The sequence below is a fragment of the Chenopodium quinoa genome, unplaced genomic scaffold (genome assembly GCF_001683475.1).
Source record: "Chenopodium quinoa cultivar QQ74 unplaced genomic scaffold, ASM168347v1, whole genome shotgun sequence".
Classification (NCBI taxonomy): domain Eukaryota; kingdom Viridiplantae; phylum Streptophyta; class Magnoliopsida; order Caryophyllales; family Amaranthaceae; genus Chenopodium; species Chenopodium quinoa.
Genome location: NW_018744616.1, coordinates 1,399,656 through 1,471,744, shown reverse-complemented (window position 1 = coordinate 1,471,744; position 72,089 = coordinate 1,399,656). Strand labels below are relative to the sequence as shown.

At 40.7% G+C, this 72,089-nt stretch overlaps 1 protein-coding gene and 3 long non-coding RNA genes across 7 annotated transcripts; 3 read left to right on the top strand and 1 right to left on the bottom strand.

Moving 5' to 3' along the window:
- Window positions 1-44,707: 44,707 nt before the first annotated feature.
- On the top strand, window positions 44,708-47,185 carry LOC110700034. 2 transcript variants are annotated; one of them, XR_002507082.1, is made up of 6 exons: window positions 44,708-45,053; window positions 45,275-45,363; window positions 45,820-45,909; window positions 46,308-46,546; window positions 46,637-46,770; window positions 46,965-47,185. It is a non-coding gene; the product is annotated as an uncharacterized LOC110700034 (long non-coding RNA). The 2 variants fall into 2 exon arrangements; XR_002507081.1 differs by lacking the exon at window positions 45,820-45,909 and having other exon boundaries at window positions 44,710-45,053.
- A 14,416-nt stretch (window positions 47,186-61,601) lies between these two features.
- LOC110700033 (protein GrpE-like) lies at window positions 61,602-65,454 on the top strand. 2 transcript variants are annotated; one of them, XM_021877525.1, is made up of 3 exons: window positions 61,602-62,175; window positions 63,735-64,262; window positions 64,600-64,883. In XM_021877525.1, the coding sequence occupies exons 1-3, from the start codon at window positions 61,921-61,923 to the stop codon at window positions 64,702-64,704; spliced, it is 888 nt and encodes a 295-aa protein (XP_021733217.1). In that variant the 5' UTR covers window positions 61,602-61,920; the 3' UTR covers window positions 64,705-64,883. The 2 variants fall into 2 exon arrangements, with proteins under 2 accessions (XP_021733217.1, XP_021733216.1); XM_021877524.1 differs by lacking the exon at window positions 64,600-64,883 and adding an exon at window positions 64,891-65,454 and having other exon boundaries at window positions 61,671-62,175.
- Window positions 65,455-65,885: 431 nt separating this feature from the next.
- Window positions 65,886-66,696, top strand: LOC110700032. Of its 2 annotated transcripts, none has more exons than XR_002507080.1 (2): window positions 65,886-66,189; window positions 66,298-66,696. It is a non-coding gene; the product is annotated as an uncharacterized LOC110700032 (long non-coding RNA). The 2 variants fall into 2 exon arrangements; XR_002507078.1 differs by having other exon boundaries at window positions 66,267-66,696.
- Window positions 66,697-66,749: 53 nt separating this feature from the next.
- Window positions 66,750-67,531, bottom strand: LOC110700031. Its single transcript, XR_002507077.1, has 2 exons — window positions 67,333-67,531; window positions 66,750-67,020 (listed from the first exon to the last, which is right to left on the bottom strand). It is a non-coding gene; the product is annotated as an uncharacterized LOC110700031 (long non-coding RNA).
- Window positions 67,532-72,089: the final 4,558 nt, after the last annotated feature.

Below are 72,089 nucleotides of genomic sequence, written 5' to 3'. Positions count from 1 at the left end.
ATTCGACAAAAGATCGACGAAACATCGGCGTCATGGAAAAGATTATGGCGCTAGCCGATGAACGTTAGCGCCAGACGATGGCAACCGTCGCCTGACGCTAGACTGCCGCAGCTGGCGCCAGTCGTAGAATTGTGGCGCCAATTTACAGTTCAATGTATGGGAATATTTTGGTGTTTTTCGGAAAGATTTCGACTTCCGTACTCGAAAAAATTTCTGAAAAAAATTAAATCTTCGGTTTTCATTGCTTTAATAAAATAAATTTAAAGTAAATAATTTAATTAAAAAGCTGGAATTTCATTAATAAAATAAATTATTGAAATAAAGCTTAAATAAATTAACTTTAAATAAAAAAAAAGACTAAGTCTAATAGTTGGAAATTAAGCAATGCTCTTAATCTTCTTTCTCTTTCTTAGCCCTTTTCCAATTCTTGTCTGCATCTTCTTCCTCATCCATAACCTTAGCTAGTAGGCATCCTTTAGAGGACCTACATTCAATCTTAGAGTAAATAGTTTCCCCCTCAGCTAGGACCCCATGCTTCTTTTCTTCCCAAGCTTTCTTTTTTGTGGTGTCAGCTTTCCTTTTTCCTTTATCTTTTGCAGTACTCTTCTTCTTAGGCATTATAGGTGTTTTGAACTCAATTCTTTCACCTAAGCGTTCCTTAACAGGAATCACCTTGTCACCAAGACGACTCTTCACATCAGTTTTACTCTGATTTTTCTTCACGTCCTTTGAAGGCTTCTTCAGAAGCCACTTTTTCACATCATTGGGTAAAGAAGGAGAAACCTTTTGGGTAATTACCTCCCATAAAGGTCTAGCGCTCCAATAAGCATCAAATTTGTCTACTTCCTAGGAGAAGGGGAACTCGTAGGGACGACGAAGATCACCGGAAGGAATAGTCTGAAGTAGGCCGTACTGTCTTTTTACCCTGCAAGGATAGTAAAAAGTCATGCGGGACAAGCTTGGAAGACGGCAGAAAGGTTGTTTGTTGACACCAACCATCTTTTCTATTTTCCACCAAGGGATGACCCACTTGATGGCAAAATTACAAGACTCGAAGACCTTCTTCCATTCATGGCGCCCCATCTTAGAGAAGCGTTTCTTCCTTCTCACGAAACAATTTGGAGTATACTTCTCAATGTTGTCCGGAGGGCTAATTAATTCCAGTCTTTCCATTAGCCGCATCTGTAAAAATTGCAATGCAAATAAATTATTATTACTATACAAAAATATATTTTTGATCTATGTAATTAACAATATTATTTTTCTACCTATAATAAAATTGGAGAGCCCGAAAAGGTGCTTTTGGATTTTTCTTTAATTCATCAAGGCTAAGCATAGTCTCTCCAACTATTAAAGGCATTGGATTTCTCCCAGACTCAATTTGTTCTAAAACAGTTGATATAATTGATTGACCCTCATTATTTTTACCACTAGTAACAAAAAATTGATTAAGCATGCAAAACAGGAAAGCCCTTCTTCTATACACTTGGACAGATTCAGAATAAGGTCTATCAAAATAATGGCGAGCAAATTCTTTAAAATTAACTATACTACCATCTACTCTTTTTGATAGATCTCTGTCTTTTAAATTGAAGAAGCTTTCAAAATCCTTATAATAATATTCATTTATCCTAGGGATTACTACAAGATCTAGCGCAGGGAAGCCTAAAATAGCACTAAATTCTTCCCACAAAGGGCTAATTTCATCATACCCTATTCTAAAGTAATGAGTATCTACATCCCAATATTCTAGAGCGGTATGAATAAAATCTGAATCAAGATCTACCCCTTTGACACCATAAATACCCCCCAAGTGAAACACATCTAATTCTTTTCTCTCCTTGGCATTAAGAGACCGACACTATTCATGAGTGTAGTTGGTAAAACTTTTGGAGACTAGAGACATGATGTTATTTTTCTAAAAGCTAAGAAAAATTTTATTTGCTGGAATTATGAAGGAAATCGGCTGGGGAGGGGGCTATTTATGCACAAAATCGGAGCAGTTTCAATCCATGAAGGATTCGGATTCAGCGCTCATTAGCGCCAGACGCCAACTATTGGCGCCAAACGCCACAAGTAGCGTATGGCGCCACACCAAAACGCGTGGTGCCAGCTGGCGCTAATATGTCTCATCGTACGCGCTTTCTAAAAAACCGCGTTTTTAACCTGATTCAAGTCTGATAATGATTTTACGGTTTCCTTATCTTTTTTCTAAAAATTCATCTATTCCTCCCTCTTAATTAATATAGCTATTATATTAATTATATTATATTTCTGATTTTATTTAGACTACCTTCCAAGTTTTTATAAATCCAATATTTTATTTGACTTTTATTTTTCATTTTTTCTTTTTTGGGGGAGAAAGTTGGATACCCTCCATCAATAATAAAAATGACGGAATTTTTGCACAAAATTATTTTTCACATTTTCTTGCACACACAAACATGCACATAAATAAAAAATGAAAAAATGATAAATAAAGAATAAACTCATAATAGTATGTATATACAAATATGTCTAAGTAATGAGTCTAATAAAAGGCAAAGTTCTATACAAAGTCAAAATAAAATAATAAAAAAGCACAGGAATAAGCTACGGCGCCTGGGGACGTACATCCATCATCTCATAAAACTGCGTCGTACGAGGAGTAACCTCTCCACCTGCTCCAATGCCAGATCCAGTTTCCTCGGGAGGAGGAAAACTCAACACAGGACCTGTCCACCCAAGATAAGCTTGAGGCTGAGGTTGCGGAGGCTGCTGCGATGACAAGCCGACCTCGTACATACCACCACCTCTAAGAGCCGAGGTAACCTCTCCCTGGCCTACCGGCGCAACATGTGCGCCCTTAGATGTAAAGCCCGAGCCCTCTACCGCCTCGGTACAAGCAGCCTCGGAATGACCGCCCCGACCTCCCGAAGCAGTGAGGCGACGTCTCGTGCTAGACCTCGCCGGATCCCTCCGCACCTCAGGTCTCGTGCGGGTACGAGAAGGAATGGGCTGACCCTGCAAAAGAAACTAAGATCAGAAACATGCAAAATAGAAGCGGTACTACAAAAACATAAGAAGGGAAGATACCTCCTAAACAGCATCGTCTCGACGACAGGTAGCCACGTTCCTCATCCGGACGAGCTGGCTACGAAAGGCATCTATGCATCGTGCCATCGCCGAAACCACCTCGCGTGAGAACTGTCAAAGAAATAAGTCAGTAAACATGCATAATGTATATGGACAAAAAGTTGTAAATAAACAAGCTTACCCGAGTCTGGTGACGAGGAATCAACTGCTCCACAAAACGCTCGCCCTCAGGAGCCGGAGGTATCATCTCCTCAATCGGCCCATATGTCCCCTGATAGTGGATAGACATACAGGGTGGCACGAACTCAGCAGGATCATCCTGACAAAGCAAAACAAAATCAGTAAAGCATCACTTGGGGGCTACTTAACGAAAGGTAAAAGCTGAAAATTGTACCGCCACATCCTCAGCAGGTACAAGAACTGTAGCTAACAACGGCAGTAGCTCCTCCCCATATCATCGCCTAGGGATCGTGTAAGATCGCCAAGGGGTACCAGATCCCTCTGACATGCTCACCAACCTTGTGGCATTAAACATATGACGCGGTGGAGGAGAAGGAACGACAAAGGTATCTGAGGAATGCTGAATAGCAACCCTCTCTCCGAGATACGCAACCGCTCCGTAGGTCCCCAAGAAATAGCGAGGCTCAGCAGAATACTGCGCGGCTAACCTAGGGATTGCCAAGTCGACCCACGGTCGGAACAACACCTCAGCCTCCTGCAAAGAGTGTCTATCAAGAGAGAATCTAGCTAAGGCATCACAAAATGTCAAATAAGAAAAGAATCATACCGAGATGATCCAATCTCGGACATAGGCAGTGGACATCCTCACACGGTGGCTGCCCCAGGAAGCACAAACTGGAAACCTGCACGGCGACGGTCTCGCCGGCGCAGCTGAGGGGAAGTACTTGTAGAACTAGATCTACAAGAAGCTAAAGTTATCAACAAGTGCTAACTAACAATGTAGAGCTAAACTTTACAGGGAATAAAGTATACCTCTACGACCCTCCAAAAGCCGGATAGAGCAACATTCCCCATGAAGGACCGGTGTCGACACGAGTCCCGCGGCGCTCGGATGAAATCAGCATAGGCAAGGCTGGCCCAGTCGTAAGTCCTGATCCAGTGTAGATTACGGATGGCAGGAAGGTAGTAAAGCAACACCCTACTACCCTTATCGATGGAGAACGTCCCTGACAGCAAGATAAGTGAAAAGATGTGCACCCGCTGCTCTCGGGTAGTCGCACCAACATCGAAAGCCGCTGCTAGAGTCGAGCGGGGATTCCCCCTAACTCTGAACTGAGTCAACTCTACCTCAGCTCGAGCCCGAATAGCAATCAGACCCAACAACTCCTCGACCTCATGAGAAAAGACGTCGATCCCGCTGTCGAACGGCAGCGCCACAGAGCTAAACTCCAGTCCTGTAATGAGACTAAAGTCGGTAGGAGTGACCATCATCTCACCCCAGGGGAAGTGGAAAGTGTTGGTGGTGTCCCAAAAGAACTCCACCAGAGCACGGACTACATGGTGACCCCCGCTAGAGGCAATCATGGCCTCGGAGGTCTCGAACAGTGTAGTAAGCCCACAAGACTCCCATAGAAGTCTCGTCTGATCATCTTTGGCGATGTACATCTTGTACAGGTCGCCCAAACCGTCACAACCGGAACCATGACAACGTGTCCTCCCAACTGTGACACCCCGTCTCACCCTCTCAGAGATATAGTGGACGGGAGAGAAGTACAAGGTCCGCTCATCCCACTCAGGGAATCGGCCGAGCGAAGTGGACGGTTCAACATCGTCCTCTACAGGCTCGTGCTCCGTCGAACGTCTTGGGATCGTGAACCAGAGCCTCGCTGTCTAGCCATGCTACATTATGCAGAATCTTCATAAATTAAGGTTCTATAGTATCTAAGGTTCGCCTAGCCACATGATACTATGTTCGCAAAAAACAGAGTACGTAGTACTAAAACAGAGCACAAATTCAAATTGAGCATGCACGGCATTTTTCAAGCAATCAAACAATTTCTTGCAATATTATGGTAATTATTGTGACAAATTGGACAAGAATTGCTAGCAAAAACATCAAGAACAAGCCACATTGTCTTCCCGACCTTAAGAGGTTCAACAATGGTGATTTGTTCATTTCTTCACCAAATTGAGTCAAACAAGTCTGAAATTACTCCCAAGGCAATATATAAGCATAATCAAGCAATTTCATGGCATAAAATTTGATAAATAAAGAGAATTAAGCAATTCTAAATTTCAAATTTTCAAGAAATTCGTGAATAAATGCATGCAAAATTCATTAAAACCAGTGTGAGTTTGGAGGAAACTTACAAAGATCGGGAAAATGAATGGAATAAGCTTTGATTTGCAACAAATTTGAGCAAATTTGGTTGAGAAACGAGTAAGAACGAGTGAATTGAAGTTCTGAGAATTCTCGACCAAGAAACGCGAACAACAACAGCGGAAATGAAGAAGAGAAGGGTATTTAAGGCAAACCCGACTCTAGCGCCAAGCGTTTGACCTTGGCGTCAGTCGATAAGCTTAGCGCTTGGCGCTAGTTCCAGCGTATAACGCTACAGCCAGATAAGTGGCGATGATGTTATTTCAGCGGCGCCAGAATGTTCAGCCACTCAGTACGGTTGTTCCGACCTTATGCAATATATTTTGGGTTCCTTGGTATGCCAGTTAGCCTCTCTAAGCAATTTGACATGATTTTTAGTAATTGGCTTGATTACATAAAGTGATCGACCTGATGAAAGATCGTCTCACTTAGCTTAAAGCGCCTAAGCATTGGCTCATTGCAAAAGGCACTGACATACCGGTTCATAATTCAGAAAAAGGAACCGACCTACAGGTTCACAAGCAGCAAAAGCGCCGACGTACAGGCATAGCTGAAGCAAAGTTCAAGCGAGCTTTTAAAGATCGACAAGTAGAGGTCTTCGATAATTTTATTTGGAATATTATCACAACAAATGAGGATAGCTTCAAGCGAGGATATCTTCGGCAGCATTCCCTAGCTTGCGGAGAGTTGTCACAAACAACTGAAGATGATTTCAAGCAAAGTTGTCTTTGATCATGTTCCCTAAGATGTGGAAGATGGTCATAAAGCAGAAGAGGATCGTTTCAAGCGAAGCAATCTTTGATAGTGTTCCCTGGCTTGCGGAAGATTATCATGGTGAAATTGGAAGCAGTTACAAGCGTAGCAGTCTTTAAGCGGGATGGCATTCTCTAGCTTGCAGGAGGTCATCAAAACAGCAATACAGCAATAAATCGGTTACCTTCAGAGACGTGTGCTCGACGGTGCAAGATATGTGTTTCTTAACTCTTTTATCTGTTTAACTAATACTAGTTTGCAGGTATTGGCGTTATAAGAATGATTAAGGATCGCAGAACGTTCTGAATCATTCTCCGTCCCTATCGATACTTTGCCTTTTGTTTTCGAAACTTGTGTTTCTCCAAACTCAGTCAAAGTGGGGGCTTCTGTAGACACCCATTTGTGTCTCCCCAAAACCAAAGCCAGTGATGAGTACCTTTCACGTCGAATCGTAATCGAATGAAGTGAAAGTGTGGAAAGTTTAGTGTTGCGGATAGTTTTAATTTATTTTCTCTTCTCTCTGTTTTTGAAAACCTATTTTAAGAAAACAGCCAATCCAGTTTGGTTGGTCCATGATTTGGGTCCAATAGTAGTGTAGTTGGATAGGGCTTGAAAAGACCTTTCCAACGATATATTAAAGGCCCAATTCCGATGAATATTGAGGAAATTATGGCCAAATTACTGAACTAGGCTCGGTTTGAGCCTCATATGCGGCCCAATGATCTAGAGGAGGGCCTAATATAGATTTATCATTCCTAATGTAATTAGGAATGGTTTTAGTCTTCTAGATTCTTCTAGAAGGTTCTTTTCATTCCTAATTCAATTAGCATTGATAAATTGACTTTTGTTGACTTTTTAGAGTTTTAATCAGAATAAAAGAATGTTTTGAGGAAAATACGATTTTATCCACCTGTACGGTAATTTCTATCTGATTTTAGAAAACGCGTCAATATTTTAGTCAGCGCCAAACGCCAGCATTAGCGCCTGGCGCTAGCGTTAGCACCTGGCGCTAATGTCAGCGCTTGGCGCTAACCTCGTTTTGAGCGTCAGAACTCTGTTTTGATTTTTATCTTTTTGGCTGATTTTCTCTATAAATAGCCTTCTAAAAACTCCGTTTTCATTCACCAACTCTCATCAAGATTCTCTTGATTACTTTCTCTCTCTCTCTTTTCTAAACTAGCCTTTTCTCAAATACAAAATTCTGCATTCGCAAGACTTAGAAACACCTAGCCATATTAGAAGTTGTCTTCGCCCTAGACATGAAAGGTTTTAATTTCTGAGGGTTTGGTTCCAAATCTCTCTTTCAATTATTTAATTTAATTGTTTTAATTATTATTTTCCTTGAAGTTACTAACGTGTGTATTTTGTTATTAGAAAGAGGTAAGAAGCATCCAAGTAAGTACTTTAATGGTTTTTATTGATGTTATTATGTAGAAATCATGCTTAGGTTGTTATTATGATTCCTCTAGGGTAACTTTAATACCAAGTATGATTAAAAGTATGATGCCTTTTATGTTCTTCCTAATATTTATGTTAGTATCGTGTTAGGGCTAAAGCTTTGATTTTTTATGTTTAGTGACATGCTAGAATTTGTTATTAATCTTGTTAGTATCATGCCTAGGATCTTACTATTATTATGCTTTAACATGATTATGATGATTATTATTATAATTGTTAATTATTATTATGATTATTTATTATGTTGCTTGATTTTTATTGTCATAGCTTGATCACGCCTTTTATGCATGTTTAAAGGGAATTGGTATTTGTAATCACGCTTAATAAGATAATTAATAATATTGTTTAGGGTTAATATGATTATAATTCAAGTGATCGCCAATAATAGATTTGTTTGTGCATTAATATTAAAAAACATGGATAAACAGGTTTAGGGTTAATCCTATTGATTGCATGTTAGTCAGAAAGCGCACATGAATACGATCAGAATAAAGTAGAGGCCTATTATTAGGGCAGATTCAATCTCTTTTAAGTTGGATTTGTACCTTCATCCCCGAACTACCAGTCATGGTTCAAGACCTATTAGAGTTGACGATCTCCTGGATCGTTAAGGGTTGTAACCTTCACCTCGTGAACGGTTTACAAGTTCCTAAAACTTGTTGGCGACTCTTTTGCTCTATCTTTTTTCCCTTTAAACGCCACCGTACTTTAGTGTATGATCACAGTGGGGTTCAAGCTAGGGATTAACGCTTGAAATATTCCCTACAGGTACTATACCTCATTCTTGCTCCACCAAGCTTCTCACTAAAATAGGCAACCGGCCTCCCTCCTTGCACAAGAAACGCTCCAACTCTAACCCCACTAGCATCACATTCAACTTCAAAGGGTTAATCAAAATTCGGAAGAGCTAAGATTGGAGCTTCACACAATTTCTTCTTGAGGGTCTCAAAAGCCCTTTGAGTCGATGGTGTCCACTCAAAAGTACCCTTCTTCATGAATTTGGTCACCGGGGCCAAAATAGTGCTAAAATTCTTCACAAACCTTCGATAGAAGGAAGCTTGTCCATATAAACTCCTAACTTGAGTGAGAGTAGTAGGAGTAGGCCAATATTGAATGGCCTCCACTTTACTAGGGTCCATTAAGATCCCTACATTCGAAATCACATAACCAAGAAAAACAATACTATCCACCATAAAAGTACACTTTTCTAACTTGGCAAAAAGCCTCCTACTTCTCAATGTTTCAAATACTTGCCTTAAATGTTTAACATGATCGAGTTCACATTTGCTATAAACAAGTATGTCATCAAAATAAACAACAACAAATTTACCAATGAAAGGGCGAAGTACCTCATTCATGAGCCTCATGAAAGTGCTAGTAGCATTAGAGAGCCCAAATGGCATAACTACCTACTCATGCAAGCCTTGCTTGGTCTTGAAAGCGGTCTTCCACTCATCTCCTTCACGCATGCGAATTTGATGGTACCCCATCCTCAAGTCAATCTTCGAAAACACCTTGGAACCATACAACTCATCAAGCATATCATCAAGTCGGGGAATAGGGAAGCGATACTTGATGGTGATGTTATTGATGGCCCTACTATCCACACACATCCTCCATGTACCATCCTTTTTAGGAACCAAAAGAACCGGAACCTAACAAGGGCTAAGGGATTCCCTCACAAATCCTCTTTCAATCAACTTACCAACTTGTCTTTGAAGCTCTCTTGCTTCATCGGGGGTGAACCTATAAGCCGGTCTATTAGGGAGTTGTGATCCGGGAATAAGATCAATTTGATGTTCAATTCCCCTAATAGGTGGCAAACCAGGTGGGAGATCATCGGGAAAAACGTCATGGTACTCAACCAATACTTCCTTGACAAGGGGGTGGATTAGGTTCTCTCGCTCACTCTCTTGTGTTTCCCTAAGAAGACAAATAAAGACAAGGTGTCCTTGATTTATCTCCTTTCCCATCTCATTTTCCCCAATGAAAAGGTTCTCTTTGATTGTGTTTCCCGTACCCAAGGGTTCTTTGTGTTTGATGGTGGGGAACAAGGGGATGAGTACAATCTTCTTCTTATCCATCATGAATGAATAAGTGTTCTTTCTTCCATTATGCATTACATCTATATCAAATTTCCAAGGTCTACCAAGCAATATATGACAAGCATCCATAGGCAATACATCACAAAGCACCTCATCCTTATATAGCTTGCCAATTGAGAAAGAAAGAAGAGTTTGTTTCGTTACCTTCACCTCATTGTGATTGTTAAGCCATTGAAGCTTGTAGGGATTAGGATGATCGGTAGTTTCAAGATTGAGCTTACTCACCAATGTTGTTGAAGCCACATTAGTGCAAGAGCCACTATCAATGAAAAGGTTGCAAACTCAATCCTTGATGGTGCAACGAGTTTGGAAGATGTTTTCCCTTTGCTCTTCCGCCAAAGGGGTAGAAATGGAGTGAAGTGCCCTCCTCACAACAAGGATATGACCCTCATCGGCTTCAACTAGAGTCTCATCCTCTTCATCATAAATAGGGTCTCCAAAATTCCTCTTCTTATTTTCGTACTCATCATCATCCATTTCACAAGTCATCATAGCTCTACTATTTGGACACTCATTAGCAAAATGTCCATAACCCGTACACTTGTAGAAAGTCTTCCGATTACTCATCTTGTTGTGATCATCTTTGCTAGAAGAGTACATGGGAGCCTTGCCTTTGTCATCCTTGGCAATAGGCTTTCTTGTCTCACCCTTTGGAGAAAAAGAACTCTTGAAGGTAGGCTTAGTATACCCACTAGCACTACTCACCTTGTCATACTTCTCAAACTTCAAAGTTTTTTGCACCACTTGATCAAAACTTCCATGGGCATGCACATCAACCTTTTGCCCAAGCTTTCTTTCAAGACCACAATATACCTAGCAATATTATGCTCCGATGCTTCTTCAATTCCACTCATGATAGAAAGTTTCTCAAACTCCCTAGTATACTTCTCTACTAACATAGTTCCTTGCTTAAGAGAGTTCAATTTAAGATAAGCATCTTGCAAATAATCTTTAGGCACAAAGGCCTTGTTCATATGTTTCTACAATTTCTCCCAAGAAGTGATTTTTTATTTTCCATCTTTCTTCCTACGATTCTTTAAGTTCTCATACCACAAAGAAGCATGTTTTTTGAGTTTAAGGATGGCCAATTTGAAACGTTTTTCATCATTATAACCCTTATATTCAAACACATTCTCCATACTCCTAACCCAATCAAGAAATTCATTAGGATCAAGATTACCTTCAAAGTCCAAAAATTCCAACTTGATGTCTCGGTCACGGTTGTCCTCATGGTGTCGTTGGCGGTATTCCCTTCTCCGGCGAGGAGAGTGAGAGTCATCTTCTTCACTAGGGCTCCTCCTCCTTCTAGGACTCCTTCAATTCTCTAAGACCTCAAGAAGTCTATAAACTTCCTTTCTAGAGCATCCAATATAGATTTTTCATTGTAACCTTCATCATATTAATAATAGTATCTATCACCCATGTTTCAAGATAGTAAGCTTTTATTTTTTAGAGAGAATTCAAATTTTTGTGGGAAAAGATAAGATCTTTTGAGAGGGGGAAAGAGAAATTAAAAAAGTTAGAATCTTTCTAGGCTAATAACCTAGGCTCTTGATACCAAATGATATGAAATAACCAAGAAAACTCAAGAAAAAGGGAGGAGAAATCAAGTAAAAACAAGTTCAATCAACAAATAAGGATAAACCTATCTCAAAATCACAAAAATAAATGAAATAGGGGTCTTAATCAAAGCCAACACCAAGTAAAGCTAGGATTAAGGTGTAACCATGACGCGGGTTGAGATTAGGTCATTGAAACTAACCCCTACCCGAGGCAAAACAAAATTTGTAAACACTCAACACACCCCTACACAAGTATAATGGTAAGTTGAGGGTCGAACCCAAAGGAATGGTGGGCGATTATCTTCTATTGTCTATATTCAAGCTATTCTGAATTGTAATGATTGGGTGTGAATGTTATGCTAGGACAAAGACGACTAATAAACAAGAAGAAATCAAATGTAATAAACACTAGGGCTAGGATCCACATGTAATCATAACGGATTCAACTAATTGGGAGGTCAAATTGACTAAGTCAAGCAATGTGAGGGAAAATCAATCATGCAACCAAAAGAGCATATCAACCTATTCTCCTAGAGGTCTAACTAGCGTCAACTACGATAAACTCTAGCTAGGAAACATCACAAGACACCTCAATCGTGTAAATGCAAGCCACAAATCAATGGTCCGTATCAATGTGAACTTACAATTCAATCTAGTGCAACAATCAAAGTTAGCTACTCTTTAATTAATCACACACATGCACATAATCATCAACCAATTTAATCACATAGTCAACTCCATCAATTTTCCCCAATTAGCTTTAATCCATTACTCATACATGCTTCACCATTACCCTAGCAAGCTATCTACTCACTAGCCATTGAAATAAAAATCAAAACAACACTAAGAAACAAATTCATCATGATCAAATCAAACAAGCTAAAATCAAACACAAATCAATCTTCAATCAAACTTGAACATCAACAAACAATTGAAATCAAACTAAAGATTGAATTAAAGAAAAGGAAATCTTACTATCTTGATCAAAGATCAAAGGAATTAAAGAAAGCTTCAATCATCAACAATCCACCATGAATTTCTCTCACTAAAACCTAGAGTTTCTCTCTCTAAAAATCTCTCTAATTTGATCAAAAACTAATTCTAATTCTGTTCTAATTCTCCTCTCCTCCTCTCCTAAAAAAGAAGGGAAAACTATATATAGGAAAGATACACAAGAAGAGTTAGTTAGATCGTCCCAAGACAAACCCCGGAAGGCGCGGTCGCATTAGAGGAGAGCCGCGGCCGCGGGAAAAAGGGTACGGAACAGGGGCCCTGGCAGGCTCGCCCACACCCGCACTAGGCGCGCCCGCGCCACCCAGGTGCGCGGCCGCACCACCCTCGTGCGGGCCCGCACCTGGCAGCAGGGGAGCCCCTCCTCTTCTTCGTCCAAGCTCATCCTCGTGGGCTCATCTTTATGCTGATGATGAACACCAAGGAAGGTAGTCTTGAAAGGGCCATTTTGGTGGGTTCATGGCAAAGATGACGCCCCCACCGCATATGTGCACCGATCTCTTGACTTGCTCTTTGCGTTCCTTCACACTTGAAGCTCCGAAAGGCGAACATGAGGCATCCAAGTTGATGAGAAATACGAGAGGAAGGCTCGGGAATCCTTGGAGACACGATCATAACCTAAAAACAAACGAAAACAAACAAATAAAAGGGAAAAAGAACAAATAAACAAAGAAATGCTCAAAACAAGGAAACTAACTATGGAAAGCACAAACTAACGAAATAAAGAACAAAACTAAGGTAAAACTAAGGAAAAGGGCTATAAAGAAGCATGAAAATCATCCTAAAAGAGGCCAAATGAGTGCCATAAATGACACTCATCAAATTCCCCCAAGCTAAACTTTTGCTCGTCCTCGAGCAAAACAAAGCAAGAAAGAATAAGGATGAAAGACTTAATTAAAAGAAAAAGAAACACTCAAGATGAGAATATACACTAAGACTCACTGTCGTAGGAATCACGGTTGTTTTTAGCTACAACAAGCCATTTTAAACCCCTAGATCGCCCTAGAGGACGAGTAATGCTCTCGTAAGGGTATCCTAAGAGTTTACCCATAACTCTCCCCCAACATCAGAGAGGCATAACCATAAAAATAAAAGAAAAAGGGAAAAAGGGAAAACAAAACCTTTGCGAAATGGACTTACAAAGAGACTACAATGCAAATGAATGAAAATCTTTCTCAAGTACTCAAGGTATACACGTTCCAAGATATCCAAGGTTGATTGAAACATAAGGTATGCTAAGCATAGGAACTAGACATCACAATCCACGTTCATCCCAATCGATCTTACCGCGTTCTCCCCACTAGTCTCAAATCTCCCCTTAGCGAGCATCCCAACGATTCCTCGAAGGAACCGAAAAAAGAGATTTATTTAGGCTACTCGACAATCTTGACTATGCATCCCCTTTCCTTAGGCAATGACCCATGATTCCCTCCCCCGAATAGTGACTCAACTTCTAGGTCGAAAGGGCTTTCCCAAAGGTTGTAACGTAAGGCATAAAGGGTGAAGGTAGGATAAAATCTAAAATTTAGCGGTTTTCCTAAATAGTGAAGCAAAAAGGTGATCAATCCTCAACATCACGATCAAGAAATCACCAAACAAAAATGACAACACCCCCAAGCTTATTCAAAGCTATACTCACAAGAATATATACAAAAAGCGTAAACGCTTCTCCCCCAAGCTTAAATGAAGCATTGTCCTCAATGCTTAGAAGGAGAAAAGAATACATCAAAATGTTTTTGAAATTTTCACTTTTTCAATTTTTTGGTTATTTTTTGTTTTATTTTTATTTGTAAAGTGACAAGCGCACTTTAGGGCGCGCTTTAGAGCATATTTTAGGATGATTTTGGATGTATTTGGGGCCGCTTTGGCCGATTATTACCTTGTTATGCTTACGTTCCCCATATTACGTGCTTCACGGGTTTTCGGTTTGTTTTTGATGTGTTTTCAGGTAATATCAACCGAGTTTAATCGGATCCCGAGCCCTTGATGCGTAACCGAGCTAGCCTTGACCGGAGTCCGAGGAGTTAAGGAAGTTCAAGTGTCGTGCATTGATTACATAGCACAGGCAGCACGGCCGTGTTACCATAGGCACACCCGTGCTGGCCTATAAGCAAGCAACCCCAGGCAAGGCAGCACGGCCGTGCAAGCCAATAGCACGGCCGTGTCAGTATCCACGCACCCGCACGGCCGTGCAGGCCATTAGCACGGCCGTGCCAGATGTTGCCCGTGCCCGTGTCAGCTTCAGTATGAGCCCCGTGCTAGAGCATATTCAGCACGGCCGTGTCATTTTTAGCACGACCGTGCCAGGAAGTTGCACGGTCGTGCCATATATAGCACGGCCGTGCCAATTTGAAGAAGAAACCCGGTTTACTTACTGACAAGCTAGCACGGCCGTGCCAAATACAGCACGGCCGTGCTGATCCAGGGTTAACTGCGCGCTTGACTTCTCCGCATTAGAAGACGTATATAAGACCCAACTTTAAGAGGATTCCTCAGACAGTTTTAGAGATAGTTTTGAGAGCCTTTGTACAGAGTTATTGAAGAACGTTCTTAGTTTTAGAGATTCATTAGTTTTCTTAGAGATTATTCTAGCGATTTTAGTTTTCTTGGATTGATTTGAAGCAAGATTTGCGAAGGTTCTTTGTAATATTCATTGACGACGGATATCAAAGTTCTGAACTTTTCCATTGATTCGCATCAATACAATTGGTATTATTCATTCTTGTTTATTAATCAAGCTTTATTATTCCTTAATCAGAATTCATGTTTATATCTATTATGCTTTTGGAATTCATTATTGCTTTGATTATGAATATGTGTGAGTAGTCTCCTAGCTAGGGTTTCGGGATGAAACCCGGCCTAGGTAATCTATGTAATTGAGGATTGATTTTGATAAACGGATTGTGATTAAATTGATTATATGCGATTGCATGTTAATTCATTATAATAGGAGTAGCTAACCTGGAATCTTGAATTTGATTGCATGATATCCTTGATTTGAACAAGAGATTGTGAATTGAGTATTTCATTATTGAATGTGGTTTGATTATGTATCGAGTAATGTTAAGTGCATGAGAAATCCAAGCTTAGTATTGCCCGTTGTCTTCCTATCACATGATATTGATCAGACATATAGTCTTTGCATATCCCGTTTGTCCCTGTGATTCGTTGTTGCGTAGTTACCGATGGTTTGGTGAATTCCCGTTCTCCCTAGTGTCTTAGTTTATTGATTTATTCCATCTTATTAGTAGTATTTTAGAACACCATTTTCCATTGATTTCGAACTAGCTTAGGTTTAAGATTGATTTGCAATTACTCTCGTTCCTCGTGGACCGAACCTTTATTTTCCATTGTACTTGGTTATAGGGTGTTCGTATAAGTATTGTTTGATTGAGAGTTAGATTGTAGCGACTGATTTAACCCTTGTCAAAATGGCGCCGTTGCCGGGGATCGGTGTTTGTTAATTGCTTTTTGATTTCTTGAGTCTAGTTCATCGTAAAAATCACAAAAAGATTTTTCCCTTTTGGCTACACTTGTAGCCCTGCTATTTAATTGGTTTGGTTAGTGTGTATGCGCAGGTCTAAACAGAGAGAATTAATACCCTTCGATCCAGAAATCGAAAGAACTTTGAAGAGCAATCGTAAATCTCGATTGACGTCATCAAAATCTCAAGGAAAGGAACACAACACACAACAGGTTCCAATGGCAGACATACCGCGCCAACCCAATCGGCCAGCACCACGACCCCTTAAGGAGTTGGGAACTCCTGGGGCGTATAGAGCTTCAAGTGGGATTGCTCCACCCACTACTGAGGCCAATGATTTTGAGATCCGGCCGGCTATGATCACCCTCATCGAGAGAAGGCAGTTTAGTGGTGCCAAGCATGAGAGCCCTTTGGCTCATTTGAACGAATTTGAGAAGTATTGCAATACCATCAAGGTTAATGGGGTGAATCAAGAGTTCGTGAGATTGAAGCTTTTCCCCTTTTCACTTATTGGGAGAGCTCTCGAATGGTTAGAGAAGGAGGTGAAGCCGAACTCTCTATACACTTGGGATGATGTCACGACAGCATTCTTGGGAAGATTTTATTCCCAAAAGAAGACGGCCGATGCTAGAGCTTTGATCCTGGGATTTCGGCAATGGAGTGGGGAGTCAATCTACGAAGCCTGGGAAAGGTACAAGGAGTATCAAAGAGAGTGTCCACACCACGGAATCCCAACATATCAAGTTTTACAGATTTTCTATGGAAGATTGAGTCCTCAAGGGAAGACCAGTTTGGATGCGGGAGCAGGTGGCCCCATTATGAACAAAACCGAAGAAGAAGTCATTGATATCAAAGAAGATGTGGTACGACACCACATGGATTGGCAAGATGGAGAGCGAGAGGCCATGAGCAAGAGTGGAGGAGCGGTCTATTCGGTAGACCATCTTAATGCAATCGGGAATTTGACATCGCAAATTGTAAATCTAGGTAAGGAAATGTCAAGTATCAAAGAGAAGCTCAACGATCCACCGCATCAAAATCTTCCATCCTATTCTAAGGGAGCAGGTATGCACTCTAACTCTAATAATATGCCTGCTGGATGTATATTCTGTGAAAACTGTGGGTCTTATGACCATGATACCTCTGCCTGTAACGTAGATTCCCAATTTCAATCCAACTATAATGATGGTAATGAGTGTGATAATGAACAAGTCAATGCCTTGTCTTATGATAATAGACCTAGGAATGACAATAACAGATATTTACCACCTAATCAAAGAGGGAACAATTATAATCAACAGGGTAATAATTCTGACTACCAACAGCAAAACCAGTGGGGAAACAGGAACCAAAGGGACCAAAATCCCCAAGGGTCTTATAATCAACATGGTAATTTTGGTAATCAGAATAATTACCAACAAAATGCAGGTAATCAAGGGCAATACAATCAGAGCATGAATGCCAATAACAGGGGAAATTGGAATAACAATGGTAACAGGAACAACTTCCAAAATTAAAATCCCCAACAGTCTAATGCGCGTGGCTCCCGAGCCTCTAATGACAACTACAATGCTCAAGGACCATCGCAAAGGACTAGTTTGGAGGAGATGATGGAAGCACAGACCAAAATGTTCAACACTTTCATGGCCACCAGTGACAAAAAGTTTAATTGAAGTGATGACACATAATAAAATGCTTGAAACCCAGATTTCTCAGTTGGCTAGTGCTATAAAGGATGGGGTTGGAGTGTCAAAACTCCCCCTCAAGGTATTGACCCAAAAAACTCTATAAATGCTATCACCACTAGGAGTGGAAAGACATTGAGGGGGAGCGATGAAGTAGTACCCCCTAGGAGTCAATCTGTGACTACACCTACCACTGATACTGTTATAGAGAGTGAGGAGGAGAGGACCGGAGAGAATGATAAAACTGTAGAGGTCTTAAATGAAAAGGAAGTAACACAAGTCAAAGAGCCCAATCTATTGCAAAAACTTCCTTACCCCCATAAGTTTGTGAGACATAAGTTGGATGTTCAATTCGGTAAGTTTTTAGATACTTTGAAGCAAATTCACCCTTCCATACCATTCACCGACGCTATAAAACAAATGCCTAACTATGCTAGGTTTTTGAAAGATATTTTGAGTGGCAGGAGGAATTGTGATGGGGTGGAAACTGTTAACCTCACCGCGAATTGTAGTGCAATCATCATGAACAAGATGCCTCCCAAATTGGGTGACCCAGGTAATTTCTCAATCCCTTGTGCTATTAATAAAATGAAAATTGATAATGCATTATGTGATCTTGGGGCTAGTGTTAGTCTTATGCCATATTCTGTATATCAAAGATTAGGGGTAGGAGAACTTCTTCCTACCAACATTACCCTACAGTTAGCTGATCGTTCGATCAAATTTCCTAAGGGTAAGGTAGAAGATGTTCCCCTACGAGTTGGGAAATTTGTGATACCTGTGGATTTTGTAGTTTAGGAAATGGATGAAGATAATCATATACCTATTATTCTTGGGCGACCTTTCCTAGCTACCTCTGGTGCTCTCATTGATGTGAAGAGTGCCAAGATTTCTTTAAAGGTAGGAGAGGAGGTCCTTGAATTTGATCTGAACAAAAGCATGCAATATCCTTTGTCTACTTCCGAAAACTGCATGATGATTGACACTATTGATTCGATTTTCTCTAGTATGCATACACTACTGCTTTCTACTAACCATGATCTTGAGCCAAGTGATACCGATGAGAGCAGGTACATAGAGGAGCAAATGCTAGAGGAAGATGATGGTGATAACGGTTTCAAGGAAATTACACCCATGTATGCACTTGCTGAGGCCACCACAAAAGAAGTAAACGAGGCCCCTAAAATAGAATTGAAACCTCTACCATTACATCTAAGGTACGAATTTCTTGGCCCTGATTCAACTTATCCTGTCATTGTGAATTCTTCTTTAGATGCGGATCAAACTCGGAAGTTGTGTGATGTATTGAGAGAGCATCAAAGTGCCATAGGCTATACCATTGATAACCTCAAGGGTATTAGCCCCGCTATATGTATGCATCACATAACTCTCGAGGATGGTGCGAGGCCTTCTATTGAGAGGCAGAGGAAACTCAATCCTCAAATGGGGGAGGTACAGAAGAAAGAGATCACCAAACTTCTTGATGCAGGTATCATCTTCCCCATTTCAAGCTCTAGATGGGTTTCCCCTGTGCATGTTGTCCCTAAGAAGGGGGGAATGACTGTAGTTGAGAATGAGAATGGTGAGCTCATCTCAACTAGAACGGTGACCGGCTGGCGGATGTGCATAGACTATAGACGTCTAAACGCATCTGCCAAAAAGGACCATTTTCCCCTCCCTTTTATTGATCAAATGCTCGAAAGACTAACTAGGCACAAGTATTATTGCTTTCTTGACGGTTATTCGGGGTTTTTCCAAATACCTATAAACCCAGATGACCAAGAGAAGACGACTTTTACTTGTCCATATGGTACTTTTGCCTACAGGAGAATGCCTTTTGGACTTTGCAATGCACTGGGCACCTTTCAACGGTGTATGATGAGCATTTTTGGGGACATGTTGGAGGCCGAGATGGAGGTTTTCATGGACGATTTTTCTGTTGGGGGAGCCTCCTTTGATGATTGCCTAGTGAACTTGGGGAAGTGCCTACAACGGTGTGAGAGAGTGAATTTAGTCCTGAACTGGGAGAAGTGTCACTTCATGGTTGAAGAAGGTATTTTTCTCGGTCACAAGATCTCAAATGCACGCATAGAGGTGGACAAAGCAAAGGTTGAAGTTATAGCAAAGCTACCACCACCGGTCAATGCAAAAGGGGTAAGACAATTCCTAGGGCATGCGGGGTTCTACCGGCGATTCATAAAAGATTTCTCTCTTATAGCCAAGCCTTTGACTGCCTTATTGCAAAAGGAAGTCGACTTCAAGTTCGACAAAGAGTGCCTACAAGCTTTTAACACACTTAAGAAAGCTTTGATTTCGGCACCGATTGTGCAAGGACCACGGTGGGATCTACCTTTTGAGTTGATGTGCGATGCTAGTGATACGACTATTGGAGGTGTTCTTGGGCAACGAGTTGAGAAGAGGGTTCACGTGATCTATTACATGTCCAAGACCTTAAATGAAGCACAAAGGAACTACACCACTACAGAGAAAGAGTTCCTAGCCATTGTTCATGCATTTGAGAAATTTTGGGACTACCTCATTGGTTCCAAAACGATTGTTTATACCGACCATGCTGCCATTAAGTACCTAATTTCGAAGAAGGAATCCAAACCACGCCTCCTCCGATGGGTCCTCTCTTTACAACAATTTCATGTGGAGATCCGGGACAAGAAGGGAGCCGAGAATGTGGTTGCGGATCACCTTTCGCGCATGGAGAGGGAGCAACAAGAAGATGATGGCTGCCCATTTGTGATGAGTTGAAGGATGATGTTTTATACCTCCTCAAGGAGAAGATTCTACCATGGTTTGCGGATTTGGTAAACTACTTAGCTTGTGCGGAGTTTTCCCCCGATTACTCCAAGCACCAACGGAAGAAGATTAGGAGAGATGCAAGGCATTACATATGGGATGATCCAATTTTGTTCAAGAGAGGTGTAGATGGTCTCCTAAGAAGGTGCGTTCCAGAGGAAGAAGTTCATAGTGTGCTGAAAATGTGCCACTCCGACCCTTGCGGAGGTCACATGGGGGCTAATAAGCAGCCCAAAAGGTTTTGCAATGTGGGCTATGGTGGCCCCATATCTTTAGGGACGCGTGGGCATTTGTGAAGACTTGCGATGCTTGCCAACGGAGTGGAAACATTTCCAAGAAGAATGAAATGCCTCAAAAACCCATACTTGAACTTGAGATCTTTGATGTGTGGGGCATTGACTTTATGGGACCCTTCCCTTCCTCCCGTGGGAACCAATACATACTTGTGGCTGTGGATTACGTGTCTAAGTGGGTGGAAGCAATTGCCTCCCCTACAAATGATTACAAGGTGGTGGTGAAACTCTTCAAGAAGATTATATTTCCAAGGTTCGGGGTTCCTAGGGCGGTTATAAGTGACAATGGGTCACACTTTGTGCATGGGGCCTTTAAAAGGATGCTTCGAAAGAATGGAGTACATCAAAGGTTCGGGACAACCTATCACCCTCAATCTAGTGGGCAAGCGGAAGTCTCCAATCGACAGATAAAGTCCATCCTTGAGAAGACAGTGGCGAAGAATAGGAAAGATTGGTCCGATAAGCTTGATGATGCACTTTGGGCATACCGGACTGCTTTCAAGACCCCAATAGGCACCACCCCATACCGCTTGATCTACTGGAAAGCATGTCACCTCCCGGTCGAACTAGAGCACCGCGCTCAATGGGCTATCAAGAAGATAAATTTTGATCTAGCAAGCGCGGGAGAGCAACGGATGTTGGACCTTCATGAATTGGAGGAGCTTCGGATGGACGCATATGACAGTGCGAACCTATACAAGTCCCGATCTAAGGAGTTCCATGACCGGAAAATAGAGCGGAAGGTGTTCAATGTTGGTGACAAAGTCCTCTTATATAACTCTAGGATGAAGCTCTTCCCCGGTAAGTTGATGTCAAGATGGAGGGGTCCATTCACTGTCAAAGATGTTTTCCCTTCCGGTGCGGTTGAGCTTTATGATTCTAGTGGGTTGCAATCCTTCGTGGTTAATGGGCAAAGGTTGAAGACATACTATGAGGGAGCCCATGTTGGTGTGATAGATGTGTTCGAATGCGGTCACAAGAGTTGAATGTGACCACGTCAAGCTATCGACGTTAAACTTAGCGCTTCCGGGAGGCAACCCGATTTTCTTGCTTTTACTAGAGTAGTTTCTTTTGTTTTATAGTTGGTTTAGCTCCTAATTTGTGTGAGTTTTGTGTGCTCTTGTGTGTTTTTGTGCAGGTAGAAGATTGGTTAAAATCGGAATGAAGAGAGTGATGAGTGCCTTGAAGGAAAAGAAAACCTGCAGACTGCAGCAGACAGCACGGCCGTGCCATCAGACAGCACGGCCGTGCCAGAATCCAGCACGGCCGTGCCAAATTCTGCACGGCCGTGCCAAACCTCAAAAGCCCACTGACATTCTAGCACGGTTGTGCCATTTTCAGCACGGCCGTGTCAAGTACTAGCACGGCCGTGCTAATTTTAACACGGTCGTGCCATCTGAAATTCAATTTCGCAAAAAGCCTGCCAAGCCAACACGGCCGTGCCAAATTCGGCACGGCCGTGCCAAACCTCAGCACGGCCGTGCCAGTTATAGCACGGTCGTGCCATCTGAAATTCAATTTCGCAAAAAGCCTGCCAAGCCAACACGACCGTGCCAAATTCGGCACGGCCGTGCCAAACCTCAGCACGGCCGTGCCAGTTATAGCACGGCCGTGCAGCGCGGGTTCCGGATAGTTTTTTCGTGTTTTTTAAACACGATTTCACTCACACTCTCTCATTATTCTCCAACTCTCCTACCCTTTTTCTCTCTAAACTAACCCAAACCCCCAACCTCCTCCCTCAATTCCTCAAATCAAACCCTAATTCCCCATACTCTTCTTTCAAGATCTCGGCACCCTCCTTGCATTGGAGCATTTTTCAAGTGATTGGACGCAAAATTCGGCCCTCTTTGAGCTCGCCACAACTCCACTTCGTAGAGTCCTCGGTGAATTCGTTCTTAAACTCATTGATTTTCGCAATTTTTGTCCAATTTCATTCGTTTTATTGAATATTTGTTGTTGAATTGTGCTTTATTGTTGCAAGTTTGGGTGAACTAGTAGTGTTAGGGTAGTACATTGCATGCTAGGATAGTTTCTTGCTTGTTAATTGGTATATTGTGCTTAATTTCTTGAATCAAACATGCCTAGAACAAAGACATCGACTAGGAGACCGGGTCGGGACGATGCATCCTCATCCATGGTTCCACCCACGGTGGACACCATGGGTATTGTTTTTAATAACCCGTCCTTTTTGGCCAAATTTGTAGGATTATCCCACCGACCGCTTCGGCCTACCAAGTTCTACGACCCTTTAGCCGCTAGGGCTCTAGGGATCGAAAGCGACATGGTTCAACTATTTTCATTTACCAATTTTGATTCTTTCCTTACCATGCATGCTCTCACTTACAAGAGGCTTACCCTCGAATTTTTGTCTTCTTTGTACGTGCATCGGGATGAGAATAACTCACCCCGGTACTTGTCCTTTCAACTAATGAACTCGGGCACCATTCAAATGTCGGTGGCCCAAGTTAATGCCGCCTTTGGGTGGACATCCGACCTGAAATATGGTCCTAAGGATGGCCACTCAAAACACTACAACTCCGGGTTGTTTTGGCGGCAAATCACGGGGAAAATGGATATAGATCCCCATAGGGATAAGGCGACTTCCATCGTCAATCCCGCCTTTCGGTTGTCCCACAGGACCTTCTCCTCTACTATCTTTGCTAGAGGAGATAGTTCGGGTGTAGTCTCCATTAGGGATTTACAGTTTATTTGGCACCTCACCCGTGGGGACGGGCGTCTAGACATGGGAGCGTGGTTACTAGACCACCTCGACGGTGTAGCCCGGGGTAGGGGTGATATTACTATCGGTGGCATGATCACCATTCTTGCGCAATATAATGGGATTGATTTTTCTGAATTGCAGGCTATCCCAGGCACTACAAGGCTTAATATGCGCACCTTGAGAGCCATGCAGTGGCTTGAAGGGACATCCCAGCCGGATTGCTATTTGTGGCTCGTAGCAGGCAAGCCATACGCCTACTTGCCCGATCCGGAGAGGACGGTGGTTTACAACAAAGACAACTGGATCTTCGACCCCGACTTCGCCTGGCACGAGGACGGAGGCACGGAGTATGTAGACCGCAATCCCCAGCCTCACTAGGGGGATGAGCAGGCCCACGGGGGCCAAGGAGGTGACGATGCTGATGATGATGATGATGACGAGGAGGGTGGCCCGGATGCGGCCCAGCAGATCCCGGCGCAAGACTTCGCCTGGCTCCGCCAAGGAATGGAAGATTTGAAGCTCGAGGTAGCGGATTTGCGCCGGTCGAACGAGGATATGACCTCCGCCTTCAGAGACCTAAAGAGGAGTGTTGATGATATGGCCTCCCGTTTCCCTTATGGCCCGGGCGGGCCTAGCTCGTGATCCCTTTCCCTTTAGTTACCTCCCTCTCCTTACTATTGTAAGTCCTTGATGTGTAAACATTGAGGACAATGTTTGATTCTAGCTTGGGGGGTCTTACTTGTATTTAGGGATTTGGATTTTTGGTAGTTTAGTTTTTATTTGCTTTCGAAAAAAAAAAAATAGAAAAACAAAAACAAAAACAAAAAGATTTACTGCTTTCCTAGACTAACCTTAACTTGTTTGCTAGTATGTCTTTCCTTTTTGCAGATTGGGAACATTCGAGACGCGGCATGAGTTTGAAGAACGATGCTATGGCCGTTAATTGGAGCTCCCGGGAAGCAAATTTGGTGAGATCTTTTTTTTTTTTGTGTGCTTAGGATAGTTTAGTTTAGGAAGAAGTTGAATGGTTCGAGGATGTTTGATCGGTTCTAAGGAACCTGGGATCATTGATGTTGATATCATTCGATCACTTGTTTGTCGATTGGGATTATTATGTGATTTTCATGCCTCTTTATGAGCCATTTAGCTTGTTTAGATTACTTAGTTGTTTATATATGTGTGCAATATAGGAAAAGCTTCTGTTATGAGAATGTGTAGTCTAGTTTATATGATTTGCTTCATAGTCTTTTCCTATATTTTTGGATCGTGATAAACTTGTCTAATTGCATAAACTTTTGGAATAATGCTCATATTTGGATTCGAAACGTGAATGAATGTGTGTGGAATATCTATTTCTACTTAAGCCAGTAATGAATGCACAGTTTGAGTCTATTGTTGATCAATGTAGACGAGTCTAGGCGAAGGTAGTTGGTTAGAACACTTTTGTCATGTGAAACTCTATGCCTTTGGGCTGTGGTAAGATGGAGTCGCTTCCCATTTGTGGATTTGATCCCCTTAATTGGTAGTTGCTTTGTTTTTTAGATCCCGTGAGGTTTATTTGTTCTAGCCTTCATCATTCTTGTTGAGTGGCATATTTGGATCCTTGATTACGCATTTTTCGATCTTTGTGTTGACTAGTAGCTCCCGAGACCGACTTGACACTTTTAAGTGAGGAAGAGGGCACCTTTTTCATTTTTCTTATTTTTTTCCTTTTGTTTTGTTACAAATTAATTTTCTTTTTACATCATCTTACTTGCTAACCATGTTGAGCCTTTAATTCCATTCTTGGTTACCCATGTTACAAACCCGATGGCCGATGTTTTACCAACCCTTAGTTGTGAAGCGTTTACCTCGCAAGGTATGTTTGAGCTTATTGTGTATAAATCAAGAATAATGATCGATAGTTGGTTTGAGCAAGTTTGAAAGTGAGCTTAATTGTAAAGATGTAATATGAAAATTTGTTTTTGAAAAAAAAAAGAAAAAAAAAGGAAAAGAAAATCAAAATAAAAAAAAAGGGAGAAAAGCCGTCTGAATTGTGAAAAAGGCAAGGACACATAAATAAAGTTTTGAAGTTTGAAAGAGGTCATTTGAGTGTGTATTATATGGATAATTCGGGATGTGTAAGAATGTGAATCAATGAGATTGTGGAAAGTGAATTACATCTTTTGAACTATTGTTTTTGAGAATTGTGATTCTTGCGCTTCATTTAGGAATTAACCCCACTTTTTTAAATTGTTTTCACCTACCTTACCCATTGCCAATACATTACAACCCTTTTAAGACCCTTAGACTTTAGAGGTGTTCGGTTCTCAAACGGTGGAGGGAGATACCTTTCAACCCTATGGAAAGATTATGCGTAATCGAGATGTCGGGATACCTTTGTTATTTCCTCAAAATATCACTTTTTCCGGTTCCTTCGAGGAATCACGAGGGGCCAATTAGGGTGGTGATTTGAAGCAAAAGGGGAGGACGTGGCCGGTTTGGTTGGGTTTAGAGGGAAGCATGACTTCTTTGTTCTCTATGCTTGGTTTAGGTTTTGTTTGCATTTTGATCAACGATACCTTGGATTGTGTGTCTTGTTGCTTGTTTGAGTGAGTTTTCATTCCGTGCATGGTTGTTCTAAGTAGGATCCATTGACTTCATTCCGTGCTAAATTGGATTTATATGTAATGGCAATAGTTTATTTGATCCTGTGTGTGTGTGTATCCCTTGGTTTTTGCTCGAGGACTAGCAAAAGTGTAGCTTGGGGGGTTTTGACAAGCGCACTTTAGGGCGCGCTTTAGAGCATATTTTAGGATGATTTTGGATGTATTTGGGGCCGCTTTGGCCGATTATTACCTTGTTATGCTTACGTTCCCCATATTACGTGCTTCACGGGTTTTCGGTTTGTTTTTTATGTGTTTTCAGGTAATATCAACCGAGTTTAATCGGATCCCGAGCCCTTGATGCGTAACCGAGCTAGCCTTGACCGGAGTCCGAGGAGTTAAGGAAGTTCAAGTGCCGTGCATTGATTACATAGCACAGGCAGCACGGCCGTGTTACCATAGGCACACCCGTGCTGGCCTATAAGCAAGCAACCCCAGGCAAGGCAGCACGGCCGTGCAAGCCAATAGCACGGCCGTGTCAGTATCCACGCACTCGCACGACCATGCAGGCCATTAGCACGGCCGTGCCAGATGTTGCCCGTGCCCGTGTCAGCTTCAGTATGAGCCCCGTGCTAGAGCATATTCAGCACGGCCGTGTCATTTTTAGCACGGCCGTGCCAGGAAGCTGCACGGCCGTGCCATATATAGCACGGCCGTGCCAATTTGAAGAAGAAACCCGGTTTACTTACTAACAAGCTAGCACGACCGTGCCAAATACAGCACGGCCGTGCTGATCCAGGGTTAACTGCGTGCTTGACTTCTCCGCATTAGAAGACGTATATAAGACCCAACTTTAAGAGGATTCCTCAGACAGTTTTAGAGATAGTTTTGAGAGCCTTTGTACAGAGTTATTGAAGAACGTTCTTAGTTTTAGAGATTCATTAGTTTTCTTAGAGATTATTCTAGCGATTTTAGTTTTCTTGGATTGATTTGAAGCAAGATTTGCGAAGGTTCTTTGTATTATTCATTGACGACGGATATCAAAGTTCTGAACTTTTCCATTGATTCGCATCAATACAATTGGTATTATTCATTCTTGTTTATTAATCAAGCTTTATTATTCCTTAATCAGAATTCATGTTTATATCTATTATGCTTTTGGAATTTATTATTGCTTTGATTATGAATATGTGTGAGTAGTCTCCTAGCTAGGGTTTTGGGATGAAACCCGGCCTAGGTAATCTATGTAATTGAGGATTGATTTTGATAAACGGATTGTGATTAAATTGATTATATGCGATTGCATGTTAATTCATTATAATAGGAGTAGCTAACCTAGAATCTTGAATTTGATTGCATGATATCCTTGATTTGAACAAGAGATTGTGAATTGAGTATTTCATTATTGAATGTGGTTTGATTATGTATCGAGTAATGTTAAGTGCATGAGAAATCCAAGCTTAGTATTGCCCGTTGTCTTCCTATCACATGATATTGATCAGACATATAGTCTTTGCATATCCCGTTTGTCCCTGTGATTCCTTGTTGCGTAGTTACCAATGGTTTGGTGAATTCCCGTTCTCCCTAGTGTCTTAGTTTATTGATTTATTCCATCTTATTAGTAGTATTTTAGAACACCATTTTCCATTGATTTCGAACTAGCTTAGGTTTAAGATTGATTTGCAATTACTCTCGTTCCTCGTGGACCGAACCTTTATTTGCCATTGTACTTGGTTATAGGGTGTTCGTATAAGTATTGTTTGATTGAGAGATAGATTGTAGCGACCGATTTAACCCTTGTCATAAAGCCATGCTTTGTCCTTGCCTTTTTTTTAAAAATTCGGACGGCTTTTTTTTTTTCTTATATATTGCACTTATTTGTCCATGCCTCTTTTAATGTAGGACGGCTTTTACTTGTACTCATTTGCCATTATTCACAAAGAAAACCATAATCACAAGCTTGCATCAATGGAACCACATATCCCAAGTATATCACCACAAACTCCTTCAAGAATGATCAATTGCTTCACAAAAACAAGAAAAGAAAGAAAATGAAACAAAAGGCCAAAGATCCAAAGATGTGGCTTGAAAAGAAGGAAATAGGCTCAAATGGTTGCAAGAAGGAAAATGTAAACCCAAAAACAAATATTAAACAAACTATCCTAAAAATGAAAAATACCACCCCGAAAAAGGTGTCTTTGTCCTCCCTATATAGCTCGGTCTCGGGTTTAAGAATCATAAATCAAGCTTTATTGATTAGGTTTGCAATATCCAAGGATCCACGACGCTCATACAAAATAGGTTGAAGGCTTGAAAAACGATGAACCTTACATGGATGTAGCAAAAACTTACTAGAGGTGTCAAATCGACTATAGGGAGCAACTACCAACATGCCACAAACAAGCAGAATCCGGCTTCATGATTCACCTAGTTCAAACCAACTACCCTAGCATACACCTATCCTAGAGTCAACCAATCATAGTCTCAAACCGTGCATACCTTTACTACCTAGGAAGAAATTCATGAAAAAGACAAAGTCTAATGTACAAAGTCCAATTCATAAGGAAAACAAAAATGAAAAATAAGCCTCAAAAGCAAACCATATACCAAGACAAGAACAAAGTAAAAATAAAGGAAAAAGGAAAAGAAAAGAAAAGGAGAGCCATAGATAAAGAAAGAAAAGGAAAAATTTATAAAGGAACTAGAAAGCAAGTTAAAAACATATGTCCCAATCCACATACAAGTGATCGAATGACAACATCGTCAACGATCCCAAACACGTTACGTGTTAACAAGCAATCATCCACGAACCGTTCAACTTCCTCCAAACTAAACCTAATCTATGCATCCAAAGAAAATAAAGAGAAAAATTAGAAAGGTCTCACCGGGCTATCCATGATTAGCATAATAAACAAAGGTGAAAGAAAGAACCACCATCGTTGTGCTCCAAAATCGTAAGCATCATCAAAAAGCCATGTGGGAACAAGAAAAGTAAAAGAAGCTATAAACAAAGAAAAAGGTTAGTAACTTCAAAACAAAAGAAAAAGATACTAAAAAGTAAAACTAAACTAAGCTAACAAAAACATTAAATAACTGAGAAAAATTAGGCTAACAAAATCAAAACGGAAAGTAAAGAAAAACTAAGTAAACAACTAAACAACTAACTAACTAAAAGGTACTAAAATACAAGATTTGGATTCAAAGGGATTTGGATTCAAGGGTTTTGGATATAAGGGAGCAAGAAACAATCAACATCATCACAAGGAAATCATCACAAAAACAATGGCAAAACAAACTCATGGGACGAGCAACTAGCAACAACAAGACTAGAGACTAAGATAAGGAAACCATCATGCAAGAGGCAAGTAAAATTCAAGGTAAGCAACAACAAAAAATATTGGCAACCAAGATACAAAGAAGTTCCCCCAAGCTAAACATGAATACATCTCAACATCCCAACAATACTAATCAAGCACATAAACATAAGGGGTGGAGGTAAGAGGCACAAAATAGAGGGAACTAAGAATCATCATTACCACCACCACTTAGCCCGGCCTCATTAGATTCATTGTTTCCCATGTAGTCATCGAAGGTTGGGGGTGAGTAAGGAGCCCAACCTCCGATGAGTCCCTCGGGCCACCATAATGCCCCTTGAAATTATCTTGTTGCCAAGGGGCAAGAGGTGTGAATTGCTCGGTCAAGGTGAGCTCAAATGGATGGTTAGGGTGCACATAGGGGTAATTAGGGTCACCCCTATAGTCACACCCTCCGGGAGCTCGGTAATCATAGTTACCACGCTCGTCCGGGTAAGAACGGGGCTCGGTACCGGTCTCTAAAGGCCCTTGCTAATAAGGATGCCCATGCGAAGGTATAGGACCTTGCTGGGGTGGAAAGTAAGGATAGTTAACCGGGGGAGTGATGCTCCCTCTGTTAACCTCCGCATCATAAAGTTGTTGTTGAATGAACATACCTTGTTGCATTTCGGAAATACCTCGCATATGGGTGTAGAGGGCCTCAAAATCTTGGTCATACATGCCCTCCAAGTGGATTTGTAACCCACTCATTTGGTTACTAAGGGCCTCCAAGTCGAAGCTAGCAAATTGAGGTTGTTGCGTTTGCCCTTGATGTTGTTGTTGTTGTTGTTGTTGTTGACGTTGTTGTTGTTTTTGTTGATGTTGACGTTGTTGTTGTTGTTGTTGTTGATGTTGTTTTTGTTGTTTTTGTTGTTCTTCCTCAACTTCTTCTTCTTCTTCTTCCTCATCGGAGTTAAAGAATGGGCGGCGGAAGCCCTTGGGGACATGCCACACATTAGGGGTGTCCGTCCGGTGGAGAGATGTCAAAGACGGGTTGGGAAGGTAGCACCAATGCTTGTTATCCCAAAGCCACTCATAATTCTTCTCCTCATAATGTTTGGAGATAAATTGAATTTTCCCCAATTGTTTCATATCAAGGTACACGGAGTCGGTATCTCCAACCGGCTTGCAATAAGGCAAATGATGATCAAGGTGGAGGTTGGTCAAGAGCTACACAATTCCCCCACAAGGAATCTCCCCGGTGTCCCGGTCTTGCAAGGCTACACAATAAGTGGCAAAGATTAACCCAAGTTCAACTGGCCACGATATTCTCCTCTAGTGGCCAACCATAGAATTTTGAGCTCCAATTTGCTCATCTTGCCCAACTCTTGCTTGGGGAAAACCGAGTACCCCAAAAGACGGTGAACAACCCGAAGACAAGGTTGGTAGACATTGCTAATCTTGGCCCGCTTGGTGACACACTCACCACCTCCGGAGATATCGTCCCACCAAGAATCCTGATCATACTCCTCAAAAATATAAGGCTCTAGATCCAAGATGTCACCATGAGGATCAAAATCTAGAGCGGCATTGAATTGCTCTAAGGAGAGGTCGAAGAAGCTGTTGAAAGAACCCTATATTGACCCTCTACGGGAACTATCTCAACCGAAGCAAAGAACTCGAGAGTGGGCTCAACATATAGGTGATGTAGCTACGGGAGATGAATGTGCCCATTCGTAGGTTGATCAACAACTCCCTTACATCCTCAACAATCCCCAATGCGGACATGTCGGATTGAAAGTAGTGTCTTGTGGGTTTGAGAGAGCGGTTTTCTTTTCATTTATGGTACCGATTCTTGTGTTTTTTATCGTTGAATTTTCTTTTGGGTGGTGGAGTAGGGTTACGTGTTTGGGAGGTGGATGTGCTTGGGGTAGGTACATCAGTGGAGACGTTTCTTTTGCGTTTCTTAACATGGTTTTTGAGGACTCTCGACATGATGAACTTCAACTGCAAGGTGATTAGGGGATTTTTATCCACCAATCACCGTCTGACAAGTGGACCAACCAGGTTCCGCCACGTGTCCTTCACGAAGGCCAATAGGAGCCTGCCACGTGTCAGTCACAGATACGTCCTCTACGGACCAATCGAGGCACGCCACGTGTCCACCCATGCCAAATGGGAAAACCGGCCATCAAGGCCCAATCCAGTCTAGAAGCCCGGTCAGCCCTAAGTTTACCTTAAACCTAGAGAGTGGCACGCTTCTCAAGGCTATAAATACTTAATTAATCCTCATTAGTTGAAAAATAAAGAGATCAAGCAGAGAAGAACAGAAATATTACGGAACACCAACAACCGGCTAATCTCGCTAACGACGCAGATTACCAACACTAAGCACTCTCACCTAGAGAGATCTTATTACTTTAATTTTCGTATTAATTACTCCTTAATCAGGTACTAACTTGACCGTTGGAGGCGGAGCTCTCAGGAGTCTCCGTTATTTTGCAGGTACAGGCGTCCGGTTCCAGTCTCGGAATTGTAACTCTCCCGCAGGACATCAGAAAACCCCGAAACATTTGGCGCCGTCTGTGGGGAGAGTACTTCAGAGATGGCATCCAAGTCTGTACCGACTCCTGAAGAGAGGCGTCCCCTAGACGATCCTCAAGTTCAGTCGGACCATGATACCGAAAGTGAATTTGAAGTTGAAACTCATACAGCTCCAGACGGGACCCTAAGGGCCCGACGTACCCGTCATACCGAAAGGAGGGAACGGGAGCATCTTCAAACAGGAAGCGAGCCAGCAGGCGCACCGCCTGCTCGGCAACAGCCGACTGATGGGTCTGCTCCCATCACAAGGAACGAACTCATGACCTTCATGAGGGACTTCAAGGGAGAGATTCAAGAGTTGATCAACAAAAAACCGCCTGCTTCAGTCAAAGAGCAGTCGGCCAAGAAACCTTCCACTTCACTGAAGAGGAAGCCAGTTCAAGGGCGAGAGGCGACTCCTCATCCTAAATCTAAGAAGCGAGAGCCACCTGCTCTTGATTTCACAAAACTCCGTTATCCTACGGGAAATAGGAAACCGGTTCGTCATATTCAGGCGGATGGGTCAAAGCAAACGTTCACAGATGCTCGACTCCTGCTAGAGCAGAAGAAGAGTGACCGATTATCAGAGTCGGCTTCTACTTCAAATTTTCAAGACAGTTTGCGAAATGCCTCGATGAGGCATACTCAGTCGTACCATGAGAGTCAGTCAGGCGGCACCTCCCGTCAGTCCGGCTTTCATAGTGCCCAGGCGGTACCAAACTTACCATTTGTGCCGCAACAACAGTATTTTATGCAGCCACCTCCATTTGGTGGACCTGCAGCAAAAAACGTCCAACCTATGGACTGGCAGCTACGGCTGCTTAGACTTGGTGAACAGCCATCGGCTTTCTCCAAGGAAATTACTGAAGCCGCTCAGCCGGCCAAAGTAAAAAATGTTCTAGTAGGCGCCTATGACGGCACTACTAACCCAGAAGACCACCTGATGGCATTCACCAACCTGATGTACCTTCAAGGGTTGGATGATCCCACTTGGTGCAAGTGTTTCCCAGCGACTCTCAAGGGAATTGCACAGCAATGGTTCGGCAACCTGCCGACTGGTTGTGTAAACAGCTTCAGGACGCTTGCTTACTTATTTGCCTCCAACTTCGCTATGAACATCCCTGCGAAAAAAACGACCCTTGATTTGGGAACAATTCAGCAGGGCGAGAAGGAGGGGCTTCGTTCTTACATCAGGCGGTTCAATCTGATGAGAATACAGATTCAAGGGTTACCGGATGAGGTAGCTTATACTGACTTTTTTAGAGGTCTCAAAGACGGGTCTACCTTCAAATTTGATTTAGTTCGAAAAAGGGTGGCGACTCTTCAAGAGGCCCTGATTGAAGCAGAAGCCTATATACAGGCGACTGATCTGTGTACAATAAAACAGTCGGACGGGAAAAGGTTCGACAAAAGAGAGGGACGACAGAAACAGTCGTCCAACAAAGATGAGAAAAGAAAAGAGGTCTGGGCGGCTGATTCCTCTAAACAGCCGGCCCAGAAAAAGAAAAAAGAATTCAAACCATACTCCCCAAAGTATGTGTTTAACAAGGATAACCAGTTTATCCTAAAAGAAATAAAGGGACGGTTCTCAATTGAGAAGCCGCTCCCCATGAAGGGTTCTGCAAACAACCGGAACCAAGATAAAATCTGTGCTTATCATGATGACGTTGGTCATCACACCAATGACTGCATCAGTCTCATGCGGTACCTAGACCGCTTGGCTGAGCAAGGTGATCTTGACACTTATGTCAAGAAACCTACGGGGAACACTTCCTCAAAAAAGCAGTCGTCCAAAAAGAATCAACAGGCTGACAGTTCTGATACAGATGATGCAGTCGTCTACACCATTGCAGGCGGCTTCTCAGGAGGCGGCCCCACTATTAGGGGCAACAAAGATAATATAAGGCGGTTAGATGTAAATTCCGTTCACCAAGAACGGCCGTCCAAATATACATTTCCTGAGATTGTCATCACTGAAGAGGATCTAGGAAGGGTAGGAGGGCCGCATGACGACCCTCTCGTTATTGAATGTAAAGTGGCCAACCAGAGAGTTGGCCGAATTCTCATAGATACCGGGAGCTCCTCAGATCTCATCAGCAGCAAATGTCTGTCAAAACTGAAATATCAGACGGACTGCATACATCCGGCCTCCCACCCTTTAATAGGGTTTGGAGGAGGAGTCGTCCACCCACTGGGACGAGTAGATTTACCCATTCGCCTGGGCGAAAAAGGGGAAGGACGACACATGGTAGTCCGGTTCCTAGTAGTAGAGGAACTCTCGGCCTACAACATGATTCTGGGTCGACCAACCCTGAATAATTCCAAGGCTGTTATAATCCCGTCTCTTATGCTGCTTAAGTTTGAGAGGGATAATGGAACAGTCGGCTCCCTAAGGGGAGATCAGAGGATGGCCCGAGAGTGCTATCTCTCGGATGTCAAGCCCACTGTTATGGCCACTGGGTCAAGTGGAGAAAAAACAGACCTTGACAATGTCAAGGAGAGTGCGCCTGTTCAAGAAACAGGCGACAAAAAGAGAAAGGCGTCCCAGACAGAGTCCTCAAGAAAAGCAAGAAAATAGCAATCATTGGCAGAGGAGCGGCCGGATGAGTTCCGCCCTCAGCCGGCTGGTGAGCATGCGGACCTGATATTAGACGACTCACGTCCTGACCGAACAGTCAAAGTTGGGACGACTGCTCTGAGAAACCTTGGTGACGACTTTCACAACCTGTTGAAAGAATACAAGGACATCTTTGCATTTGAAGTCCATGAAATGCCAGGCATTAGTCCTGATCTGGCAGTACATAAACTCGCTGTGGATCCGAAAAAGAAGCCGGTACGGCAAAAGAAGCGGAACCATGGTGAAGAAAGAGGTCAGGCGGCAACCGCCGAAGTCAAAAAATTACTTGATGCAGGGTTCATTCGACAATGTTACTTCCCAGATTGGGTTGCAAATGTGGTGCTTGTTAAAAAGCCGAATGGCACCTGGCGAATGTGTGTAGACTACACAGACTTGAACAAGGCGTGCCCCAAAGACAGTTACCCTCTGCCTAAAATTGATAACCTGGTCGACTCAACAGCCGGCCATGCCTTGATGAGTTTTATGGACGCCTATTCTGGTTTCCATCAAATTCCTCTATGGAAGAAAGATCAGGAGAAGACGGCCTTCGTCACTGATCAGGGATTATACTGTTACACGGTCATGCCGTTTGGTCTTAAGAATGCCCCGGCTACCTTCCAACGAATGATAAACACAGTGTTCTTTGATCAGATTGGGAGAAACGTCGAGGCATATATTGATGATATGATTGTCAAGACTAAACTTCAGAAAGATCATCTGGCGGACCTCCGAGAAACTTTCGCCACACTCAGGCGGCACCATGTCATGCTCAATCCCAAGAAATGTGTATTTGGAGTTGAGTCTGGGAAATTTCTCGGATTCCTTATCAATCAGAGAGGAATAGAGGCGAACCCTGAGAAGGTACAGGCGGTCATTGACATGCAGTCGCCTCGTACCGTCCGAGAGGTTCAGAAGTTAACAGGTTGTCTGGCGGCCTTGGGGAGATTCCTAAGCCGATCAGGCGACAAATGCCTATACTTTTTCCAGGCAATTAAGAAAAAGGCAAGGTTCGAATGGGGGCCGGATGCTGAGGCCGCCTTCCAGAAATTAAAGGTTCACTTGCATTCCTTGCCGAGGCTGGTCAGCCCTTTGCCCAAAGAAGATCTCTACATGTACCTGGCTGTTTCTGATCATGCGTTAAGCGCTGTGCTCCTTGCTGAAAGGGACGGCTGTCAGCTCCCGGTCTACTTTGTCAGTCACGTACTGAAAAATGCCGAGTTGAGGTATCCCCTAGTGGAGAAATTTGGTCTTGCACTCTTCATGGCTGTTAAAAAATTGAAGCCCTACTTTTTGGCACATGCAGTCGTCGTGTATACCGACCAACCAATCAAGCGGCCCCTTACCATCATGGAGTCGTCAGGACAAATGATCAAATGGGCCATAGAAATACAGAGCCTCGAAGTTACTTTCGAGCCTAGAAAAGCAGTGAAGGGGCAAGCCTTTGCTGACTTTATTGTAGAGATGACTCGTCCTCCTGACTCTCAAGTTCCAGACCAAGTCTGGAAGGTATATGTGGACGGAAGCTCTACTTCAAATGGTTGTGGAGCAGGCATCGTATGTCAATCTCTAGAGGGCGACAGGTTCGAGTATGCTCTACGCTTCAGTTTTCAGGCTTCAAACAATGAGGCAGAATATGAAGCTTTACTAGCCGGGATCCGCATGTGCAAGGCGGCAGGGGCAAGAAAAATAGACGCCTGTTCTGATTCACAATTGATAGTGAGTCAGTACAATGGCAAATACGAAGCAACCCATCCGGCCATGATCAAGTATTTACAGGCGGTCCGACAAGCAGTCGGCTCCCTTGAGGATTTCCATCTGATCCAAGTGCCGAGATCAGAAAACAACCAGGCAGATGCACTGTCAAAATTAGCATCATCCGCCTCCTCAGATACTCCTCGAACTGTTTTTTGGGAAGTAATGGAGAAGAGAAGCATCGAGGAAAACCCTATTGGAATCCTAGACAGAAGCTCAACCTGGATGGATTCAATCAGGGCATATCTGACAAACGGTACACTGCCGGATGATCCTCAACAGGCGGCAGCACTGAAAAAACGAGCCTCCTGTTTTGAAATGATACAGGGAGAACTTCACAAGAGGGGGTACCTTCAACCCTTCTTAAAGTGTGTTACTCCTGAAAAGGGACGAGAGATACTAGATGATCTTCACTCTGGTTTCTGTGCTTCTCATGTAGGTGGTAGGATGCTTGCTCAAAGGGCAAGGCGGCAGGGCTACTTTTGGCCTACTTTGGAAGCAGATGCAATGGAGATGGTGAAAAAATGTGACAAGTGCCAAAGGTTTGGCAAATTAATTCACCGTCCGGCTACTGACCTCACTACCATTCACAGCCCACTACCGTTTGCTAAGTGGGGCATGGACATTCTGGGTCCATATACGCCTGCTACAGGCGGCAGAAGGTATATACTTGTTGCCGTTGACTACTTCACTAAATGGGTAGAGGCGGAGGCTGTAAAGGGAATCAAGACGAAAGATGTAATTTCATTCATTTGGAAAAAACGTCATCACTCGGTTCGGGGTTCCCATGTCTATGGTTTTTGATAATGGTCCCCAATTTGAGACGCCTGTTCTCAAAAGCTGGTTGGGAGACCAAGGAATTGCACACTACTTTGCATCTGTCGGTCGTCCACAAGCAAACGGCCAGGTAGAAGCCTTTAATAAAATCATCTCAGACGGTCTCAAGAAAAAGATTGAACGAGCAGGCGGCCTATGGGCGGATGAACTACCACATGTTCTCTGGGCCATTAGGACGACTGAAAAAGGGGCGACTGGAGAAACTCCGTTCCTCCTAACTTATGGTGCGGAAGCTGTTCTTCCAATAGAACACTACGAGCCGACTCTTCGAGTAATGCTATATGACGAAGAGGCAAACTGGGAAGCCATGCGCCTGGCATTAGACTCACTTCCTGAAAAGAGGGGCAATGCTGTTTTGCGCCATGAGATCTATCGCCTGAGAATGACTAGATCATACAACAAAAAAGTACACAGGCGTCCACTCAAAGTAGGGGACTTTGTACTTAGAAAAATGGAAGCAGTTGGTAGGGCTAATGAGTCTGGCAAACTAACTCCCAACTGGGAAGGACCCTACCGAATCTATGAGGAAGTCAGGGACGGTACCTACCGTCTGGAAACACCAGACGGACAACCGTTGCCTCGAACTTGGAATGTAGATAACCTTAAAAAATATTTCTTCTGAGAGATGTAAAGTAAAGAGCTACTTAATAAAGTTTGCACTTACTATTTAATTTTGTATTACGAGGGGCATGCCGTCTGTACCTTTACAGTCGGCTACTCTCCTTTGAGTTTTTCACTCTATCTTCTGAGGGGCATGCCGTCTGTTCCTTTACAGTCGGCTACTCTCCATTGAGTATTTTACTCAAAATACTTAGCTAAAAAGATTAGGGCCTGGCCGACCCTGTGCCTAACAGGCGGCTACCCTTCTTTTACTTAGCACCTACGTTCACCAAGAACTTACCAAGGCCACCGGCCGAATGATCAAACCAGGCGCCAAGCCAACTGATCAAATCTACAAAACTAATACGACCTGTCCCAACATCATAGCAGGCGTCCGACGGCATCCCTCCGGATGAAATTCGTCGCAGAGAGCAGCTCCCTTTTGGGTGGAACATTGTTCTATAAACTAATTACACGGCACCTATACGACTGTCCCCAAGGGCAACCACGTAGCCGTTTTTGAGACAAGGATAACTCTATCACTAACCAAACCAGTGGTAGCAGTTGACATCTGAGTCAGATGACCGCCTGTATTACTTGGGATAAATGCAGGGGGTACCTATTGAGTTAATAGCCAACAAACATTGGCGAATCAAGGGGTCTAGCCGGCCTACGCCGCCTGGCACCTCTACTTCTCAAACAAAAGTGACGGCGACTGAGTAACTCCAACGTTAACTCATAGTCACTCCTTCAAATTTGGTATAAAACCTAAAAAGTTTGAGTCGTCCGCCTGTTTCAAACAAACAAGGGCACTCAAACCCCTATTCCTACTAGGTAACCTATTGAGTTAATAGCCAACAAACATTGGCGAATCAAGGGGTCTAGCCGGCCTACGCCGCCTGGTACCTCTACTACTCAATCTAGATTGTGACGAAGACTAAGTAACTCCTAGGTTAATAGTCACTCAAACTTAGTATGGAGCCTAAAAGGTATGAGTCGTCCACCTGTTTTTAATAAACAAGGGCTCTCAACCAATACTCTTGCTAGGTTAACAAATTACGAGTTAAAAGCCAACATTGGCAATAAAGGGAAACAACCGGCACCCGCCGCTTGTTATCCTACTTAATTCCTTGGCAACTAGGTAATACTATTTACTTGGTCAGACCAATTGAATAAATAGTTCGAATACCGATTGAATAAATGGCCGACTGATCATCTACCCTGGAAACAGACCACCAGTCGTCCAGGGGCATAGGCGGCATACTTACTATTTGTACCTGTCTTAACGTTCGGCCATACACAACAGTCGGTCTAGTGAACAAAGGGATATTAGATATGGAATACTTAGACAAATTTGAACCAAAACAAAAATTTGATTAAAAATAAGCCGGTCATTAAAGACCAGCAGAATATTCAAAACCCCGGCCCCCTGGCCGGGTAATTACAAAGCAAACGGCACGCAGGCCGTGGAAAAAATACTTAAAGCTTAAGAAGGGGGTAGTTCAGTATCAGCAGCTGCCGCCTGGTCAGCACTCTTCTTGCTGGACTCGGCTTTAGCTGCACCCTCTTTTGATGCCTTACCCCCAAGTGGCACAAGCGCCACAACCGGCTCTTCCTCCTCCAACGCACCTTCCAACGCCTCTTCTTCAGCAGCCGCCAGGATCTGTTGATTATATGTTTCCGAACACTGGCGGTACGTTCTTTCCCATGAGGCAAAGTCGGCACTGGGGAACAGTCGTTCCCAGGTCATGCGCTGGATTTGAGCGGAGTCTTCCACCATCTCCCGGACGAGCTCTTTCTTCTCTTGCTCGGCCTTTTCCGAGAGCTCTTGGGTAAGACTCTTCTCTTGGCTTACCAGGCGTTCTTTTACGTTGGCCAAAGACTTCTCCATGGCTTCGTAAGAGTGCATTTTTTGGCGAAGAGGTTTCAGCTCGGCCTTAAGGTTTGTGACGGTCGCCTCCAGCTCGTCAACCTTCTTTTGGGCCGCCTCTAACTGAGCCCGAACAGCGGCGGTAGCCTGCGCCTGATAATAAAGAAGATCAATGGTCAGTACTTCATTTTGGGCAATTTGAAACATTGCCTTATCATAGCTGGAGGCGGCCATAGCTTTTGCGGCCTTTACCTCTTTGTTTTTCCGATCAATCGGCTTGTGAAGGCTGTTGACTCGGAGCAGGGCCTAAGTACAAAGAAAAACAGGCGTCAGCTTCCAAACAAAAAAGATAACAGGCGTCCTGGAACTCAAAAACTCAAAAATATGCTAAGTATACCTCAGCAAGGACCCCTGAAATCCCATCAAGGTCAAGGGTGCCGGCACCCTGACCGCCTCCCTTTCAGATGGAGGAACTACTTTAACCATGGACTTGGCTACCTCAACCAAGTCAAGCCCCTGAGGGTCGGCTGCATTAAGCGAAAGGAAAAAACAAGTTAGACCTAGTCAAGAAGGAAGCAAGTGTGAAAGTTTTTACAAGTGATTGTCCATACTTCTAGGCGGCCCCGCCGGGGTTTTAGAAGAAGTGGCCGGCTGCTTCTCAGCCGCCACTGTTTTCCTGGAAGACCCAGGAGAGCTTGCAACAGTCGTCCTCCGGGCCTTGGGGTCCGGCTGTTGCGAGGAAGAAGCCCTTGGAGTGCCAGACTGAAAACAAAAAGAGTTAGTATATGCATAAGACAACTAAAAGAGGAAGAGTTTTCGAAGCTTACCAAGGGTGCCCCCTTGTTGGGGGAGTCGGCATAAGACTGTTGCATGAGCGAGGCCCGCAACATGGCCGCCGCAGTCTTGGATGCTGTTATTTTACTCATGGCGTCAGCTGCAAGAAATAAACAGCAAAGTTAGTAAAAATCCTAAGTAAACAAGGCGTGAAAAAACAGAGTATTTGTCAGGCCGGCTACCTCTAGAGCACCGACTGCTGAGGCCACAGGCGGCCAAAAAGTACTCGTCATAGAGCCACTTGAAGCTCGGGACGCAGTTTAGGGGTACTTGCTCTCGTACCCCTGACGTAGGGTTCACCCTAGTCTCTACTTTGAAGAGTCCTTTGTCTAGGATCTCTCTTTTAGCCTTTGGGGGAACAGGCGGCATGCTTCGGCCGCCTGCGAGAAGAGGCGGATCCCTATTCCACTTGTTAAAACGTTGGTTCAGCTCCGTGTCTGAACCCTCAATGATAAGGAAGGTGTTCCGCCAATCCTTCCATTTGTTCGCCTTACCTCTCGTCATGAGGTAACCCCTATGGCTTGTTAATTGGTACCAGCCGGTACCTCCCGACTTAGGGGTCCGGCTGAGATAGTTCATGTGGGCGAAAGCCTCAAAGCTTGGCTCCACCCCGTACATTTCGCACCCGGCCACATAGTCGAGTACGTTTACCCAAGAGTTGGGGACTAACTGCCATAACCCCAGATCATACCCATCTAAAATCCGCTGAACAACCGGATGTAATGGGAAGCGCAGTCCAGCTTTGATGGCCGCCACATAGCAGCCAAAGCAGCCGTCACCATAGCTGGTACCAGCCGGCCAGACGACAGTGTCTTCTGGATCTGGCACGAACAGTAAAAATTCCGGGCCCATTCTGTGGTTAGCAATAAAGCTCGCCACGTTGTCTTGCATGGTTGCGATCCGGCCCCGGGGTACCATGCAGTAGTAGGGGGCGTTTTCCTCTCTGTAAGAGGCGGACGGCTCCGCCCAATTGTCCCCCTTCTCAACTGCGTGAGAAAGTCTCGCCTCTTGTAGGCGGCTATGTTTTTCTTCTGAGCCTGGAGAACTGTGGCCAGAAGAGCTGGACTCGGACTCGTCCTCTGATGAGTCCGAAGAGGACGACTCCTCCCCTCTCCCAGAGGGGCCCGCCTCCTCTCCCTTAGAAGGGGCAGGAGGAAAATTAGACATGTCAACGGTAAGATGGGAAGGGACCACCTTGGCCCCTCTCTCAGAACTGTCGGCTTGGCAGTCGCCTCGTTTCAATTCTACATCTGGCGCCTGGTCAGATGTTTCACTAAGGAGCACCCTTTGGGAGGAGCCGTCTGAGTTTGATATCATAGCAGTCTGTTTCGTTCTGGCCATCACGTTCTGCATAGACACAGATACAGTCGGACTTTGTATAAAGGGCAAAGATGGGTCCAGAAAAGGGCAGGCGGCACTCCTAGTCCTAGATTCAGCCGTCCCCGGTGACCGGCTGATCACTAACTTAGGTCGTGTCGTGTGTTTCCGTGGTGCCATTTCAAAAAAAATAAAAAGAAAATTAAGAGTAAGAGAACTGAGTTACCTGAACGGGTGACGGTTGATGAAGTTCTGGAAGTCCGGTGCAATCGGCTTGTCAGAACAGGCGGTAGGCAGAAAAGGTCCGAAATGTCAGAGCAAGTTCAGGGGTCCGAATGTTCTCGCAAAGTTCTCAAATGTGAAAATGACCGAAGTCAGCACTTCCTTTTATAGGCAAGTGAGAAGGCGAAGGGTCGCTTCCAAATTCAAAATTTGGGCGGGAAAATCTCTCGGCCGTTTGCAAGGTGACACCTGTAGCAGGCCGTCGCCTGTCACCGTGCGACACCTGTCACAGGCGACACGTGACCAGTCACGTGCCACCTGTGAGGGGCAAATGATTAGGGGATTTTTATCCACCAATCACCGTCTGACAAGTGGACCAACCAGGTTCCGCCACGTGTCCTTCACGAAGGCCAATAGGAGCCTGCCACGTGTCAGTCACAGATACGTCCTCTACGGACCAATCGAGGCACGCCACGTGTCCACCCATGCCAAATGGGAAAACCGGCCATCAAGGCCCAATCCAGTCTAGAAGCCCGGTCAGCCCTAAGTTTACCTTAAACCTAGAGAGTGGCACGCTTCTCAAGGCTATAAATACTTAATTAATCCTCATTAGTTGAAAAATAAAGAGATCAAGCAGAGAAGAACAGAAATATTACGGAACACCAACAACCGGCTAATCTCGCTAACGACGCAGATTACCAACACTAAGCACTCTCACCTAGAGAGATCTTATTACTTTAATTTTCGTATTAATTACTCCTTAATCAGGTACTAACTTGACCGTTGGAGGCGGAGCTCTCAGGAGTCTCCGTTATTTTGCAGGTACAGGCGTCCGGTTCCAGTCTCGGAATTGTAACTCTCCCGCAGGACATCAGAAAACCCCGAAACACAAGGATCACAAAAAAAACCAATCACAAAATTCCCACAACAATCCGCAAAATCACCAACCAAGAACTTCAATATCCACATTTCACAATTCCAATCCAAATAACCAAACAACACCAAAAATCCAACAATTTTTTCCCACACAATCAACAATCACAAGAAGAACCACCAATACCACAATAGCACCTTACTACCCACACTACCAAAATTCAAATTCCAAAATTCTCAACAAAAAATTGCTCACAAATGCTACAAAATCAACAAACAACTCAAATAATCAACCAAAAACCAATATCAATCATCAAAATCATCAAAGTTTGTACTACCACTATTCATTCTCATGAACAAATCAAAACTTACAAATATATGACATAATTGAGCAATTAAAAGCTAGAGAAGATGATTATACCATATATGAAGCAAGATTGAACCACTTTTAACCACCAATAGCCACCAAATAGAAAAACCCCAAATTATACCCAAGTATAGATGAGAGAGATTGGAGGTTTAATTTGATGAAAGTAGTATGAATTTGATGGTTTGTATGGAAATGTAGAAGTGAATTTGGAGTGAAAATATGAGTGATTTGAGTTGAAATTTTAATGAGTTGTTGAAGGTAGTGGTGCGGTCTTGAGGGTTTGAGGATGATGGGGGTCGAAGCTATAAAGGAGGAATAAGGGGAAATGAAAGAAGAAAGAAAGGAAGGAAGATAAAGGGTGAAGCACAGGCTGATGCGCGCCCGCACCAACTAGATGCACGCCCGCACCAGCCAGGTGCGCGGCCGCACCAAGTGCGTGGCGACCGCAGCTGAGCCTAGCCTAGCTCTCTCTTCTTCTTTTTTTTAGGTTTTTGGTGCGTTCATTTGGTGGGTTCACAAATAATGATGATGATAAACACCAACATAGGCAGTAGCAAAATCCCGTTTTAGTGGGTTTAAAACGAGAATTTCAGGAACCCACCATAAGAACCCACCAAGTGCAAACTTCCTTCAACTTTAAAGCATAAAATCCCTAACTTACCTCACCAAGATTCTTACCCTTTTACCTCAAATTTCGATAAAATCGAGTATAATCACATCAAAAACCGCAAAACACCTTCTCATTCTTCATGCTCACTTAATGAAATCTAATCCCAAAAATGCAACCTACAAATCCAATCAAGTAGAAAAGTGAAAGAAAAGAAAATAAAAGAAGGAAAAATAAGAGAAATTCAAAAATCAAAAAGAAAAGTTAGAAATCTCCGGGTTGCCTCCCGGGAAGCGCTTGCTTATGGTCCTAAGCTCGACCCTTCCTCCAAATCATGGAGGGTCAAAGAACACCACCTTCTTCAAGGCAGCAGAAAGAGCAAATTCTTTTTCAACTTCTAGCAACCTCTTGTTGTTGCTGCTTGATGAAACTTCCTTCAAAGACTTTTCAATTGCAAATTTTTCTTTCCGTAACTTCTTTCACTCTCTCTTCTTCTTAGAATCATGAGCTTTTTTATTTGGGTTGTTTCTTATTATAGATGGTTTCTCACCATCCATACTCATGGAAACATCCTCTCCATCTTGAGGATAGAGCTCAAACCAATGAGGGATTTCAACTTCCTCCTCGCCCGTTAGCTTGGGAATCATCATTTTCTCTTCACTAACCTTCTTGCCATCAAAACTTGAAAGAACATCATAACAATTCTCAAGAACATCGTTAGTTGAAGAATTAATCATGCACACATTATCAATAGAGCGAGGGGAATTAGCACACATAATTCCTTGCACAAGAGACAAAGACTCATGCATTGGTTTCAACTCAAAGCTTTCCTCTTTCTTACCAACACTAGTGGAAAAAATCTCATTCGTAACAGGCTATTCGTAACGGGCAAAGCTTTGCTCGTTACAATTAAGATATTCGTAACGGGCAAACTAGTGTCCGTTACGAATACTACTTATTTATTCGTAACGGGAAAAACAATGTATTCGTAACGGACACTGTTTTGCCCGTTACGAATACTATATTACACGTAGATGACCAAACATGGCCCAACTAATGAGAGGAGAGCCCAATACTCGGCTTTTTAGGTTTTCACTTAACTGCCGTCACACCTCTTTCTCTCTCATCAGTCCCTCACTCCCTCTCTCTCTCCTCTCCTCTCCTCCCCTCTCCGTCATTCACCTCTTCTCTTTCTTTTCAAACTCAGGCCCTCTCATTTCGAGGAGCAACGAGAAGACCTTGAGCAGCGATTGCGTTCATCTTGAGACCGGCGGCTTCATACATTAACTCCCAAGCGGCGTCGATTTTGGGCGGAGGTGTAACCGGCGATGACGAACAACCTAGCCCGTAGGCTTCTTCCTCTTTAGATCTAAGTCGTTGAACGAACCGATGCTAGGTAAGATTATTCTCTTTGTAATCATCGAATATTAAGTTAGTTGATTCAACTTTATTTTTTAAAATTTATGTTGTTTTTAATTGATTTTAGTTTCTGGGTACTGGATTTTTAGTGATTTGGGATGAAATTCAATCAGATCTAATGGAGGAAAATAGATTTGATTAGAAAAATATAATAATTTGTAATATTTTTTAATAAAAATTGTTAACTGGGTTTTGTAGGTTTACCCTCTATTTGCATCGGTTGGTGTAGCCGTCGGAATTTGCGGGTTTCAGCTCATCCGGAATATTTGCGGCAACCCAGAAGTGAGGTATATCTTTCTCTCTAATTCAATTTCTTGATTTTCCTTTTAAATTCTAAATAGAATTATTAATATAAAGCGGGATTCATAATATTATTATTAGGTTTAATTTATCTAAATTGATTTCATTAGGTTGTTTTGATGTGTAATTAAAATCTTTGTATTATTGTGGTAGTTTTAAATTAGGTTTTAAATTCGAGTGAATAAGCAATTTGAGTTGTTTATTGTTGTAAGGTAAAATATGGTGGTTTATCTCGTACTTGTCGATCAATTGTGTGAAAATTAAGGGATTATACAGAAGCTCGGCCAAATTGTGTGAAATTGGATTTGTTTCAGGCATGTGTGAATGTTTTGACATGGAAATTTTCAGTTGATTAGGTTGCCCTGCTCTTGAACAGAGCAATGTCAATTTTCTGGTTGAATTTTTCATTCTGTAAGTGATTGTTTGTGTGAATTTTTCATTAGATCTGATTGAATTTCATCCCAAAGATAGAAGGGGCATGAGCTTCAAATTGTTGCCACAAACTTTAATCAGTATATCAAGATCTTCATCAGGTGGTGTAATGGTGCTTGTATTATTATTTTAATCTTCATTGTCATTTAGTTGGCTGCTGCAACTAAATTTGAATACACAAGCACTAAACTATGCCCTTGATCAGTCCAGTACAATGTGTATTAATACCTTATGCTTGTATTTCATCTGAGTGAAAGTTATTGCTTTTATTGATATTGATATCAGTCTGTAGAGTTTTGTAGATTTACCCTCCATTGTCTATTTTTCTGTGGTCGAGAAGTGGTATTACTTCTGCTGCTAGAATATGTGCTCTTGTCGTCCAAATTTGAATGTTATTGTCCAATATGTCCTGTCTTTTTCTTTGCATTTTTGTTTTCTCTGAGATTGATGCATCCTGTGCAGCAATGTGTTTACTGATTAATAAACATTGCCTTGGCAGAACGGAAAAGGCAGAAAACTAGTAACTCAATTAACCGGAGTAATAAATTGAGGGATTTATACCATCAAGTTACAATTTGCTCCATAGATCTTTTACCAATTCAGAAGTGAATTTTTTGAGGCACATTCAGAATTGAATTTTCCCATCCCTAAGTAATGATAATCGAAGTATGAAAACAGATTAACAGATGTTGAGCGATGATTCAGATGTATAAGTTTGCTGGAAGCCTCGTAGCAAAAGTATATGTGTCTTGTTTTGCTGTCTTTGTGAATTTAGTGATTTGTTTTCTTTTGTTGGAGTATAATCTGTTATGTTTGTATGGGCAACAGGTAGCAATCCTATTGATGTTACGGGTTCATGTTGGGAGATGTATGTCATTGTTCATAAGATAGCTGACCCAGAGGGAGACCAGAGTAGATTGCTATAAACAGCTCTAGATATGAGCAAGATACAGTTTAACAAGGTACTTCGTCAATGCCCCATAATTTGCTGCATCATTGCTAATTACCCTAGATGTAATATCGTATTGTTGTTTTCATGAATTTAAAATTCATAGTTAAACAAAGTGATGAAAGTTTTTGCCATGTGATTGCTGGAAGGCATGCATTTCTTATACTGAGAAAGTACTCAAAATTTTGCATTTATCTTGTCGTGCAGGATGTTGGGCAAGCAAAGCGGCAAAGCTACTCAAGAGTTTTGGAGAGCTTAGCATTTACATTATGGCTAGACTAGACGATTTATTATTTTAGGTAGTCTTATGTAAACTTGTTTAATTATTATTACAATGATTTGTTTTTGCTTTGTTTTAGTTTTAGTTATTAGGAAATAATTAAAGCAGCTTTTCTTGATTGTATATTATTTGGTAATTATTAAGTGTATACTGTACTTGTATTATCTATATATATATATATATATATATATATATATATTTGATTTGATAAAATAATTTTTCAAGCTAGTTGTCCAGCCATGTGCTGGATTTTTTTTTTTAATTGGATCTCATAGTATTCGTAACGGGCACCTGAAAAGCCTGTTACGAATAACCCATTATTTGTAACGGGCATCTGAAAAGCCCGTTACGAATAATGAGTTATTCGTAACGGACAGTGCCCGTTACGAATAACAATGGCCATCCGTAACGGACGCATACATAACGGACGCTGCCCGTTACGGATGGCCCCTTTTTGCCCGTTACGGATGAGGATTTTTCCACTAGTGCAATTCTCAAGGTAATACGGCCTCCTTTCACATCTATTAAGGCTCTCGAAGTGGCTAAGAAAGGTCTTCCTAAAATGATAGGGATATGGTCATCATCCGCAATCTCAAGCACAATGAAATCAACGGGAATAGTGAACCCTCCTATCTTAAGAGGAACATCCTCAACTCTCCCCTTTGGAATCATAATAGTCCGATCGGCCAATTGAAGGGTTATTTAAGATGGGAGTAGCTCACCTAGCTCGAGTTTCTTGAAAATAGAATAAGGCATGACGCTCATACTAGCTCCAAGATCACAAAAAGCATTATAAACATATTCCTTTTGATCTCACATGGAATAGAGAAGTTTCCCGGATCCTCCATTTTCTAGGGCAACTCATTATGAATGAAAGCACTACAAAAACTCCCAACTTCAACCGAATCAACTTCATTGCACATTCTCTTCCCACTCAAAATCTCCTTAAGGAACTTAGAATACCTAGGCATTTGAGTAATTGCATCGGTGAAGGGGATAGAAAGGTGAACTTCCTTGAGCATAGCAATAAACTTTCCAAATTGTTCATCAATTTTATGCCTCAAGAATTTTTGTGGGTATGGAAGGTCGGGTCTCCGCACTTCCTCACGCTCTTTCTCACTACTCCTTTTTTTTCTCTTGCACCTCCTCATAACTCACACTCTTATACTCAACCTTCTCAACTTCTACTCTTGGGTCACTCCTCTCCTCTTCCTCCTCAATGGACCTAGAAGCTCCCTCATTAAGAACTCTCCCACTCCTAGTGGTGATAGAACAAACGGGTTTCTTAGGTTCCACTCCTTGAGAAGGCAAAGAGGATGGACTAGCACAATCCTTTAGAGTGTTGGCTAGTTGGGTTATTTGTGTCTCAAGCATTTTGTTATGAGTCATCATCTCATTAAATTTCATCCAAATTTGTCTTAAATGATGATGGTTGGGAATAAGAATTTTCACCATTGCCTTGAGGCTTTGGAGCAAAATCGGGTGTGGGTCCCCTTTGGTTGTTATTTTGAAAACTTCCCCGATTTTGGTTGTTGTTCCACTTGCTGCGGCCTTGATTATTGCCACCATTATGGTAATGATTACCAAAGCCTTGAGATTGACTTTGGTTACCATACCCATGGCTCGGGTTTTGATTACTATAGCCTTGGTTGTTATAGTTACCTCGAAAACCTTGGTTTCCTTGGTTCCTATAGCCTCCATTGTTGTATTTATCGAAACCACCTTGGGGGTGAGAATTCCTATTACTAAAATTTTTAGGTCCATCAAATCTTTGACCACCATTGACATTAGACACAAAGTTCACATGTTCACATTCATTAATTTCAACATCATCACATCCATCAACAAAAGTTTGAGAACACATGGAAGAATCATGATCATAAGATCCACAAGAATCACAAAATATACAACCGCTTGGCATGTTATTGGAAGTAGAAGGAGAAGAGTTAGAAAATGTACCTCTCCCTTTAGATTGGGAGGGAAGACTCAATGAATTCGTAGAAACTACTCTCAAGCTTTACTTTGATCGACGTCACTTCCTTCCCTAGATTTGAAATTTGGGAAGACAAGTTGTTAATCGCATTGAGATGATCCACCGAATAAACCGTCGAGCCACTCTTGCTCGTAGACTCCCTCTTTCCTTCTTGCCAATCTCTATAGTATCTCACCACATCCTCAATTATGTCAACTACCTCTTCTTCCGTCCTATTCATTATAGGACCTCCGGCTCCTCCATCTAGGCAAGTCCCATGACTTGCCTTGAGCACTCAAGCCTCCATAGAAAATTTGTATCACCTGGTAGGTAGGAATTCCATGATGTGGACACTCTCTTTGGTACTCCTTGTACCTCTCCCATGCTTCATAGAGATTCTCATTAGGCCTTTGTTTGAATCATTGGATCAAGGCTCTAGCCTCCGCCGTCTTCTTTTGTGGGTAAAAGCGAGACAAAAAAGCTTTGGTGACTTCATCCCATGTCCTAAGAGAATTTGGCTTAACCTCCTTATCCAACCACTCTAAGGCACGATCAATAAGAGAAAAGGGAAACAACTTTAGCCGAATAAACTCTTGAGAAATGACGTTCACCTTGATAGTATTACAATACTTCTCAAATTCCTTTAGGTGATTCAGCGGGCTCTCACTCTTGGCTCCACTAAATTGCCTCCTTTCTATCAAAGTAATCATGGTCGGTCTAATTTCAAAATTGTTCGCCGGTGTTGTAGGTGGAGCAATGCCACTCTCAAACCTATAAGCACCAGGAATTCCCAACTCCTTCAAAGCTACTCTTGGATTCTCTCCCATGGCTTGCTCTTCTTCTTCCTCAAATTCTTTTTCACTTGAGGAACTTAGGCTCAAAGACCGGTTGGCTACACTTCTTCGTGAAAGAGTTCTTTCAATTTCCGGATCCAAAGGAACTAAGGACCTAACACGAGTTTTACTATGCATGCAAAAGCTCAAAAGAAATTGTTAGTAAAACGGCTACAAGAGTAGCCTAAAAGAAAGAAGAAAAATATTTTTGTATTTTTGAATAAGATGGAATAGACTCAACAACAATACAAAATCACACCATTCCCCGGCAACGGCGCCATTTTGACGCGGGTTGAGACTAGATCGTTGAAACTAACCCCTACCCGAGGCCAAACAAAATTTGTAAACACTCAACACACCCCTACACAAGTATAATGGTAAGTTGAGGGTCGAACCCAAAGGAATGGTGGGCGATTATCTTCTATTGTCTATATTCAAGCTATTCCGAATTGTAATGATTGGGTGTGAATGTTATGCTAGGACAAAGACGACTAATAAACAAGAAGAAATCAAATGTAATAAACACTAGGGCTAGGATCCACATGTAATCATAACGGATTCAACTAATTGGGAGGTCAAATTGACTAAGTCAAGCAATGTGAGGGAAAATCAATCATGCAACCAAAAGAGCATATCAACCTATTCTCCTAGAGGTCTAACTAGCGTCAACTACGATAAACTCTAGCTAGGAAACATCACAAGACACCTCAATCGTGTAAATGCAAGCCACAAATCAATGGTCCGTATCAATGTGAACTTACAATTCAATCTAGTGCAACAATCAAAGTTAGCTACTCTTTAATTAATCACACACATGCACATGATCATCAACCAATTTCATCACATAGTCAACTCCATCAATTTTCCCCAATTAGCTTTAATCCATTACTAATACATGCTTCACCATTACCCTAGCAAGCTATCTACTCACTAGCCATTGAAATCAAAATCAAAACAACACTAAGCAACAAATTCATCATGATCAAATCAAACAAGCTAAAATCAAACACAAATCAATCTTCAATCAAACTTGAACATTCAACAAACAATTGAAATCAAACTAAAGATTGAATTAAAGAAAAGGAATCTTACTATCTTGATCAAAGATCAAAGGAGTTAAAGAAAGCTTCAATCATCAACAATCCACCATGAATTTCTCTCACTAAAACCTAGAGTTTCTCTTTCTAAAAATCTCTCTAATTTGATCAAAAACTAATTCTAATTTTGTTCTAATTCTCCTCTCCTCCTCTCCTAAAAAAGAAGGGAAAACTATATATAGGAAAGATACAAAAGAAGAGTTAGTTAGATCGTCCCAAAAGAAACCCCGGAAGGCGCGGTCGCATCAGAGGAGAGCCGCGGCCGCGGGAAAAAGGGTACGGAACAGGGGCCCTGGCAGGCTCGCCCACACCCGCACTAGGCGCGCCCGCGCCACCTAGGTGCGCGGCCGCACCACCCTCGTGCGGGCCCGCACCTGGCAGCAGGGGAGCCCCTCCTCTTCTTCGTCCAAGCTCATCCTCGTGGGCTCATCTTTATGATGATGATGAACACCAAGGAAGGTAGTCTTGAAAGGGCCATTTTGGTGGGTTCATGGCAAAGATGACGCCCCCACCGCATATGTGCACCGATCTCTTGACTTGCTCTTTGCGTTCCTTCACACTTGAAGCTCCGAAAGGCGAACATGAGGCATCCAAATTGATGAGAAATACGAGAGGAAGGCTCGGGAATCCTTGGAGACACGATCATAACCTAAAAACAAACGAAAACAAACAAATAAAAGGGAAAAAGAACAAATAAACAAAGAAATGCACAAAACAAGGAAACTAACTATGGAAAGCACAAACTAACGAAATAAAGAACAAAACTAAGGTAAAACTAAGGAAAAGGGCTATAAAGAAGCATGAAAATCATCCTAAAAGAGGCCAAATGAGTGCCATAAATGACACTCATCAAATTCCCCCAAGCTAAACTTTTGCTCGTCCTTGAGCAAAACAAAGCAAGAAAGAATAAGGATGAAAGACTTATTTAAAAAGAAAAAGAAACACTCAAGAAGAGAATATACACTAAGACTCACTATCGTAGGAATCACGGTTGTTTTTAGCTACAACAAGCCATTTTAAACCCCTAGATCGCCCTAGAGGACGAGTAATGCTCTCGTAAGGGTATCCTAAGAGTTTACCCATAACTCTCCCCCAACATCCAAGAGGCAAAACCATAAAAAGAAAAGAAAAAGGGAAAAAGGGAAAACAAAACCTTTGCGAAATGGACTTACAAAGAGACTACAATGCAAATGAATGAAAATCTTTCTCAAGTAGTCAAGGTATACACGTTCCAAGATATCCAAGGTTGATTAAAACATAAGGTATGCTAAGCATAGGAACTAGACATCACAATCCACGTTCATCCCAATCGATCTTACCGCGTTCTCCCCACTAGTCTCAAATCTCCCCTTAGCGAGCATACCAATGATTCCTCGAAGGAACCGGAAAAAGAGATTTATTTAGGCTACTCGACAATCTTGACTATGCATCCCCTTTCCTTAGGCAATGACCCATGATTCCCTCCCCCGAATAGTGACTCGACTTCTAGGTCGAAAGGGCTTTCCCAAAGGTTGTAACGTAAGGCATAAAGGGTGAAGGTAGGATAAAATCTAAAATTTAGCGGTTTTCCTAAATAGTGAAGCAAAAGGGTGATCAATCCTCAACATCACGATCAAGAAATCACCAAACAAAGATGACAACACCCCTAAGCTTATTCAAAAGCTATACTCACAAGAATATATACAAAAAGCGTAAACGCTTCTCCCCTAAGCTTAAATGAAGCATTGTCCTCAATGCTTAGAAGGAGAAAAGAATACATCTAAATGTTTTTGAAATTTTCACTTTTTCAATTTTTTGGTTATTTTTGTTTTATTTTTATTTGTAAAGCCATGCTTTGTCCTTGCCTTTTTTTTTAAAATTCGGACGGCTTTTTTTTTCTTATATATTGCACTTATTTGTCCATGCCTCTTTTAATGTAGGACGGCTTTTACTCGTACTCATTTGCCATTATTCACAAAGAAAACCATAATCACAAGCTTGCATCAATGGAACCACATATCCCAAGTATATCACCACAAACTCCTTCAAGAATGATCAATTGCTTCACAAAAACAAGAAAAGAAAGAAAATGAAACAAAAGGCCAAAGATCCAAAGATGTGGCTTGAAAAGAAGGAAATAGGCTCAAATGGTTGCAAGAAGGCAAATGTAAACCCAAAAACAAATATTAAACAAACTATCCTAAAAATGAAAAATACCACCCCGAAAAAGGTGCCTTTGTCCTCCCTATATAGCTCGGTCTCGGGTTTAAGAATCATAAATCAATCTTTATATATTAGGTTTGCAATAGTTAAGGATCCACGCCGCTCATACAAAATAGGTTGAAGGCTTGAAAAACGATGAACCTCACATGGATGTAGCAAAAACTCACTAGAGGTGTCAAATCGACTATAGGGAGCAACTACCAACATGCCACAAACAAGCAGAATCCGGCTTCACGATCCACCTAGTTCAAACCAACTACCCTAGCATACACCTATCCTAGAGTCAACCAAGCATAGTCTCAAACCGTGCATACCTTTACTACCTATGAAGAAATTCATGAAAAAGACAAAGTCTAATGTACAAAGTCCAATTTTTAAGGAAAACAAAAATGAAAAATAAGCCTCAAAAGCAAACCATATACCAAGACAAGAACAAAGTAAAAATAAAGGAAAAAGGAAAATAAAAGAAAAGGAGAGCCATAGATAAAGAAAGAAAAGGAAAAATTGATAAAGGAACTAGAAAGCAAGTTAAAAACATATATCCCAATCCACATACAAGTGATCGAATGACAACATCGTCAACGATCCCAAACACGTTACGTGTTAACAAGCAATCATCCTCGAACCGTTCAACTTCCTCTAAACTAAACCTAATCTATGCATCCAAAGAAAATAAAGAGAAAAATTAGAAAGGTCTCACCGGGCTATCCATGATTAGCATAATAAACAAAGGTGAAAAAAAGAACCACCATCGTTGTGCTCCAAAATCGTAAGCATCATCAAAAAGCCATGTGGGAACAAGAAAAGTAAAAGAAGCTATAAACAAAGAAAAAGGTTAGTAACTTCAAAACAAAAGAAAAAGATACTAAAAAGTTCGGTCGGACTTGTGGGTAGGTTCAGTCGGACTTGTGGGTAGGTTCGGTCGAACTTTTGGAGTTCGGCCACTCCTGCAAAGATGCTAAAATAAGGTCTGAAACTGCCTGGAAGTTCGGTCGAACCAGATTTGGTTCGGTCGAACTCCCCTGCTCCTGGACAGCTCAACTTCAAACGTTCATTACTTCTTACTTTCTTGCTCAAATTTGGCATGTGACCAGTCGTTGGAAAGTCTTGAACTCTACTTTCACCTCCAACTTGAATCACTTAAAAATTCCTTATAACGAAGGAGATATGGCTGAATGAATTAGTTGCATCATATATTGATAAGCTTCTTGTCTTCAATTGTGATGATGGTTAGCCTCGAAAGGTGACCTCCAAGGAGCTTGGCCCGAATTCGTGTCACGACACGTGGCACGTCTTCCACATCTTCCACTAAGTTCCATGCACCCGCGTCATCAATAACTGTCGCGAAATCCATCACCCGGGTCGCCTGGCCCATAGCTATAAGCATACGGGCATACGACACCTCCGCCCAACTCAAGTTACTTACCTGCCCCAAATCACTGAGGCAAATAAGTAACCCAATGGAAAAATGCTCTCCCCGATCACTCAAGATAGTGACGGAAAGAACGTGAGCAATGTATATTTGAGCCAGCTGCTCAAGTGTACACTGCCGATTAACCTCGTCAGCCGACAACTCATCATCAAGAACCGAGTACGGACAAGACTGCGCATACATGTGAAGGGCCGCCGCAAGACGGTCCCCCACGAGGTCACACAGTCTCTTGTCTGACCCATTAACGACCTCCATAGCTACGGGCTCACCTCCGAAAGGAAAACCCGTAATCATAGAGAAATCGTAAGGGGTAACCGTCATCTCTCCCCATGGAAAGTGAAAAGTGTTGGTGGTATCCCACCAAAACTCCAGCAATCCACGAAGGAAAGCCGACGACGCTGGCTGACTCGATAAATCCTAAAGAGCCGCCAGCTAGGAGCTGATCCCTGAAAGCCCCACAATCTCCTTTACCACCTTGGGTAAACTCTCAAAACGACCCTGCAGATCACTAGAGCCGTATAAGCGCATTCTAGGCTCACTCTAAAAAAGAAAGGCACAAAAGAGAGTAAAAAAAACTTGTTTTGAAGAAAAAAGAAAAAAATCGGAGGCGCAAAAAACTCACAATGCCCCGCCAACTTCTGATCGAGACGTGATGGTTTGGGTCCCATTTAAGGACCCTAGTATCCCAGTTGGGAGGAGCCTCCCAAACCACATCCTCCTAGCAACGACGATCGGCTCCGACATGTCGCTCCTGAACCTCCTCATGAGGACGGGTCACCCTCTTTCGAGGGCAAACCGCCTCGTCAGGCACGGGGTCTCCTAGAACCCCCTCAGCATCGACAAATGGAGGCGAATCCATGCTATAAATGGATAAAGTTTCTTTAATAGTTTATTTTTTCTAAACTAAGCTAATATACATGTTCTGGACCTATTTCGGCCGCATAACGGCTACTGAAAGGGCAAAACACAAAAATCGAATGCCACCCCTGCTAGGGGGCTACGATACCTGCAGTTAAACTCGGTAAATGGGGTCTTCTAACACCCAAAAAGGCCATCCTATACCAGTTTAAACTAAGCATTCAAGGGATTATGCTTTAAAATCTCAAAGAATCAACTATTCCTAGGCGAATAATAGTAACAATAATACAATCATCGTCTACCAAACAATCTTGAAGTTCGAACATGGCAAAAATAAGCTAAGTATACACTTCGCACCAATTTTCGGATTCAAAATTTTCAAAACATTATTTATGAAGATATAACTAGTTCTAATAAAATTACTTCATAATCAACAAGTATAGCCAAAATGTGCAAGCAAAATAACAAGAAACAAACACAATTCAAAGAAAAGTGCAAAAAACGTATTCAAACGAAAAAATGCTCATACAAGGTTCAATACTTAGCCATTTTTCATGAAATTTTCTGCAAAATACTCCTTAAACATAGCACAGTAACATGGAACAAACAATTTCAAGAATAATGGTCTGAATCAAAAACTCCCAAATTCAAAAATTGGGGTTTATGATTCGAAAAACACCCAAATTCCGCCAAAAACAAACGAATTAAAACAAAAAACTTACATTGGATTGTGGAAAATATGAATTAAGAGTGAGATCTACTTCCTTTGGTCTCGAAAATCGCAAAAAACCGAGATTTTTAGAGAGAGAGAGAGGGACGAAAATGGCGAAAGAATAAGAAGAAGAGTGCGAAATGAAAATCGCGCTCAGCGATTTTTTTTTTGCTGACTTAAATGTCGCGCGCAACTTAAATAGTTGCGCGTGACAGACCAGCGTAACTCAAAACGATGTGCGCGCATGGCCAGCGCGACCCACTGAGTTGCGCATGGATACCGGTCACTAAAATGACCGGTACCCAGATTTTGACCTGTCTGATTATTTTCCAACGATTTTTGCTCGTTATTAGACGTAATGGGGCGCAAATTATCAAAATCTTTTTAAATTGCTTTGCATTTTGTAGTTTGATTTCTTATTTAATAGTTTTTGCATCATTTTGCATGCACACCGTGCTTTATGCCTTCCCTAAGCATACATTTTGAACGTTTTTCGTAAAAGTGTCTTAAGACGTTCCGTGGTGGTGTTTTACGTAAAAGCTCCCATAGATAGGTTTGTCATTTTACTGTACTGACTTTTAAATGTCCGTCTTTTCTTCTTTTTTCATGTCCACAGCAAAAAGGAAGGCATCATCATGCAGCGTAAAAATGCAAGGTGTTATCATACAGCATAAAATTGTATGGCGTAGGTGTTGCATAAAATTTCACTTCTTCCCCATCTTTGCGAGATATACCTCTCGAAACTAAAAGGTAGGGTTAGGTGTTAGCTCACGAGTCGACAGGCACGCCGAACCATTCAGGAACAGGCACTTCTTGATTGGAAGCAAATACAGTAGTTAGTGTACTTACTAGCTTACCGGACAGTTAGGCTGTCGTCCACCCCCTGTATAAAGAGCGACGAGACAATGTCACACCTATGTAGTCACGTGCCCCCAGTCCTGAGACACGTGTACTCATCTTGTGGACAAAACTGCTGAGAGAGTTGCCGATTTTCTTCGTTCTCACTGGATTTGGATATATGCCTCCAATAATCCTGAGACATGTATTTCTATCTTGTGGACATCGAGTATTACGTTTTGACAAGTGAATTGTCAAGAACTCTATCCCGGTTACGAATTGAAAGCCAAAATGTTTAGGCTGCGAAAGCCAAAAGACTTCAAAAGTCGAACGGCTGCGAAAGCCGAAACATTCTTTTTATCATCTTTTCAAATTGTTAAAATCAGGCTAAAGTTTCAATGACGTATCGAGGGACTTTAGACCAACGATGACATGATTGGGAGGAAATCATCCCCTTTTAATCCTTTTTAAACCGATCTCTTCTCATGACATGACATCACCCACAACACCTTTACTTGTAAAAGCGTTCTACAAATGCAAAGGATCAATCTAGATTCTTTAGCGCGTTAAGACATAGAAAAAATACTTTTTTCTAGCCTTAATAGCTACTTGTTTCAAACACTTAGCGAATCAAGGATCGTTTCGACATCCTTCACATTTCTGAAAGATTCTCTATTCTTTGAGAACTTCGCAGAATAAGTCTCGGATTTATTTCCTTAGCTACTTTGATCAGCGTCTATCCTATACTCGAACAAAGTGGTGGATAACTATAGACATCTACTTTTAGCCTCCTATCTTGACAGGAAGTGTAATGACGATAAATAAAACCATCTTCGTGCTGGATCAAAGTAAAGAATACTTATGGATGACTGGCTAAACCGCAAAGACACAAAAGACTAGCCTAACCCAAAACAAATACAAAACAAGGTCCAATTAACTAAATCCGATCATAATTAGGCTTAAGCCCGTGCTTAAGACCCAATAATGACGGATTTAGAGGCTCCTAGGTCCAATTAACTAAATGCGCTCGCGGAAGATTCAGAATTTTGTAAAAATATAGAATCGAATCTTACCATAATACCGCGCGCAAGACATTCAGTTGCGTTACCCATAGCAGCACAACTAAATCACTTGCGCTAGGATGCCGCGCGCAACTCATCTAGATGCGCGCGACACCTGCTGCGGCAGATTGCTTAAAACCCTTACTGTACCCATTCCCTATAAATAGAGGCTTAATACGTGGCTTAAACACACAGAAATTAACCTAAAATCCTGGTAGAAACTCTTGTGAACTTGTGCTACAAAACCCTCTTGTCTTAAACACTCACCCCTCTTAATCTTTGTTACTACGGTGGAGGTTCCCGAACAAGAAGGAGTCCATAAGTGTTCTAAACGGAGATCTAGCAAAGAGAAGTGGTAAATTCCCGAGCACTTAGATAAATCACATCTACTTTTCTTGTGTAAAAGAACTTTAATCAATAAAATAGTGTTGTTTGACCACTCTAAAAGGATATTTAATTAATCGATTCCACATAGTATCTTGTGTTAAATAAGATTAGAATTGAATAATTAATTGATTGATTGATCACCTAAGCTAAGGCGAATCTTGTATACTTTTTCTCCTTTCACGAATTTGAATTAAATAAAGAATAACGACTTTGTAATGTAATTCCTACGTGATTAATACTTGTAAATAAAATCAACTAACTTAGTTTTAGGTATCACGTTGCATATATTGTTTGGTGATGAAATTGTAAAAAAGGAAGAGCTAGTAGAGGTCGCACAAGGGCTAGAATAGCGATTCTACTTTAAAGGGAACGTTATTTTAGTATCCTCGCTCCCGAACTCATTTCTGGTTTATGTAGACCAATTTAGGCATGGGTAAACTTACAATTTGTGCTAAATATCCCATGAACTCCACATGGGAGAAAGGCATGCACGAGGTTTATGGGTTTTCCTAAAACTCACTAGGGACTCCTACTTGTTTCTTACAAAAAAGCGTGATGATAGAATCAATTCTAATTCAAGGTCCCCCAAACAGTCAGGAATTCAAATCCTAATACACCCTAACAAGTGTAAAGTACTAGGCTTTTAAAGGGCCATGAGCATTTAAGAAAGGATCCCCTACAATGGGAACACCCTCCTTACAAATAGTACTGTCAATCCTACTCAAAGTACCCACCCCCGGCAATTAAGAGGTAGATTAGGAAATTTAACCCAAAAATAGGGATAGTTCTAAGCACCTCAACATGAAAATCAAATTTCTCAGACCAATGGTTTCACAATAGCTGATTTTCCAAAGAACATATGTGGGCCAGCATTGAGATACTCATATCATTAGAGTTTTGCAATTTAATCAAGAAATATCCATCATCATGCCAGAATATTTCAGGTTTAGCTACATCATTCCAATCATCATCAATGTATCTATGTACAGTAGCAATTGTAGGATAGTACCCAATAACATATAAAACAATAGAGTTTTTCCATTTAAGGCTACCTTCTTGAAGTTCAGCACTCGACCTACAATTGTGCAATAATGTTGCAATCTTTAAGCACAGGGGCAACAAAGGATAACACATATCCTTTAGTAGTGAGCTTTGCAATTCTAAACCACTGGTTAGCCTTCTGAACTCCAAGAACTGATCGGATTGTTCATGTAACTCACCATTCCCTCCAAAATCAGCTAATTCTTTAGTATGACCAGGGTCGAGCCTTGGATCCAATGGAACAGTAACCGGGGAAACCCTACTTACTGGTGGATTGGATTCCTTTGAAATTGAACCAAAATTAAGATCATGATACGCAGCAATAGCCTCGACATCACTATGCGACAACAATCCAAATGATGGATGAACTGTTCCAGGAATTGGAGAAATAATTTAATCCTCTTCATCAATTGCAGTTGGGTTAAATAGAGTTCCAGAACTTCTTAGATTTTTCAGAGTTTTATCAACAGGTGCTAGATTGTTCTTATTAGATGCATTTAAAGGGAGAGGAGTAGCTTGTTTCTTCTTTTTCGCCATGGTTACCGATCTCAAGGAAGAAAAACCATCAAAATCAAAGAACCATGGAGAGGATAAAGAAGAGAGAAAGTCAATGCAAAGTCAATGCCCTCAAATCAGTTATTCAATTTACTATCTTAATTCTCATTCCCATTCAAATTGGTACTTTGACTTTAAAACTTCTTTATAATTTCAAAGTGCCCCAAAGCTTCTAAATTGATGAAATAGAATATTTCCAAAGCCAAATAAATAAATAGAAATGAGTTTTTAAGTGAAATAAACCTTTTAAATTATTAAAACGCCATAAATAATTTATTTCAAATAATTATTAGAATACGCCATAAAATAATACTTTAATTTAATAATGTATAAAAGTACGAGGTATTACATTCAATAGGTTTAATTTTGTGTCAGAGAAAATACACTCTAGACATTATTTCTGAAGTTGGTTTGTTGGGGCTAAACCGAGTGGGTTTTTTATGAACCAAAACCAGAATCTGGACAGTTTCTTGTTGATCCATAGACCAACAATCGTATTGTGGGTCGTTTGAATTTATCTTGGATAGTCACTCTCCCTGATTTGGCATATTTTGTTCATATATAATATCATAGGTTCATCATGCAAGAGCCTCGACTTGAGCATTGGGATGCGGCATTAAGAGTAATTGGTCATTTAATGGGTACTCCTTGTTAGGAAATTTAAATTCACGCCGATGTGATTTAAATTTGCAGGGTTGTTGTGACTTAGACTGTGCGGCATGTTCTCTTACTCGACAATCTTTGACAAGTTCCCTTGCGTTCCTAGGCCAATCACCTATTTCGTGGAAGACAAAGAAGCAACACACAGTAAAATTAAGTTCAGTTCAGTTAAAATAAGTTCAGTTTAGTAAAATTAATTTCAGTTCAGCAAAATTAAGGTGAATCAAACAGGGCCCTACTCTTCTTTCCAAGTTGGAAATTTTTAAAACCCATGCTCCAACTTAGGGCGGGGGTATATTGAGCTATAATAGGATTTTAAGTGAAAATGTTCTTGATGATATTTTTATGTTAACTAAGATATATTTCATTGGTGTTTCCTTATCTTAGAATTACCAAAGACAGTTATTCTAGGTTAGGGATTCTTATCACTTTATTAAGTCTTGTGTTATATATCGACATGATGAATCAATAAGAAGCCAAGCCAAAAGTTTATACAAATTCCCCTCCTTCTATAAAATCAAACACAATACGCACCATGACTTTTTAGTATAGATTATAATGCTTTCAATTTACCTTGTCATATTACACCGAGGAGGTAGAGTTGTTTATCTCTAGGTCGACTAGATGTCTATAAGATTGCTATGACTTTGTATGTACATTATGGGACAAATTCAATGTTATGGCAACGATATTTCGTTACACTATAACATTAAATTAAATAGGTTTCTCCTAATTTCATTCCTATTAGTCATATCTCCATCATCTATAACATCAAAAGTCTTAATGCTAGAGTTATATAAAGCTTACCCTACCCGACTAAACCCTCACTTAAACCAAAAGTTACATTAAGAATCCCCCTTGTGAGTGGGGCTTCCTAATGTTTTTTTTTCTTACCTTAAAGAAAAAAGTGACTCTTTAGCTTTCTACTTGCATGACCCAATCGACAACTAAAACTCTGAAAGTGGCTCTTCAGATTTTGACTTACATGACCCAAACGAACGGATCAAATCACTCAAATTGACACCTCTACCCGTCTTCCACCTTTAAAATAACAATTAAATGAATTTTTTTTCGTCAATTTCTAATTTGTGAATTTAATTATTATTTTTGGCAATATACTTTCGAGATTTCTAAGAAAATACTAGTAGTTTAATAGTGTCCCCCCTCACCAGCGCCTCTCTATCCCCTTCTTCATCCTCTCACCCACTTTCCCCCCTTCTCAACCAGCTAACTCTAATGGCGACGCTCCTTCGAAGCGCCAACTTTCGAGCACCAACACCTTCTCTCGCTTCTACAATCTCTCCGTTAAGATCATTCAATTCTTCCATTTTTGTTAGTTTTAAAACTAAGTGTTACACCAGAAATAGTTGCTTATATACCCACAATTCTCCTTCAAAATTATCAGCTAAAAATGTTCCTTCAAAATTTTTGACCTTTTCTTCTTCTGGTGAAGCTACTGAAACTGAAGAAGTTCAGCAGCCTGAGATCCAGGTAATACCCTTTTCCTGTTTATTTATTTTTTCCCATTTTGTAATGATTTCTTCAAGTTTTATCTGTTAATTCTTTAAATTTAATGTTGCTATTCATTTAGTTGTTGAAGAATGATTCAAGAGTTATAATTTCGTATCAAATTGATAATTGTATATTGTGCTATATATTTTGTGATAGAGAGTTGTGACATGAAATGCGGGTAATTATAATGATGTAGATGGAATTTGATTACAATTCTCGGGTTTTACCCGAGACTTAACCAATGAAGCTGGTTGATATATGCATTGTAAATTACGCTATAAATACATATTTTCGCTTGATTAGTGCCAATTAGACGACCCTTTTGGAGGAGTAATGTTGATTGGGTAGGTTTTTTAATGCCTTTGTTCTTGGGTTACACTCTTAAAGTGTCATTTGAGCCTTTGAAAATCGATGAATTTATATTAGAAACACATGAATAATTAGAAGGACAGGTTGATATTGACTTCTAGATATTGTGCGGCGAGGTTGGATAAATCAATATTGGCCTGCGCTCATTTTGGGTGCAAGCAACCTCAATTGGTATAAATAGGAGTGTTGTTGATACCCTACAAAGCCATTGTGTGACAACACACCACAAATCACAGGGAGCATGTAATGACACCGACTAAGCCCTTAAGCTAAAGTACTGTTCACGATGCTAGTTTTAACCTTCAGTCTTTGATGAATCTTTGTCCTTTTAACAACCACCAAGATGGATGCCAGATCATGTGTCACTGCGAGTTTAGACTTTTCATCCTCCCCGCTTTTCTAAAGTGGTGTATATATATGTATGCAATTACTTCAATTTATTTAGTTGTTTCACGTTCCTTTTTGGGATGTTTGAAAATAGTTGCTCTACATTTCATTTTTTGGTATGATACCCCCTAGAATACTTAGTTATCTTTTGATGATGTAGAGAGAGTTGAATAGTGTTTAGTATGAAGAAGGTAAAATATTTTAGCTTACCATGGTATGCAAGCTTGATTTTGTGATTAAGTATTGTTGGCTGTAAATTGTGAAATAGTTTCGAATTGACATAGTAAATTCAGTGTAACAGATATATGTCTCAATATCAAATTGTATGAATAGGTTGTTTAGTTATTTTGTATTTTCATGAATAGGTTGGTAAGGCTGTATTTTGTGTTACTCTCTCTCTCTCTCTCTCTCTCTCTCGCTCTCTAAATAGCCTCTCTGAAGCAGTGGTAAGGCTGTATTTTTTGGACCCCCTGTATCTGGCCCAGCTGATGTTTATGTTTGTAGTGTGTCTTTTCTCTTCTCTACAATATATAACTTAACAAGAACCAATATTTTTGTATACTGATAATACTGGATGGTAGCCTGAAACTACCTAGTGCATTGATGCATGGTCTTGAAGCATAATGGTGACCATAGATCATGATTTGTGATGTGATCTGGGGTTTACCTGTACTCTGGTCAATTTATTCTTTGCTTGAATACATTTTGTTACAAATTTAGGTTGAAAGGTAGTGACTCGTTTGTATCATTTTACATATTCATGATCTTGTGTTTTGTAACAGGACAATACAGATGAAGGTCTGAATGGTGAAACTGCTGAAGAGGTAGCAAAAGATGATGTCAAACCTGATGCAGATGAAGCTCCCACATCCCCAGTCATAACTGCTTTACAGTTATATAAAGAGGCAATAATTAATAATGATGAGTCCAAAGTTGCTGAATTGGAGGCATTCTTCAAATCCATTGAAGACGAAAAGGACACACTTGAAAGAAAGGTGGCCTCTTTGTCTGAAGATTTTTCAATAGAAAGAGATCGTGTTCTGAGGATTAGTGCAGATTTTGATAATTTTAGGAAGAGAACAGATAGAGAACGCTCTTCTGTGGTGTCAAACGCACAGGGAGAAGTTGTTGAAAATTTTTTGGCAGTTTTGGATAATTTTGAGAGGGCTAAATCCCAGCTCAAGATAGAGTCTGAAGCAGAGGAGAAAATCAACAATAGTTACCAGAGCATATACAAGCAGTTTGTTGAAATTTTAGGGTCAATTGGTGTTGTTCCTGTCGAGACAATCGGAAAACCTTTTGATCCTTTGGTGAGTTCATTTTTATTGATTACGTAGTCCTTAATTTCTGTTAATATGCTGAAAATTTTTGTTTGCTGCTGCTGGAGAAAATAAGCCTCTTCTTTCTGTTTCCCCTGTTTTTTAACCCTGTTCTTCCCTTCTGGCCTGGGTCTTGGACTCTTTGGTCAAACATAGAGGAGCGTGGCTTACCTTTGTACTAGATAGGTTGACAAGCGTATAGCATTTTGTTAAGTAGATGATTTATGGCAGTACTGTAAAATGTTTTGCTTGTGTTACATAATATGGAGCTCCTCCTGAATAACTTGATTGGTTTAGTGATTATGCTGTTTGCTGTGTGGATTAACAGGTGGGCAACCAAGTTGGTATGAATATCAGCCGAGTACTTGGCAAAATGATTCGATTACTCAATCATGGTTTTTCAGGTTTTATGAGGACCTGGATACGTTCATAACTCAAAAATCCAAGTATTTCTTGATTTTCTTGCCAACTTGGTGAGTCCACCTAGATATATGTACCGTGCTGGAAGTATGCCCGTGTCACGTATGAAGTTGTCTCAGGTTATTGTTAGATCCCATATTTTACCTTTTCTTAGTTCATATTTGTCTAACATATTTTTCAATCACGATTTTGTCAAAAGCTGCATGAAGCCATCATGCGAGAAGATTCCACAGTATATGATGAGGGTGTTATAATCGAAGAATATCGTAAAGGGTTTAAGCTTGGTGATAGACTACTACGTCCAGCTATGGTTAAAGTATCCGCAGGTCCAGGACCAGAAAAGCCTGAACCCATTGAGTCATCAGTACAAACGGAGGGTTCAACTGACGACAGTGATGATGTTAGTGAGGAAGGTGATTCAAAGGACCAGGCAACTCCTTAAGTACACTTTTGTTAGATTAGGGGAGAGTTTGAGCAGCTTTTAGTCGGGTAACAGTTGTTTTCGCTGCTGTATTAAAGATCTATTGTTATTGTTGTTCTTCTTGATCATGAGAGAACAAAGATTGTAGAATTTTTTTGTCCAGAATTTCTGAGAAGATAGCTATAGATACGCTAAATGAATGCGTCATTTGCCTTCAACTTTGGTGAACCCAAAAAGATAGAACTTTGTATTAAGATTTGGAGGATCATTTTATTGTTCCACATAATGTATGCAGAATACATTATTTTTACGGTTATTTCACAAGGTATCTTTAGGTATAAATGTGAATATGTTATAATCTTTTATGATAGGTGCTAATGTACGAAATAACACTGATGACCGATGTTGTTTGATGGACGTTAAAAGGTGAAATACCTTTAAGAGCATAAATCTTGTTAAGGATGCTCAAATCCTTTTCCATTTTCTCTCTCCTTTCCACCACTTGACACACCACACTCTCTTCCCTCTATACCACTTTCCACTATCTTCGTTGGTGCCTTTTGTATTCTCAAATACATTACTCCCTCCATTTCAATATGATAGTATCATATGGAATCAATCATATAAAATAAGAAAAGGATAATATTTAAAATCTAACATTAAAGTAAAACTAAATTTATAAATAGTTTTGCCTTATTTAAATTTTTTGATTTTTTTTAGAAAAGCACTAGGTAGGTTAGTCTATATTGTATGGACCCGGTCCACATAAAAATAATGTGGACCGAAGCCCATGACTTTTACCCCAGCAAGAAAGAAAACAACAAAAAAACCGTACAAAATTAAATCATGCATAAGTGTTCTTCACTTTCGCTCTAAAATTGCTTGAAAATTCTCAAATAATTTGAGGATCTTTTCTCTCTCCTCTCAACAATTTATTTTGCAAAAAAACATCTCAAATTCTATATCACAAGATCAAATTGAGCAAAATCAGTATATATATGAAGACGATCTACAATTACAATCTATGTTCAAACTTTGATTTGAACAAATTCTATGCAATCGAAAGCAATTACGAAGGTAAACAACAATATTTTTGTTAAAATTCGTTCAAATTATACCAAAGTTGTTGATAATTGTTATTGTTTGAAATATAGAAAACTTAAATAATCATCCAATTGAATTTAGAATAATTCAACAAGAGTAGAAGATGCGAAACAAGAAGTAATACAAGTAGAGGATGATAATGGAGTACTTGTAGATCTGGTTGAGGAGGAAAATCAACATGTATTATAAGGTCAAGCAGAGATCGATTATAATCAGTTTTAATTTGTTATAATCAATTTTGATTTGGCATAATCAGTTTTGTATCGATATAATCAGTTTTGATTTGGTATAATTTGTAGGGCTGGCAAACAGGTCGGGTTGGGTTGGGTTCGGGTTGACCTGTTTAATAAACAGGTCAAGACCCCCCAACCTGAACCCGACCTGTTTACTTAAACAGGTCAGAATGGCGAACCTGAACCCGACCTAGTTTAAATGGGTTGACCTGATTTCAACCCGTTTGACCTGTTTTTTTTTTTTTTTTTTTTTAAATAAAAACCCGATTATTCTTACAATATAATGATAAAAAAAAGTCGTATATTTAACTTGTTATTTTGCATAAAACTTTGCTGTATAAACCTATCAATTTAAGCATAATAAAAATACATTCAAGTAAAAGTAACCATAGTTTACACATAATAATTTACTGTACAGTCCAAAATCAAAATCAATGTCTTAAGGAGGCAATATTCCCAACAAAATAAAAATTAGATCTTGGAAAACTTCATCAGGTTTGACTAGTTGGTCTTGCTACTGACTTTGAGGTGCGCTCTCAAATGGGCTTGGTGTATTGGCTTCATCATTCACCTTCATTATAAACAAAGAGCATAATACAAAATCCTGATCAACTTGTAAAATGCAAAAAATAATCTAATAAAAATGAAAAAACAAAGTAACAAATGCATGCATAGAAATATAAATGAAAAAAAAAGCAACATAATCAGATTATTCCCCAATTTATCCAAAACAAAGCATCATAAATCGAAAAAAAAAACCCAAACACAGCCGAAACTTCTTTATTTTTCATACTATTCACCAAATTAGAAAGTCTCAATCAACATTTCTTAACAACACTAAAACAGATGATTGTAAATAGAATGAAATGCATGACTATATTACCGTAGTAGGCGAAAAATTTGAAGATAAACAAGTTTGAAGTTGCAATTTTGATAAACAAGCTAGATATAGAAAGAAGAGAGAGGTGAGAGAATAAGATGGGAAAATAGAGATGAAAACGGCTGAACAAGTGGGAAAATGACTAGAAGAAAAAATAGGGTTTTCACTTTTTGGGTTTTTTTGTACTCTATAGGCTTTGACATAGGTTGGGCTTTGTCCAAATAAAAATACTAAGGCCTAATATCATTTTACTAATATAGGGTTATATGGGTTGGGTTCGGGTTGACCCGACCTGAAACCAACCCAATTAGTTAAACGGGTTTAGGCGGGTTATTTTCGGGTCGGGATTGTCAACCTAAACCTGACCCATTTAGTTTCGGGTTGGGTTCAGGTCGACCCAATTACATAAACGGGTTGAAAACTTTGCTCATAACCCATTTATTTCGGGTTGGGTTCGGGTCGGGTCAGTTTTTGCCAGCTCTAATAATTTGTATTGATTAGATATAATTATCTCTAATTTCGTGTTATCTCATTTAATTCTAATTACTTCTAAACTTACTTTTGAGTAGTTGATGTAGTGAACAATGCTTCACATACGACATAATCAATTTGATAGGATATAATCACTTTTTATTTCTTAAAACCACAGTTGGTTTGATATAATCACTTTTCATCTTTTAGAATCACGTTTAGTTTGATATAATCATTTTTTAGTTTAATATAATCACTTTTTATTTTTCTTTGATATGATCATATTTAATTACTCCATTTTAATGAAATTTCACCTTTACTTCCCACCGACATGGTTGATTTTAGTCTTCACCATAGTACGTAGAAGCGTAGTGCAGGCTCTACCGAGAACATTAAAGAGAGATAAGATAAAGGTAGGAGAGAAAGAAGCGCGTGATAAAGGTAGGAGGAGCATAAATTATAGTGTAGAGTGTAGAACGCATGATAAACTCATATAATATTTACTCGGTCTACAATAATGTTAATGTAGACCGGGTTTATTATAGTGTTTATCTAGGTGTGAAGCCCGTGCGTTGCACGACTTTAATTTTAATATTATTTTAGATTTGTGTCTTATTATATAATAACTAGCATTTTGGCCCGTTTAATGCACGAGTTGTTACTTGGGTTAATTATTTTCATATATAGATATGATTTTCAAAGATTGAAACTTTTGATATTATATACAAAGTAATTGTTTCATTGCTAAAACTAAAGAGATCGGAGTAGAACTGTGAAAGAAAATGAAGGAATTTGGTTAGGTATATATACAATGAAGATTATGGGATACATAGATGAAAATACACTTTTTACTATAATTCATATATTTATGTAATGTGTACTAATTATAGTGGAAATGAAACACTTCATTATTAATTTTCTTCCTTAAATTTGCAAGTTATAGAATGCATAAAGACTTAAACAAAAATACGTAGTATTAAGGGATGTGACATATGACATATGGGGTAATGACTAATGAGTGAATTTTGATGACATGTGTCATGTGAAAGTTATGTGGTTTATGTTTTTAAATATTAAAGTATAGAAGTATAGATAATAATTATTAAAAATTGATAAAATCATAAACTAAAAGACATTTTATTATTATTATTATTATTATTATTATTATTATTATTATTATTATTATTATTATTATTATTATTATTATTTGTTAAATATGGAAGAGGAAATATAGAGAGATGAGGGAAGATTGTTATGTTGTATTTCATATTTCATCTAGTACGGGATATATATAATGTACATTACCTAGGGTTCCATCAATGGATAAGACCAAATACCCAACTCTAGAATATTCTAGATTGGACATGGGATAATAGTCATCCGTATTTAGATATTATCATAACACTCCCCCTTGGATGACTATATATTGAATAAAACAATAACTAACATCTACTACAAAACCCGTACAAAATAATACACTATAATGCGCATAAGATGCTGCCTCGTTAAAAACCTTACCAGGAAAACCCAGTGGGAAAAAACCATGGTTAAGGAAAAAAGAGTGCAGCACGCATTAACTCCCCCTCATGACTACATCACTTGAGATCTTTAAGACGACGCAATCCAATGCCGTAAGCTAACTTTTTGAATGTTGCTGTCGGAATAGCCTTAGTAAATAAGTCTGCTAAATTCTCACTTGAACGAATCTGCAATACATTTATATCTCCATTCTTCTGAAGATCATGAGTGAAGAAAAATTTGGGTAAGATGTGCTTTGTTCTGTCGTCTTTGATGTATCCTTCCTTAAGTTGAGCAATACAAGCAGCGTTATCCTCATATAAAGTTGTTGGTGCCTCTTTCCCAGATGATAAACCACAAACTTCTTTTATATGTTGAACTACCGACCTTAACCATACACATTCACGACTAGCCTCGCGAATTGCTAAATCTCAGAATGATTGGAAGAAGTAGTTGCAATGGTTTGTTTCATGGAACGCCAAGAAATGGCAGTACCACCATATATGAACACATATCCAGTTTGTGACCGACCATTATAAGGATCAGATAAATAACCTGCATCTGCAAAACCAATCAAATTTTCTTTGGGAAACTTTGGGAAAAATAAACCCATATCCTTCGTACCTTGAAGGTAACGAAGTAAATGTTTAATCCCATTCCAATGCCTTCGGGTTGGACATGAACTAAACCTTGCTAATAAATTAACTGAAAATGATATATCAGGTCGTGTATGGCTTGCAAGGTACATTAGTGCTCCAATTGCACTAAGATACGGTACTTCAGGACCAAGAATTTCTTCATCATTTTTCCGAGGTCGGAATGGACCTTTCTCTACTTCAAGTGATCTTACAACCATAGGGATGCTCAATGGATGTGTTGTATCCAAAGAAAATCTTTTAAGAACCTTTTCTATGTATGTTGATTGATGCACAAGGATTCCATTCTCTAGGTGCTCTATTTGTAACCCCAAGCAGAATTTTGTCTTTCCTAAATCTTTCATTTCAAACTCTTTCTTTAAATAATTCACAGTCACTGAAATCTCTTCAGGAGTTCCAATGATATTCAAATCATCAACATACACTGCAATTATAACAACTCCTGATCCAAATTTCTTTATAAAAATACATGGGCTGATAGGATCATTCTTATAACCTTCTTTCAACAAATACTCACTTAGACGGGTATACCACATACGTCCAAATTGTTTTAATCCATGAAGAGATTTGTTCAATTTAATACAGAAATGTTCTCGAGAACTAGATTTTGCTGCTTCCGGCAGCTTGAATCCTTCTGGGAGCTTCATGTAAATGTCATTATCCAGTGGGCCATATAAATAAGCTGTGACTACATCCATCAAATGTAAGTCAAGTCCTTCTCTTATTGCCAGACTAATCAAAAATCTAAAAGTAGTTGCATCTACCACAGGAGAATATGTCTCCTCATAATCAATACCAGGTCTTTGTGAGAATCCTTGTGCAACTAAGCGTGCCTTATATCTTACAACTTCACCCTTTTCATTTCTCTTTCGCACAAAGACCCATTTATATCCCACTGGCTTTACACCTTCAGGTGTACGGACTACAGGTCCGAATACTTCTCTTTTTCCAAGAGATTTTAATTCTGCTTCAATTGCTTCTTTCCATTTTGGCTAATAATTTCTTTGTCTATATTCTTCAATGGATTTTGGTTCATGATCCTCATTATTATCCATAACATCTAATTCTACATTGCATGCAAAAACATCATCGACGTCGATTTGATTTCAGTTCCATGTAATTCCAGACATGATATAATTTATTGAAATTTCTTCATTATCAGGTACCTGTATTTCTTCTGGAGATCCTTCGGAAATTGTTTCTTCAATTTGACCATCATCAATCAATGCTCCTTTTCTTTTCCGAGGATTCTTTTCTTTGGAACCTATCGGTTTTCCACGTTTCTGGCGTGGTTTAGACTCATTAGCAATTTTATTTTGTCCTTTTGGAACATATATTTTAAATGGAGCATTAACAGCTAGAATATGTGACTTGGTCACTCTTTTGGGTCAGCAAACGAGTTTGGCAATTGATTCGCTAAACTTTGTAAATGAATTATCTTTTGAACTTCCAGTTCACATTGTTTAGTTCGAGGATCAAGATAGGATAATGATAATTCATTCCATTTAATTTCATTTTCCAACTCTCTCTTTTCTCCCCCTAATGTTGGGAAAAGTGACTCGTTAAAATGACAATCTGCAAAACGAGCCGTAAATAAATCCCCTGTTGTAGGCTCAAGATGTTTAATTATTAACGGGGATTCAAACCCAACATATATCCCTAACCTCCTTTGAGGACCCATCTTAGTGTGTTGTGGTGGAGCTATTGGAACATAAACCGCACATCCAAAAATTCTTAGATGGGAAATATTTGGTTCCTGACCATAAACCAATTGTAATGGGGAGAACTTGTGATAACTTGTTGGCCTAATGCGAATTAGTGTTGTTGCATGTAATATAACATACCCTAGCATGTCACTAAGCAATAAAAATCAAAGCTTTAACCCTAACATGATACTAACAATCATGAATATTAGGAAGAGAATAAAAGCATCATAACAATCATATTTAATATTAAAATTACCCCAGACATGATACTAGGAATATCATAATAACAATTTAAACATGATTTCTACATCATAAAATCAATAAATCAATTAAAGCACTTACTTTGATGCCTCGTACCTCTTTCTAATTACAAAATACACACGTTAGTAACTTCAAGGAAAATAATAAA

What these genes read in the sequence shown, in the direction of transcription:
- LOC110700033 (XM_021877524.1), top strand. Translation starts at nt 61,921, where the DNA reads ATGGCGACGCTCCTTCGAAGCGCCAACTTTCGAGCACCAACACCTTCT. An exon ending in TTCAGCAGCCTGAGATCCAG is followed by an intron (nt 62,176 to 63,734) that starts GTAATACCCTTT and finishes GTTTTGTAACAG; the next exon opens with GACAATACAGATGAAGGTCT. An exon ending in GAAAACCTTTTGATCCTTTG is followed by an intron (nt 64,263 to 64,890) that starts GTGAGTTCATTT and finishes TTTTGTCAAAAG; the next exon opens with CTGCATGAAGCCATCATGCG.